Raw genomic sequence first — 72,089 nt, forward strand, 5'->3', positions numbered from 1 at the left:
ATGATATGGGCTATTTCCTGAATCAGATATTTAATGTAATTATAGACATGTTTGAGTTTAGACATATACTCATTATTTAAACATATACTCAAGTATACTACATATAATAATACTATATAGTGTATATGACAAACAGAATAGGGGAAAAGCATAATATATGTGCAATTGAAATCTCAGAAAGAGATCCGATTCTATGTCTCTTCTTATCTTGTTTGGAAATTATCTGTTTTATTTAATTTCCATTAGTTTGTTAATTATTCATTCTTTTACTGCTTACTATAGAAATTACAACCTGCAATCTTTGTCTTATTATAGTCTAATATAAATGAGCATTTTAGCTACTTTGTGGACAATTCTAGGTTCTTAGAACACTTTAACTCTATTTATATCCTCATACCATATGCATTATAATTGTTGGTAAATTAATTTCACACTTATTTAAATTTCATAAGCTTATAATTTTATGCATTTAATATTCATTTACATTGAACTATATTTTCCCTTTCTTTTTTCCTTTTTGTTTTTTGGTTTTTCTTAATTTCAGAATATTATGGGGGTACAAATGTTATGGTTACAGGGATTGCTTTTGTACTGCTTGAGTCAAAGTTATAAGTGTGCCCATCACCAAATCATGTACACTGTACCTGTTACGTATGATTTCACCCATTCCCTCCTTCCCCTCCCACCTGCATGATTCCCATTCAGTTTTACTTCCATCTGTGCACATGAGTGCTGATCAGTTAGTTCCAATTTAATAACAAGTATGTGTGGTGTTTGTTTTTCCATTCTTGTGATACTTCACTTAGAAGGATGGTCTCCAGTTTCATGCAGATTGTTGCAAAATGTATTAATTCATTTTTGTGGCTGCGTAGTGCTCCATGGTGTACATATACCACCTTTTCTTAATCCACTCATGTATGGGCACTTGGGTTGATTCCACATCTTTGCAATCTCTGCTTTCAATTCTTTGGGGTAAATACTTAGAAGTGGATCTATGGTTGTTCTATTTTTAACTTTTTGAGGAACCTCCATACTGTTTTCCATAGTGGCGGCACCATTTTAAATTCTCACCAACAGTACATAGTGTCCACATCCTCCTCACTTGCTATTTTCTGATTTTTTTACAGCAGCTGTTCTCAGGGCTTTGAGGTGATATTTCACTGTGGTTTTGGTTTGCATTTTCTTGATCATTAGTGGTGTTGAGCATCTTTAAACATGCCTGTTGATCATTTGTATGTCTTCTTTGTCTATTTCTTTGCAATTGTGAATTGTGCTGCAATAAATATTCTGGTTGGACTGCAAACGAGTGTAAACTCTATGGTAAACAGTATGGAGATTCCTCAAAAGACTAAAAGTAGACCTATTATTTGATCCAGCAATCCCACTACTGGTATTGTGCCCTTTTCTATGGCTTTCACTTCTTTCTAAATCTCTGTGCTTTTATTTAGAATATTTTTTTCTTCTATCTAAAGAATTCCATTTGTTGTTTCTATTATTGTATATTTATTGTTAGCAAATTTTTGCTCATTGAAAAAATATTTTTGAAGAGTATTTTTCTGGATATAGAATTCTAGGTTTTCAATTATTTTCCTCAGCCCTTTGAGAATATCATTCAGTTGTCTTCTGGCTTTTTATAATTTCTGTTGAGAAGTAAGCTATCAGTGATGTTTTTGCTCTTTTGAAGACAATGTCTTTTTTCCTCTGCTACTTTTAAGATTTTTCTGCATTTCTTTAAGATTTTCTATAATGGGACTAGGTATTGCTTTGTTTTGTTAATTCTGCTTAAAGTTCATAGAGTTTCTTAAATCTGTGGTTGATGTTTTATTTCACTGGAAAATTATCAGTCAATATTTCCTCAAATATTGCTTTTGTGTCATTTTTTTTCTCTTCTGGGATTTCAATTAAATGTTAAACAAGTCTTTTCACACATTTTATTAGTCTTATATTTTGTTTTATCTATTTTATACCCTTTTATTAACTACTCTGCTTCAGACTGGATTATTTTGGCATATCTTTAAATTCACTAATTCTTCCTTTATCTGTGTCTAATATGTTGTTAAATCTACACATTGAGTTCTTAATTTCAGTTATTGCATTTTTCAATTCTAAATTTCCATTTGAAACTTTTTTTTATAGTTTTTAGTTCTCTTCCAAAGTTGACATCCTTTCATTTGATTTACTTTACATATTTACACATTTTTTGGAAAAAGTCTGTGCCTGAAAACTATCTGAATGTCTTGTGGGTCCATTTCTATTGTCTGTTATTTCTCTTGTTTTTTACTCAGTTTCTGCCTTTTTGTATGCTTCTTTGGCAATGGAGGAGGAAGGACAATATCAGACATTGTATACAGAAAATTGGAGAGATAATTTGATTTTCTAGATCATATCTTCCTCCTTACAATTTTGTTGTTGTTGTTGTTCCTTGTAGACTATTAGATTAGGGCCAACAGCTAATTCATTTAGCCATTTTAGGCTGGGATTTAGTGTTTGTGAGGACTATCTAGTTCTGGTTCATCTTTACCCCTAGGCTGTAGTCTTTTAAGATCCCAATTGAAAATCTCGAGGCTAACCAGCACTTTCCTCTTCGGGGCTTATGAACTTTGAATCTTGTCCCTCAAACCTTGAGAGGTGGCTGAAAGCATACTTGGCTTCTCAACCACAACATTTGATCAAATATCTCTAGGGGAAGAACCACATTAAATGTTGGAATCACCAATTTGAACTTTCCTTCCCTCTAGGGTCTTGTGTCTACAAATATGTGCTGCCCTGGTAGCTCTCCAGTGCCTTTGAACTGTTTGTTTACCTTTTATTCCAGTTCTTTCGGTTGCTATCAGGGACAATGGTCTAAACAAGCTGGTATAATCTTCCATTGCTGGAAGTATAAAAGTTATAAATGTCATATATTTTACTATCTTTTCAATTTTGGCTGTGATTATTGCTCTAGTCAGGTTTTCTATATCTTTTAAATAAGTCTTCTAGAAAATCATCCATTTCATTTAGAGTTCAAGTTTATTGTTATAAAATTATATATGGTATTCTCTCATAATTTAAAAAATATTAGTGTATCTTTAGCTAATGTTTTCTTTCTCATTCTTAAGTTTAAAAAACATTTTCACTTTCCTTTATCAGAGTTGACAAATGCCTGTTTTACTGTTCTTTTCAATAATCCAATTTCTTGTTATATTGATTAAATTAAATCTATGGTTTTAGAAAGTTTTTCTCTCTAGAGGATCTCGGGTTTTGCCCAAGATGATAACTTGAGGGACAACATAATAATTTTTAAAAACTTAACTATGGAGTAAGAGAGTCAGGTTTCAATTCTGACCCCATAATTTACTAGAGATTTTATTTTGGGTAACTTACTCCATGTCTCTGGGCCTCATCTGTAAAAGGGGAATAATAATATCTGTTCTACTGGCTGTTATAAGCTAACAAATTGAAGAACTTAGTGCAGTGCCTGGCATATGATTAAATGCATTATAAATGGTTGCTATTATTTAGCAAGTGAACAATTGAGCAATTATAGAATTATAATTGTCATAAGGCAGATATTACAGCTGCTGACAAATATTTGGAAGGGTATCACATGATGAGATTACACTTCATGATGGAGTGTGCAAGATGCAAGTTTTGATCTGCAATTAAACAAACTTGGGTTTAGATCCTGGCTCTACCATTTATTTAGCTGTGTGACCTTGCACATGGTACTTAACATCTCTGAGCTTCAGTTTTCTCTTCTGAAAAATGTAGATCATAATAGGATCATTTTTATTTCTAGCTGATACAACATACACAAAATTCTTACTGAAAGGCCTAGCACATAGTCTTTAATTGATTGCAGCTATTATTATTAAATTATGAACTCTAGAAGACAGAACTAGGACCAACAGATAGAAGTAAATAGGGGTGATTTTTGGCTCAATAGAAGCAAGATGTTTTCAAAGATTAAAGTTTCCAACAATGAAAAGGGCTAGCATTTGAAGTGATAAGTTATGGATTGAGCTATGCATTCAATCTCCAAGGTGTTTCAGCTTTGAAATTCTGTGATTCCATAACAGTATCACTGTTTCAGATCTTTTCCCATTTCCAGGTTCCTAGGCCACTTTTGCCTTTGCCCTCTCACCTGACGATTACTTTGCTATGCTATGCGTTCCTTTTTGATTGTTTATTTGTTTATTCATTTCCCTCAATCATAGTGCGTGCATAAGGCCTATGTCTGATGTTGAAGATACAGTGGGATGCAAAACTCTGCTCTCCTGAAAATACAGTCCAGTAGGGGAGAGAGAATTTTTTAAATTTTTATTTATTTTTTTATTTCAAAATTGTACAGGGGTACAAATGTTTAGTTTATATACATGTTGCATTTGCACCACCCAAGTCAGAGCTACAAGGGTGCTCATCCCAGACAGTGTGCACGGCACCCATTAGGTGTGCATTTACCCATCTCCTCCTTCCCCCCACCTGCCCAAGACCTAATGAATGTTACTTCCATATGTGCACATAAGTGTTAATCAGCTAATACCAATTTGCTGGTGAGTACATGTGGTGCTTGTTATTCCATTCTTGTGGTACTTCACTTAGTAGAATGGGCTCTAGCTTTGTTCAGGATAATGCAAGAGGTGCTAGATCACCACTGTTTTTTGTGGCTGAGTAGAACTCCATGGTATACATATACCACATTTTATTAATCCACTCCTGTATTGATGGGCACCTGGGTTGTTTCCACATTTTTGCAACTGCGAATTGTACTGCTATAAAATTTGAGTGCAGATGTCTTTATTATAGAATGTCTTTTGTTCTTTTGGGTGGATGACCAGTAATGGGATTACTGAGAAATTAATCAACGAATTTCAGTACTGAGTGTGTGACCACAATCTGCAATAAGTGCCCTGAATAAAAGGGCATATAGGGAACCTGACCCAGACCCACTCACTGCTTGGGGTTCCCTGAGTAAATGACACATGAATGAGACGTCGTTTGGCTAGCGAGGGCTGAAGCAAAATAGGGAAATGGATGAATTTTGTTTGGTGTCCCTCCACCCCTTCAAGGCTGCCCTCGGGCTCCTGTCATCCCCACATTGCCGTTCCCCATGTGGAGGTCACTCCTGAAACCGCCCTCCCTGCCTTGCTCCCACTTATCAGAACGCACCTGTCTGGTGTCCCATTTCCTTACACTAGGCTTAAAGCTAAGGATTTAAGTTAGGTATAGTTACTTTGGATTAAATGCTTGCATTTTATCAGGGCTTTGTATTCAAGGAGCAAGATGAGTGATGAGGGCGTTCCAGCCACTCACTCAGGCTGGTGGAAAGGATATTTTTGGGAAAGGAGCCTTTCCCTTGCTCTCCAGTCAGCCCCTACAGTGATTACATACTTGATCTAAGCTTAAGTCCACACCTGCCCCCCCAGCCCATCCTCCACTCAATGCCCCATAGATCTTCCCACACCCACAAACTTACCACAACCAGCCTGGGGCCTCCCACACCTGTAACGTTTTCTGCGGACTCCAAAGGGAAAACAACACACAGGCATCTCCTCCACCTAACCAGAGGAACGAGACCTCCCTGAGGGAGGGACACTTCCTCTGCTCAGTCTCTCCCTCCCGAGTAGCCGAGTAGCCTGTCTGTATCAGCCAGTGCCAGCTCCTCCCCTCGGGAAGAGAGACAGCAGCCGGGGCAGAGGGCCTGCTCTGTTACTTTTATGTCTGGCTCAGCCGGCTTGAATTATCTGCCTCGAGCCCCTCTCTCAGGTATTGGAATGCATAGCATTATTGTACTTTTGGAGCAAATTGACTGAAATGAGAAATCAATCAAAGGGGCTCCACTGAAATAGATATAAAAACCTTCTGTCTATTCTAAGACAATATGTGATACTAGTTATTTACTTACTTTCAAAAATCTTAAATTTTTGCTCCCTTCTCAAAAAAAGAAATCCAAGCAGCACCATTTAGTGCTGGTGTTAATGTCATCATTATTATTACAGAGTGTCATATTGGTGATGATGATTATCTCTGTGCACACATGTTCTGCCCAAGGTTATAGAATAACTATTTTGCATCATGGATCACAAATCAACTAATGTGTCTGAGAGAGAGGAGCAAGACTTGTGTTATCAGAGATGGAAAAGTCAATCAGGGCTGTTGAAGTCAAAGAAAATGCAGATGCTCCTTGATTTATGATGGTGTTATGTCCCAGGAAAACCAACTTAAGTTGAAAATATTGTAAATCAAAAATGTACTTGAAGCCGGGCGTGGTGGCTCACGCCTGTAATCCTAGCTCTCTGGGAGGCTGAGGCGGGTGGATTGCTCAAGGTCAGGAGTTCGAAACCAGCCTGAGCAAGAGCGAGACCCCGTCTCTACTATAAATAGAAAGAAATTAATTGGCCAACTAAGATATATATAGAAAAAATGAGCCGGGCATGGTGGCGCATGCCTGTAGTTCCAGCTACTCGGGAGGCTGAGGCAGGAGGATCGCTTGAGCCCAGGAGTTTGAGGTTGCTGTGAGCGAGGCTGACGCCAGGGCACTCACTCTAGCCTGGGCAACAGAGTGAGACTCTGTCTCAAAAAAAAAAAAAAAAAAATGTACTTGATACATTTAACCTACCGACCATCATATCCTAGTCTATCTTAAATGTGCTCAGAACACTTACAATAGCCTGAATTGGGCATAATTTCCTAACACAAACTTATTTTGTAATAAAGTGTTGAATATGACATATAATTTATTGAATACTGTACTGACAGTTAAAAAACAGAATGGCTGCATGGATTCGCAAAGCACAGTTTCTAATGAATGCATATGGCTTTTGCATCATTGTAAAGCTGAGAAATTATAAGTTGAACCATCATAAATTGGGGAACATCTATAGATTCACAGGGTGGGCAATCCACTCGTATGGAGAGTTTTATTAGCTACCGCATAGGAGCTGCAGGAGTCCGTAGGCATGGGGTAGCCTGGTTGTTTGGAGGGCCTATTGGAAGGCAGGCGATATAAGTGATTGCAACTACTGTTTATGCATGAATGACAGCTTATAGAAGATCCAGAAGAAAACTCCAAAAATGATCAAGTGAATAGAACATGGGATTTTGGAAGCAAGATACCAAAATTACTTAGTTCGGAGAAGAGAAGATTGAGAAGTGTTCAAGGATACGAATGAGCCTATAACCACTGCTGCACTGCTTTTCTGGAACCCAGTATTGTTTTGTGACTGCACCAATAGACATGTAAGAAAGACATTGCTGACCAGAACTGGTAATTATTAATAGTCTTGGCCCAGATTGTAAGGCAGCTAACAGATGATCAATGTCTGAATGGTTAATTACACCTTTGCTAAGAAGTAGGGATATGAAGAAGCTACTTCCATAGCGGTGGTTCTAAACTTTCCTGAAATAGGATTTCCTGCGGGATGGGCTAATCCCATCCATAGGTGGAAAAGTGCAAAAGGTCCTCCAGCCAACAAAGAGCTGCCCAGCATCCTGTCAATACCCAGTGCTCCTTTCCCTTTCAACTTGTGTCTGGATGAATCTTTTGAAGGCTCTAAGGAGATGGGACACTGGACAAGTATCCAGTAAGGGAGAGAGAGGGTTCTGAGTCACAACAATATTGATACTGGTGGGCAGGGGAAAGGGGCATTGGGTGTCCAGGATAATCCAAAGAGCTGAAAGACATGGCCCCAAAGGGAAGACAGCAGAGCCAAGGACGCACCGATGTCATGGCTTGTCTGCGAATCCCCAGGCCAGTGCAGCAGAGCTTGCCGAGCTGCCACTGCGGCAACAGCCCACGGCTAAGACACCCCCTTTCAGCTGAGGCCGGCAACGCCACCTCCCTTGTCATTCTTAGGCACCTCTTGCCCTCTTGTGGACATTTCTTTAGAACAAAATCTAAAGCTAATGCTTTCCCAGTTTGCAACCAGACCATTTTGCTTTCTAACCTTTTGTTACTGTGTTTGTATCCAATAAACATTTCTTGCATGGCTGGTAGATGTCAGAGCCCGTGGTTATGAAGATGCACAGTTAACTACCGAGCTGAAGAGACTCCAGCGCTGTGTAGTAAGGCCATAATGGACGCATGCGCTAGGTGCTATGGAAGCACAGAAGATGAAAAATTGACTTTGGCCCTGAAAACTAGGAGAGCATCATAAGGAGAACATTTGAGATGGGTTTTGAAGGATGATTAAGAGTTTTCCAGACAGTGAAGGAAAGAGAGGTGACAAGGCATTTTAGGCAGAGGAAACAGCATGTACAAAATACAGATGCTCTAAAAAGCACTGTTTGGAGACTAATAAGCAGTTTCGTAGGGCTGTATCAAAGACAAATGTAGAAAGTTAATAGAGTAGTATTTATAGAGTACTTACTAGTACCAGGCACTATTCCAAATGCTTTAAATATGTTTTTTTCTCTCATTTTTAAATAACAACCCCAGAATTGACAAATAATCATTACAAATAAAAGCACAGTCCCTCAAAATAACATTTTAGTCTTTCATTCTCCTTTTTTTTTATTTCAGCATATTATGGGGGTAAAAATGTTTAGGTTATGTATATTGTCCTTGCCCCACCCAAGTCAGAGCTTCAAACATGTCCATCCCCCAGATGGTGTGCACCACACCCATTAGGTGTGTATATACCCATCCTCTCCTCCCTCCTCCCACCTGGCCAATACCCAATTAATATTATTACTATATGTGCACTTAAGTGTTGATCAGTTAATGCCAATTTGATGGTGAGTACATGTGGTGCTTATTTTTCCATTCTTGGGAAACTTCACTTAGTAGTATGGGTTCCAGCTCTATCCAGGATAATATAAGCGGTGCTAGATCACCATTGTTTTTGTAGTTGAGTACAACTCCATGGTATACATATACCACATTTTATTAATCCACTCATGTATCAATGGGCAGTTGGGTTGTTTCCACATCTTTGCAATTGTGAATTGTGCTTCTATAAACATTTTAGTGCAGATGTCTTTTTTATAGAAAGTCCTTTGTTCCTTTGGGTAGATGCCCAGTAATGGGATTGCTGGATCAAATGGTAGATCTACTCGTATCTCTTGAAGGTATCTCCATATTGCTTTCCACGGAGGCTGAACTAGTTTGCAGTCCCAGCAGCAGTGTAGGAGTGTTCCTATCTCTCCGCATCCACGCCAACATTTATTATTTTGGGACTTTTGATAAAGGCCAATCTCACTGGAGATAAGTGATATCTCATTGTGGTTTTGATTTGCATTTCCCTGATGATTAGAGATGTTGAGCAATTTTTAATTGTTAGCCATTAGTCTGTCTTCTTTTGAAAAGTTTCTGTTCATGTCCTTTGCCCACTTTTTGCTGGGTTGTTTGATCTTTTCTTGCTCATTTTCCTGAGTTCTATATGTTAATTAATTCTCACAAGCGTCATGTGAGTTTTATTACCCCTTTTTTACTGATGAGAAAACTAAAGTTCACATGTTGACACGTGTGAAAGAAGGGTATAAGGAGGAAATATGTAGCCCAACAGGGAAGCTGGAAATTTTGGGGCCAGATTAGGAAGAGATTTGTGTGTCATGCTAAGGAGTTTGCATTGTGTTCCTTTGGCCTTTGGAGTTTCTCCAGCTCATTTCTGTGGGAGCCCAGGGGTTTGGAGGTGCTTAAGGGGCACCTGCTAGCATCAAGTTGGTGAATCAGGCTACATCTGTTACCTGTTGTAGGTAATAAGTTTCTGCATAACATCTCATTTCGAAAAATTGTGCTGCTGTTCAAAGGAAAGTCAAAAAGCACTCCTTCTGGCCACAGTGAGCCATTATTTAGTTTTTTTGTTTTTTTTTTTTTGAGACAGAGTCTCACTTTGTTGCCCAGGCTAGAGTGAGTGCCATGCATCAGCCTGGCTCACAGCAACCTCAATCTCCTGGGCTCAGCGATCCTACTGCCTCAGCCTCCCGAGTAGCTGGGACTACAGGCATGTGCCACCATGCCCGGCTAGTTTTTTGTGTATATATTTTTAGTTGGTCAATTAATTTCTTTCTATTTTTGGTAGAGACGGGGTCTCGCTCAGGCTGGTTTCGAACTCCTGACCTTGAGCGATCCGCCCGCCTCGGCCTCCCAAAGTGCTAGGATTACAGGCTTGAGCCACCGCGCCCGGCCATTATTTAGTTTTTAACAGGAGAATAAAAGGATGTGCCTTTCATGTAGTTCAGTGTGGAGCACAGATTAGACTAGGGGGGCACTGAGGACAGTCATGGCTTCATTTTCAAGAAAGAAAATACCACAGTGTTTAGAATGCAAGAAGCTCCTCTCAGATACTTGCAAATGGTTCTTACTGCCTTAAACCTCTAGGTAGGCTTCTTAGACTTTATAATCCAGGCTTCATAAGTTTGATAAATCAAAAAAAATATTTAAGAAGGGTAGGTATTCATCCCCGTGTCAATTGGAACTGGGACAATTTGTGTAAGTAAATTATTTGTAAAAGCAAGGTTTTGCCCTCCCCTAAATACGGTGAGAGCTGTCTTATTCAGACTTCCTTATTCTACAACTTCAACAGTCTAAAACCAGGGAGGCTTCAGAGCAGTCAAAATAGACATCACACTGCCCACGTGCTGAAATTCATGGATCTTAGTCAGAGCCCATTATTCTTGTCTCCTCTTCAGATATTGCTTTTTTAAAAATTTTATTATTTTTAATTGACATATAATTATTGTACATATTTATGGGGTACAGAGCAGGGTGATAGTTCAATACTTGTACACAATGTGTAGTGATCAAATCAGGGTCATTAGCATATCTATCACCTTAAGCATTTATCATTTCTTTGTGTTGTATTAAACTAATTTTTATAAATAGTTCTCTTTTTTCCCTTTAGTTAATGGATTTGCAACTCCAAGGAACTGATTTCCTGACCAAGAATTGAACCCATTTATTCTTACTAGCACACAATTCTTATCAGCGAGAATGCTTTATAGACTGCTTTCACATATATTATCTAACTTTGATTTTCACCCACTTTCTTTTTTGAGCATTTCCTTACTTAAGATGCTCCAGACTGATTTTGCATATTTTCTGACCCAGTCCTAAAATCGGCTGTTTCTTCAAGGAGCCTGATTCCTTTCTTTGGACGATATTAGACACCAAGGTCGGGGTGCTGGCTGTGCTCAATGGCTGGATTGCCATTGCCGCTGGGCCCTCTTAGCCAGCAGATCAAGGAAATATGTGTGTGTGTACTAGACTGTGTGTGTACATGTCTATAAATATTTCTGTGTACCCATCTGTGAACATGAGTTCATATTAAATCTCCAACTCTAACCATTACCACATGGTTAATTCTAGCCTCCTCCCCTTGCTTAACTGTAATCTCCTACTCTAGTAGTGCAAATCTGTTTCCCACAACCTACCATCCATGTTCCTAATTTTCCATTTCAGTAGGCATGTGGAGCAGTACCAGACTGTATACGCATAACCCCATAGGAAATAACTTATCAGCTAGAGTACAGTGTTTAGATACAGTTTCTTTTGCCTTTAATCTCATAGACTCCATTCATTTATAAAGTCACGTGAATCAACATGTTCCTCCCACTTCCCACAGTAAAGTTGTATTTGTAATAGAGTTAAACTATTTTATCACACTTATCGTTTCATCCCAACATTTCCCAACCTCTTAAATGATCTTTTAAAAATTTGCATATGTTAAAGTTCATTCTTTGTGCTGTAAAGTTCAATGAGTTTTGACAAATACTTAGTATCATGTATCCAAAATACAGTATCACATGGAATAGTTTCACTGACTTACAAAAATCCCTGTTTAATCCTTCCTCCTGACCCCTGAACCTCTAGCAGCCATTGATTTTTTTTAACCATTGCTATAGTTTTGCCTTTTCAGACTGGCTTCTTTTATTTATTAATATGCACGTAAGGTTCATACTTGTCTTTATGCCACTTTTTTGTCCCATTTTATTTTTTTAAATCACTGATTACTATTTCATTGCTTGGAATTAGTATTTCATTGCTTGGAATACCATAGTGTGTTTAATCCGTTCACCTATTAAAGAACATCTTGGTGCTTCAGTGACTATATGTTTTTGGTGACTATAAATAAAACTGTTATATGTATTCATGTGCAAATTTTTGTGTGAACACAAATTTTAAATCAGTTGGGTAAATACCTAGTAGCACAAATGTTTAGCTTTGAAAGAAACTACCAAACTGTCTTCCAAAGTGCCTGTAGCATTTTGCATTTCCACCAGCAATGAATGAGCATTCCTGTTGCACCACATCCTCACCACAATTCATATGAACAGATTTTTGGATTTTAGGCATTCAAGTAGGTGTGTAGTGGTATCTCATTATTGTTTTAGTTTGCAATTTCCTAGTGACAAATGATGTTGATCATCGTTTCATGTGCTTATTTGCCATTTATATGTCTTCTTTGATGAGATGTCTACTCAAATCTTTTGCATATCTTTAATTGGGTACTTTGTTTTTTATTGTTGAGTTTTAATTTTATGGTTATATTGATTTATTGTTGAGTTTGTATTTTGAATACAAGTCATGACTACAGTTATCTTTTGGAAGCCTCCTAGTCTCTAACTTATCTTGATTCTCTCAACAGTGTCTTACACAAAGCAGAAGTTTTTAATTATAGTAAAGTCCAATTTATCAATTTTTTTATAGGTGGTGCTTTTGGTGTTGTTTTGTATATCTTAAATAATTTTCTACATAAACAAACATGTTTTCTGGAAATAGAAATAATTTTCTTTTTGGCCAAATCTTATGCCTTTTATTTTTTTATTTTTTACTTGCTTTATTGTACTGGCTAGGACTTCTGGTACAATGTTGAATAGAAGTGATGAGAGCTGCCAATCTCATTCAGTTAACTTGAAATTTCATATATATATTTATTGAATATATTTTCATTTGGTTATTTTATGCATTATCTATTTCTCTGTTAAAACTTCCCATTTGTTCATTCTTCAGGAACATAGTTTTCTTTATAGATTTGAGGATAGTTACAATGGCTGCTTTAAAATTCCTATTTGTCAAATATAAAATCTAGATTATATTTAGGTTGCTCTCCATTGATACATTTTCTACTGAATATAGGTCACGTTATCATGTTTCTTTGTACATCTAGTTATTTTGGATTATACCCTAGACACTATCAATGATATGTGGTAAAGACTCTGGATTCCCTTATATTCCTCTGAAGAATATTCATTTTTACGTATTCATTTAGTATGTTTTAGTGGGCAACTAACTTAAGTTGTTCCATATTCCATGCTCTGTGTCCTTTTTGGTGAAAAGCTACCAAAATAACTGTTTGATTATTTCAACATATACCTGAGATCCTTGGAGTATGCCATATGCATTTATTGTTCAGGGGCCAACCAGAGTTTATATACAGATTTTTGGACTCTTTCTTTGTGCCTCTCTCCATTCCTAGATTTCTTACTTCATTTTACAGCTGCTCTGGATGCCCCCAAACTCTATCCTCTAGTTCTTCAAGCCAGTGACATTACATATTTTTAATCCTAGCTTTAGCTACCATGTGTGGGCATTGACGGGAACCTGTCCTGAGACAAAAGGTTGTTGAGAGAGAGAGAGAGAGAGAGAGAGAGAGAGAAATCCATAGGCATCCAGAGCAACAATACACAAATGGGACTGCATCAAACTTAAAAACTTTTGTACATCAAAGAGCACAATCACTAGAGTAAAAAGGCAACCTATAGAATGGGAAAAATATTTACAAATCATATATCTGCTATTACTATTACATTAATATCCAGAATATATAAAGAGCTCCTACAACTCAACAACAAAAAATTAAATAACCTGATTTAAAAATGGGTAAAGGCCTTGAATAGGCAGTTCTCCAAAGAAAATATACAAATGGCCAACAAGCATATGAAAAGATACTAAACATCATTAATCACCAGAGAAAGGCAAATCAAAACCACAGTGAGACATCATCTCACAGCCATCAGGATGACTAATAATGAAAAAACAAAAAATAATTGTTGGTGAAGATGTGGCAATATTGGAATGCTTGTGCACTGTTGGTAATTTAAAATGGTTCATCTTCTATTAAAAACAGTATGGAAATTCCTCAAAAAATAAAAAACAGAACTGGCACAAGATCCAGCGATTCCACTTCTGGGTATACATCTAAAAGGACTGAAAGCAGGATCTTGAAGGGATATTTAGAACATATGATAAATTTATCAGGCCAAATCCTGATATTTTTTTGTCATGTATTTTCACCACAATAAAAAAGAGGAAAAAAATTACTTAGGATATCTCCCTTATTTTAAATGTACATGCCTCTGCATTTTCTACCTCCTTTTGGTCATTCTTTGGTCCCAAGAGGTAGCAGTTTTTACATATTTTGTTGATTTATAAATGTTATCTGTGAAAGAGTTTGTGTGGTGGATGAACATTGAAGGCAGAACCTCCACTGTAGAAGTTTATAATGCATTTTCATTGTTGGAGTGGTAATGTAAATAGTATTGTGCTTTTAATTTAAAATTACACTTGTTCATTGATGGTATATAGGAAAGTGACTTTTGTATATATTAACCTTGCAACCTTCATCTTTGCTGTAATGGTTTATTAGTTCCAAGAGTTTTTTGTCAATTTGTCCATAGAAAGAATTTTCATTTCTATATAGACAATCACATTAACTACAAACAAAGACAGTTTTATTTCTTCCTTCCCAATCAGTATACTTTTTATTTCCTTTTCTTGTCTTATTACACTAGCTAGGACTTCCTATATGATGTGGGAAAAAGGTGGTTGGAGAGGATATCCTTGCCTTCTTCCTGATCTTAGTGGGAAAGCTCCTAGTTTCTCACCATTAAATACGCTGTTAGCTGTAGAGTTTTTGTAGATGTTCTTTATCAAGTTGAGGAAGTTCCCCTCTATTCTTAGTTTGCTAAGAGTTTTTACCATGAATGGGTGTTGAATTTTGTCAAGTTCTCTTCTTGCATCTATTGATGTGATTCATGTAATTTTTCTTCTTTAGATTGCTGATGTGATGCACTACATTGATTGTTTTCTAATGCTGAGCTAGCCTTACATACCTGTGATAAATCTCACTTGGCAATGGTGTACAATTCTTTTTATACATTGTTGGGTTTAATTTGCTAATATTTTGTTGAGGATTTTGCATCTATGCTTATATGAGATTTTGATCTCTAGTTTTTTCTTTTAGTAATGTTTTTGTCTGGTTTTGATATTAGGGTAATGGCCTCATAGAATGAGTTAGGAAGCATTTTCTGTACTTCTATCTTCCAAAAGAAACTGTAGAGAATTTATATACTTTCTTCTTTAAATGTTTGGTAGAATTCACCAATTCTACCAACTATTATACTTGTTACTGTTTTCTATTTGTTGTCCTTGTTCTTTGTTCTTATTTTTGTCTTCCACTATTTTTCTGCTTTATTTATTGTAGTAAAAAACACATAACATAAAATCTATCTTAACAAAATTTAAAACATACAGTACAGTATTCTCAACTATATGCACAGAGTTGTACAGCAGATCTCTAGAACTTTTTCAATTTGCATGACTGAAACTTTATAACCACTGGAAAGCAACTCCCATTTCTCCCTCTGCTTACCCCTGGTAAGCACCATCCTACTTTCTGCTTTTATGAGTTTAACTACTTTAGATACTTGTGTAAGTGGGAGCATGCAATATCTATCTGCCTTTATGTGACAGGCTTATTTCACTTAACATAATGTCCTCAAGATTCATCCATGTTGCAGTGTATATTGAGATTTTCTTCATTTTTAAGGCTGAGTAATATTCCGCCATATGTATCTTGTCTATCCATTAACCCATTGACAGAGAATTAGCTTGTTTTCTTCTACCTCTTGGCTATTGTGAATTATTGTGTTATGAACATGGAAGTGCAAATATCTCTAAAAGACTCTGCTTTCAATTCTTTGGGGTAAATATTTAGAAGGGGGATCACTGGATCTATGGTTGTTCTATTTTTAACTTTTTGAGGAACCTCCATACTGTTTTCCATAGTGGCGGCACCATTTTAAATTCTCACCAGCAGTACGTAGTGTCCACATCCTCCTCACTTGCTATTTTCTGATTTTTTTTACAGTAGCTGTTCTCAGGGCTTTGAGGTGATATTTCACTGTGGTTTTGGTTTGCATTTTCTTGATCATTAGTGGTGTTGAGCATCTTTAAACATGCCTGTTGACCATTTATATATCTTCTTTGTCTGTTTGCCTATGTTTTAATTGGTGGTTTCTTTTTTGATATTGAGTCACAGAAGTGTCTTATATATTTTGAATATTAATTTCTTAATATGTATATGGGTTGTGAGTTTTTAATCTTGTTCCACGTATTGCCTTTTCATTCTGTTGATTGTTTTTTTTCTGCACAGTTTTTAAATTTGATATAGTCCCACTTATCTATTTTTGCTTTTATTGCCTATACTTTTGGTGTCATATTTACTGCCTTTTGTGGTTTTAACTGAGCATTTTATATGATTCCATTTTCTGTCCTTTCCTAGGATATCAGTTACATACTTATTTTTTTTATTTGTTTAATGGTTGTCCTAGAGTTTGCAATATACATTTACAACTAATCCACATCCACTTTCAAATAACACTCAACTACTTCATGTGTAGTTCAAGTACTTTATAATAACTAGACAATACTAATTACTCCCTTCCTTTTGTCATTCATTTTACTTACACATAAGCATACATAAGCATATTATATAAGCATACATAACCAAATGCATTGTTGCTATTGTTAGCTTGAAAAAAATCATTATATGTTAGATCAATTCAATGTAGGAAAAATAAGTTTTTATTTACCTTGGCTTATTCTTTCTCTAATGTTCTTTCTTTCTTTATGTAGACCCAAGTTTCTGACCTATATCATTTTTCTTCTCTCTGAAGAACTTTTAACATTTCTTGCAAGGCAGATCTATTGGCAACAAATTCTTTTAATGTTTGTCTGATAAAATCCTAATTTCTTCTTTACTTTTGATGGATAATTTTACAGGATACAAAATTTTAGATTGGCAGGGTTTTTCTCTCAATACTTAAAATATTTCACTTTACTACCTTCTTCCACGCATGGTTTCTGATGAGAAGTTGGAGATAATTCTTATCTTTGCTCCTCTATAGGTAAGGTATTTTTTCCTCACTTCTTTCAAGATTTTTTACTTAATCTTTGTTTTTCTTTAGTTTGATTATCATATGCCTAAATATAATTTTGGTTTGATTTTGGGGGGGTGCATTTATCCTGCTTGTATTTGCTGAGCTTCCTGGATCTGTGGTTTGGTGTCTAACCAAACACAAATTCAGGAAAATTCCCAGTCATTATTGCTTGAAATACATCTTCTGTTCCTTTCTCTTTTTATTATACTGCTGGTGTTCTCATTGTATGGGCATTATACCTTTTGTAGTTGTGCCACAGGTTTTGGATTTTTAATTTTTTTTCAGCCTCTTTTCTCATTGTTTTTACATTTTGGAAGTTTCCATTTTGGAAGTTTCCATTGACATATCTTCAAGCTCAAATATTCTGTCCTCAGCTGTGTGCAGTCCACTAATGAGCTCATCAAAGACATTCTTTATTTCTGTTACCGTCTTTAGTCTCCAGCCTTAGAATTTCCCTCTCTCTTCTCACATGCCCCATCTTTTCCCACATGTTGCCTACTGTACCCATCAGAGCCATAGCACATTAGTCCTGGTTGTTCTAATTCTCACACTCCTGCCACATCTGAGTCTTGTGATAGTTGCTCTGTCTCTTCAAACTGTGTTTTTTTGCCTTTTGGCATGTCTTGTAATTTCTCTTGCTAGCTGGACACCATGCACTGGGTAAAAGAACTGCTGTAAATAGGCCTTTAGTATGTGGTGGTGAGGTGAGGGGGGCAAACATCCCACACCCCTACAAGTAGGTCTCAATGTCTTAGCGAGCCTGTGCCCCTGGACTGCGAACTTCACAAGTGCTTCTCAGTCCCCACACCCTGCCCTTGGGTGGGGACAGAATGGCTAGCGGGTCTGGAGTTGGGTATCCTTCTCTCCCCAAGTCAGCTAGCTTCTGATAAAACCCCAGTGTTTTAGGCTCTGGTAAGACAGTTTCTCTTGAGGGCATGTCTTGTGAAGAACAGAGTGCTCTGATATGTTTCAAAAGGGTTCCTTTTCCCTGCCACCAATGCAAGCGTGTTTTCTCTGATAGCCACCCTGAGAACCTGGTGGAGCTCCCGCAGTAAAACTCACAGAAGTGAGTTATCCCCTGAGCCTCACAAGTCTGCAGCAATTTGTCAGTTTACAGTCTGATTTCCCTACTTCAGCACTGGTTCCCTCCATGGTTTCTGCTCATGGATTTCTACCAGGATAACTGTGATTCTCTGTATCCACTTGTCTGTCTCTCCAATTTTGGGAGCAGCAGTTTAACCTGCAACCTCACTTCTCTGATGGATCTAAGAAGAATTATTGATTTTTCAGTTTGTTAAGATAGAGTGGCAACTCCCAAGTTCCTTATCTGCCAGACTGGACAGTGGTAGTCTGTGATACCCTTCCATCCTTGCTATGCACTAAAATCTGGTTCACTCTCTCCTTTGACTTTCATAGTAGTTCTTAAGCAAGTAACTACTATTTCTGCCATAGTGTTGGGTAGCAGCTGAAATGTACGTATTGCATGCTCACAGTCTATGGAGTTCGCCAGAGGACTAATTAGCTTTCCTGGAGGAAATTATCTTAGACCAGTGGTAGTTTTCAATTTAGAAAGATTTATCCCTCCAGGGAACGTTTGGAAATGTCTGGAAACAATTTTAGTAGTCACAAGTGGGGAAGGTGCTACTGGCATCTAATAGCTGAGGATGCTACTAACACCCCTGTGTTGCACAGAACAGCCCACAACAAAGAATTATCCTGCCCCAAAGGTCCTAGATTAACCACGAGCTTTTCTTCCTCTACTCCCACCCCAGCCCTCATCTTCAGTACAACTACAGCACTGAACCAACTTGATGCCATCAATGCTGTTTCACACCTTCGAAATTGAACTTCTCTCTTGATACATTTTTGATAATTAGGATCCTGTCAAGATCTAGCCAACAGTTTACTGAGTATCTGCTGCCCATCAGGCAGCATGCTTCTCACTTTCTCTTGTTACCTTGCTCCACTCATTCTCAGCAAATACCATCACTGAGGCCATACAATGTGCCAGGCACACTCTTAAATACGAGGTAAATATTGCTGTCCTTGTTTTTGCAGATGAGAGAGCTGGAGCTCAGAGAGGTAGAGGGATGCGTCCAAGTCACACAGCTCTAGCCGGCCCACCCAGCTCTGAGGCCAGGGCTCTTTGTAGCATGTCAAGCTACTGCTACATGGGCTGGGAGAAGCCACCAGGACCCTTCACTCTGCTGGGATTTGTGGGTGCCCAGATGCTCTGGCTAACTGAGGCTGGCACTCAGCATTTGCCAGAGTTGAGAAAACCAAGGCAGGATGAGGAGGTGACACCATCAGGGCAGGGAGAGGAACAGAACTCCAATGTTCCAAGTCCCCACCCAGGTGCTCCACAGGCCTCCCAGAGAGTGTGAATGGGTTTTGATGGGGATAATAGTCTCTCCAAATACACTCACTGCTAGCCTTTCCTATTGAACAATTCAGCTTTCAAATGCTCGGTACATTAGACCAAAGGATGGGTGTTTTGTCTTCTTTTTTCCCTGCCTTTTTCTTTTTTAAGGAAAGCAATTTGCTCCTTTCTGATTTAGAATGAGATCTGGCAAGTAAGTGCTTGTTCTCCCTCCTTCCCTTGTTCCCCCACTCCCTCCCCACCCTTCAGTTAAAAAAAAAGTCTTGGGGGGAGTGAGGGGAATAAGAACACAAGATCCATGCTAAGCAAAACTATTTGCATAAGCTGTACGCTTGGTCCTTAGAGCTGGGCTGATCTAACCTATGACAAATTCCTCTGTCTCGGCTACCTGCCAGCTGCGTTTTCATCGGGGCTGGCAAGACAACTGAAGTCTACATTCTGTACTAATTAACGACTTTCAGGAGAGAAGACCACCAATTGCAATGCCAGCACACTTTGCTTGTTAAGGGGGACGGGGGGCCTTGTTGGACAAGGCCCAGGCTTTTTTCTTTGGGTGGTGGGCGGGTAAGCAGGCCAGGAAGGGTGAGGGGTGGGCCAGGGGTAGGGGGTGCAGTAAACAGACCCGAAGACAAACTCCAAGCTGTAGTAAGAGTTGGGGAGGCATCTGCACATGCCAGAACATTGTAGTGAGCCCTGGGCTTCTGCAAGGTGGCTCCACAGCAAGTAGGAAGGGGTCTGGGGTGAGGGCTCTCTTCTAGGAAAGGACTTCTGCTGATGGGCGAGCTGCAGGTGAGCCCCTGCTACAATGGGCAGCCCTGTCTGAAGACACCAGGGCTGCCTTGCCTGGCTGGTCCGCGGAGGAACTGCCTGGAGCTCACCTGCCGTGGCCACACACACGTCACAGAAGTCCTCTGCATTGGTAGTGTCACCTGCTGGGGCGAAGATCAGAGATATGTCGTTACGAGCCACACAGTAAGGAAAACCTCTCCTTCCTGGGATTCTGCTGATTTCAGTTTTCTGTACTGTTGGGAGGTGGGGGTGGGGATGACGCAGCCACTTGGAGAAGGAGAAGACTCCTCTGTGATCTCACCACATGACACGGAGCATGACACGGCTGCTCCGTTCGCATCCCGCTGGCGCCGTCGGGCCTGTGGCCACCATGTGTGAACACTGCAGACATCTTTCTTTCTTCCTTACCTGGAAGGAGAGAGCCTCGACCTACCATAACATTAGGACCTGAAGGGGACGGAGAGACCATTTCACTGACCCTCCTGGCTGCAGGAACAACCCCTTAGAACTACCCCCAGGCGGCTGGTGGCCCGGTGGGTCTTTACAGAAAGAAGGGGGATTCCCTGGTGTCGTCTCTTTCCCGGCCATGTGTTAGGTGGCATCTGGAGCCTGCCCGTGGAGAGGACATAGGCAGAGGGCTCCTGGAGGAAGCTGCTTCTCCCAGGACCCCGTCCACCTGCGCAGCACAGCCCGCTCTTCTGGAGCACAAGCTGGACCTTCTCTCTCCCAGCTGCCCCTTCCCACCCGGCCCCAAAGCGTCGGACTCAGAACCGGCTCCTTCCCGCAGGCGCACCCATTGGACCAGGAGAGGTAAAATGGGGCCCATTGTCCTTTCCCTCAGGAGGAGCCTGGAGTAGAAAGATGGGGTGCCCCTCTGCTCACCCCTAGCCTGCAGGCCCCCACCCTGGTATCCCCAGCCCATGCTTCATTAAGGGAGCACAATGTGTCCCCGTGGTCGCCTGCCAGCCGGGATGTCCTGTGTGACAGCAGATGCAAAGAGAATGAGCAGGCGGCTGAAAGGGCTGGAGACAAAAAGAGCACATTGTCCAGAGCTCTGAAAGGGCTGCCTGAGAGGGGACATATGCATCTGAAAAAAATGCCCCGGCGAGCCTCCCCCCGCTGGCCCCAGCCCGCCCTCACCCAAACCTTCCTCTGGTACTGCACAATGATGTCTCCACGCCAGGCAGGGCCAGGCCCGAGGGCTGACAGCAGGCGTGGGGCGCGGGTGAGGAGTGTGGAGGGAAGGGTCTCAGAGGCACAGGTTCTTCAAGGGAAACTCTCCACCCCTGTCCCCTGCCTGCCATGGAGTCGTAGAAGACTGCCATGGAATCACAGAGTCATCTAATCACAGGAGGACAGAGCTAAGAGTGTCTGTAGAAATCACCTGGCCTCCCCAACTCATGTGACAGATGACAAGACGGAGGCTCAGATGCGTCACTTGCTGCCGCTGGACACGAGGGCGGAGGCTACCGGGGCACTCACATCTCCCTCTCCCCGACTGCTACGCGACCGGGTGCCGCCGCTATGCGTCCAGAGGATGATGATGGATTCCCAAGGAGGATAGGTATTCTCTCTGGACCCCGCTCCCCTGCTTCCTTGTCAGGGTGTGGGGCCAGAACCCACTTGGAAAGTGATCGTGTCGCACCCATACAAATCCCAGGGCTGGGTTGAATTCGTGAGGCTGTGGCTCCAAGAAATGCAAGAAGGAAAAGCTCCCTAACAAGCAAGGGTTACTTTGTGAGAGATGACTTCATGGTTCAGCAAAGGAAAAAGTACACAGGTTTGCAAGTCAAATACGAGTCTGAGTCCTCTGCTCTGTTTTGTGAACTTGGGCAATTCATGAAACCTCCATACACCTCAGCTCCAACTTTAGAAAATCAGGGCTAAGACTGATTCCAGGGCCAATATCCCTATCATGGCCAATCCTGAAACTGACACTAATGCCAGCAATATCTGTCCTGCCCTGCCCCCGAGAGCTGCTTGAGGAGCGGATAGGGCACCATGGGTGAAAACTCTGTGGACTACAGAGCACTGTAGAAACTGGAATATAATTTTTAACATTGAAAAGCTTGGGAGAGGCTGGGCACGGTGGCTCACACCTGTAATTCTAGCACTTTGGGAGGCTGAAGCAGGAGGACTACATGAGTGCAGGAGTTTGAGACCAGCCTGAGCAAGAGCAAGACCCTGTCTGTACAAAAAAAAAGAAAGAAAAAGAAAAATCAGCTTAGTATTGGTGGTACGCACCTGTAGTCCCAGCTACTGGGGCAGGGGGTTTGTGCTGAGGCAGGAGGATCACTTGAGCCCAGGAGTTCGAGGTTGCAGTGAGCTATGATGACGCCACTGTAGTCTATCCTTGGCAACAGAGCAAGACCTTGACTCAAAACAAAAATAAAAACAACTGGGAGAAGCTGTCATTACTCACAACCATATACTTTTGTAGGGTATTTTCTAAGCCAGCAGTTGCTTCTTGAATTAGGCTCTTTGGAAGACAGGAGGAAGATTTGATGGGAGTCAAGGATCTTTTTAAAATCAATTGTAAATTTGAAAATACCTCCTTCTAACCATAATGAGCAAAGGTGCTTTCTAGAAAGCAAAGTCTCCTAGGCAAGGAAGGAATCTGTGGCATCACTCCCCTTTCGCCTGTCTCCAGTGAATCTTCTGACCTGAGAAAGTTCTCCCTCCACCTGGAGCCACTTCCTCTTTCCTCTGCAGCCCCTCCCAAGGCACACTTAAGTGGACCCCACAGACTCAGACTGCCTCTCCCGGGGAAATGAGCTCACCGGCTGTGTGCTAGCAGATGTGGGGAAGTCTGTGTGGTCTCTCACAACAGCTGTTCAAAATTCTTTTTCCCTGAAAGTTTCCATTCTGTATATGAGGAGTGGGTGGGGGAGGGCAGGCGGGCAGGCGAGGAAGGAATGTGAGCTCCCACCCTGCTTGGGAGCTGCTCTGTGTCTTGAGACCTCGGTGTTGCGGAGACGTTGTGCATGCTGGAAGATGTCATATATGAGTTTATTTTGTTCCAGATGCATGACACTGGGAGCTCCGATTTAGATTATACATGTTGTGTTGCCATGCCAACACATACACACATACGTGCACACACATGCTAGTGTCCCAAACTGTGCTTGGTGCTGGGGGAAAACAAGGGGCTCAGAGAAATACTTTCTTCTCTCAAAGGAGTTTCCCATTGTGAAGTTAAGTAATATATCCCTGAACCAATTAGAGGCCTGGTAAAGGCCACATTGCCCGGAACCCAGAGGACAGAGAGTCCCTTAGGACTGTGCTGGCCAAGAGAGTCTCTGTGGGGGAGGTGGCACTGGCGCTGGCCCGGAGGGAGGGATAATGTGGGCAGGGAGAGCAGGGCTGAGCATCCTAAGCAGGGTGAAAGGGGGAGCAGGGGTGGGGACGGGGATGAGCTGGTTCTTCTCACCCACACGCACCCTACATACGCCCAGAGGTCTGCTCGACCATTCCTAGCGCTGAGAGGGCCAGTGGAGAGCCAGCTGGTCTCTTCTGCATATCCAAACTAAGACCATGACCAAATCATCCACTCTCGTTTATAAAACTTAACCGAGAAAAAGATCCAGAATCTTCAGTAAGCTATTCTGGAATTTTATGATCCTAATTCTTGACAAATCTTCCCTGATATTTGCTTTTAATCCCTATGGCAGCCTGGTGTTTGCAGTCTAAAAGCAAATCTTAAACTCACGGAACGCAAGGCGCCAGAGTCACCCTGGGCTGACAGGCAGCACTGAGCGGTGTGGCGGCACTGCTGAACACACACCCGCCGGGCTCTGGGTCAGCTCGAGGAGCTCAGGGCTCAGTTAGAGGATTCCAGCCTTCACCATACAGCATGGCAAATAATTTAAGCATGATGTCAGAAAGTGCATTATAAAATGTAGGCCAAAAAATTCACAAGAAAAAGTTACTAATTCTGCTTTGCAGCTGGGGGATGTTGAGGAAGGCCTCATGGAAGAGGTTATCGCCCCATGCTGGGCTTAGAAGGATAAGTAGGTGTTTGCTGGTTAGCAAGGGAAGAAGTGGATTCTGGGCACAGGAGTCAGTAGGGGTGAAGCAGGAGAGGTGGACCAGCACCTCCTCATAGTCCCCAGCATCTTGCTCTCTCACTTAGCATGCAGTCAATTAGCGTATGCCCCCCCAAATAATAAATAAGCATGGAAATAGCCTAGCACTTCACTGAACTGTCCAGGGGATTGGAAGACCTTATCGGTACAAGTGCCTATAGGGCCTTTTATTAACTGGCTAGTGCCCAAGGCAGAGTGTCCGAGGCTGACAGTGAATGTGCAGGTGTTTGGCAGAGCGCCCAGTGAATGTGCAGGCGCCGGGTCGTTCCTTTACGCATACAGCACCAGAGCAAAGACACTCCAAGGTGAGACTGTAAAAGCTTCAGGTAGCTGCAGAATGGTAGGGGCAGGGGTCTGGGGCTGATGTGACGAGAGGTATGTGTGTCTGCTGCGTGTCCTTGGTCTGCTCTCACGTGTTTCTGTTGCATCGTCTTAGGTGGCCTCCCCAGCACACGGAGGGGGAGCCGCGCTGTGTGACAGCAACGGCACTCGGCACTCGCAGTTGTGACCACAAGGAGGGAGGCTCACCGCGCGCCGGGCTCTGTTCTAAGCACTTCATACTTATTATTAATAACGCACTTAATCCTCACAAGTTGGTGAGGTAAGTGTGATTTTCTTAGCTTTCTTACAGACCAGGAAACTGGAGAGTCAGGTCAAGCCATCTGCCCGGGGGCATGTGGCTGCAGGTCTCAAGGTGGCAGCTGAACCCACGCAGTGCAGTTCCCGAGCCTGGGGTCCCACCCGCCACCCTCTCGTCTTCTTCCAGTAAGTCAGGGGAAAACAGGACTCTTTCCTGCCCAATCTTTATGCCCATTTACTGAGTTTCAGGTAACAAGGCCTGTTACCTGTTACCTGTTACCTGTTCAGGTAACAAGGCCTGTTACACTGTTGTTATGTTTATAACCACCTTTCAGAGCTGCTTTCATCCCCTCCCATCCTCACTCCCCCCTGATGGAAGGAGAGAGGAGGGACAGAGAAAAACAGACACTGGAGCTAGGACTGGGAAGTGAGTAGCTCACGTTGTTGGATGATTTCAGAGGGATCCTGGGCACATCCAACCCCTCGATAGTTTTTTCTCTTGCTGGGGGGGCTCCAAGCTTCCCTGTGACCCCTGCTTTGCCCCTGTGGAACCGTAACAGAAAGGTAGCTCACTATGCAGGTGAGAATCTGAGGCACAGGGACAAAAATCCATGTACTACTCATAGGACCCTGAGAACGTGAGGGCAAGACGGGACAGGGCCCCTAGCCTATGATCCAAGCTAGAGTGTCCAGACCCAGCCAGAAGGAGGGCAGCCCTGTGGCAGGCGTGCCTCCCCGCCCCAGCCCTACGCGTCACCAGGCTGCACAAGGCCGTCGGGCGTCCTTCCCGCGGGCGTCCGGGCACTGCCGCAGAAGGCTTCCCAGATTAGGGTTCCGGGCAGGAACCGCCTCACAGTCTGATCTGAAACCCCTGTGCCATCCCTGGACCAGCCGTCAGCTGTTTGAAGGGGGACCAGAAGGAACTTCTTGAGTCCTCTCCTTGATCTAGAAGCAGTATCCTATCTCCAAGGGGTGATGGACATTTTTGCACTGCAAGGCTGTTGAGCTAACTACTGTTTCTTCCCTCTTTTATGTGACCAGGATGGGAAAAGCAAAAATCTGAGCAGTAACCTTGTAGTAAGTTAAATAAACAAACTTTCTGTTGTGTGCATGGCCTTTTGGAAATAGGATTTAACTGTCTCCAAAGCTACTGCTTAGGATTTTGCAGGGCATATTTGGACTATAATGTGCCCATGGGGTTGAGCAGTATACAACCTGTACAGCTGCCCCCCGCCCCAGACTCTCATTATACCTGTTCTCAGGCACTTCAGAGTCCGGTTGAGGAAATGGTATTTAAACGAACAACTACAGTTCAGTCTCATTGGCATTCCCACTGAGGCTCGTCCAAAGAGCATGGATAACGGGGAAACCAGTAGCTGTCTGCTTCTCCACGTGGCAGCTGGGGAAGACTTCCCAGTACTAGTGTCCTAAACTAGCACTAGACAATGAACAGGAGTTCCCCAGGCAGAGCAGGAAAGAAGGGGCTTTCTGCGTGGAGAGGAGAACAGTTCACTGAGGGAGCGGCTGTGGGGGTGGGAGAGTGCAGAGAGGGGTGTGTCTGGTGGAATCTGCTCACTGTCCCAGTCACACTGGCAAGACCTGGGTGTCTGCAGTTAGTTCGGCCCCTCCCAGGAATCCTCTTGTCTGTGCCGCTCCGGCTGTCTGGGAAGGAAAGCTCCCCCGAGACAAGCATGTCCAATGCAGAAAGGAGATGAAGAGGTCTATTTTTTTAAGGCAAACCCCCAAGCCCCAGCTCCACAGTACAGCAGTGTGTAGAAGCAAGAGCAACAATTCACGCCTGTTTGCGCGGGCCAGGGCAGGGAGGCTTTCTGGGAGCGAGGTGAGAGCGAGACTGTTCCCAGAGACTCCAGTCTCTGTTTGTGCAGACAGCATGGAATCTTTTCAAGCCATGACCGGGTGGCATCCACTGTTTCCCTCCAGGAAAATCCATGACATGTAAGGAATGGGCCGGCTTGGCCTGCCAGAGGCGGGGGCGCCCTGCCCATTGTGGCGGGCGGTCACTGCAGAGAGCACAGAGGTTCAAAGGACTTTTCGGCTCAATCTCAAGCTGAGTGTAAGACAATCCCAGGGTGTGGAGAGGGGAGGGAGAGAGGATTTTTTTCAGGGGACATCCCTTTCTCAAGAAAACACTCCAAAAACAACTCCAGCCCTAAGGCAGATAAATTCCCAGGGCGCTAGGCTACAGAGGGAAGGGTCCGGCCAGACCGGCTAGAGTTCTCCTTTCTCTGTACCCCTGGGGGAAGTGCAGGAAGTACCAGCAGCCTCAAGCCACAGGGCACACCCTGGCTGGCCACTGGGGCCAGCACTGTCTTGTCAAAACTAGATTCCGGGTACATGTCACTGTTTTGGAAACTTCAGTCACTGTCCTCTGCCTGCGAGTAGAATTCACAGTTCTTCCTGTGGCTTACTGAGATCTGCCACCATCTCCCTCCATCTTAGCACAGTTCCCCGTGGGCGCCGTGGCCGCTCCCCGCTGCCCCAGCTCGCGCCCTGGTGGGAGCCCCAGCCGCAGAGCCCGTCCCTGCCTCTCGGTCTGCGGGAACGGGCCTGCCCGCCTACGGCCGCCTACCGCCCAGTCTCGCGCCCGCAGGGTGTGCTCGCTTCCCCTTCCTGCGCATGCCTGCACTGCGTGGTTTGAGGCTCACCGTAGTCTAAACTACAAATTGAATTGATAGAATCAAATTATGGGGGGTTGTGTATCTTTCCCTGGAGTTCAAATTTCTCCAGGGAAGGAAGCAGCCCCCCCGTGGCTTGTATAGTAGGTGAAGAGGAGGAGGAGGGAGGGAGGGAGGAAGACAGATGGTTTTTTTGAAACAACCCCGTTTAATGAGGTAGCTTCTTTTTCTTGAGGGTGGACCTTACACAAGCCGCCTCCTGATATGATGTAATCAATTTTGTCTTCAAGCCGGGCGCTTTCACAAAGACACCTATGCACGGCGTGGCGTTGCGTGTTTGAACACACGAACAGTTTTAGGCACTTTTAATAAAGTTTGTCGTTATTTTTTTTCCAATAAAGACTTCTCCAGCACCTACTCTGCGACAGGCACTTCGCTGGGAATCAGAGACTCTGGCGTGGGCCCAGGCGCGGTTCCGTGGCAGGGAAGCGCGCACACTGCGGCACCCCGAGGGCGGGAGCCGGGCCAGCGCGGGCGAGGCCGGGAGAGGTATGAAACCGGGGTCTTCCTCGCTGGAGGCCCGGGGAGCAATTGCACATCTGTTTGTCTACTGCCAAAGAACACTTGCCTTGGAAACTAGAGAGAGCCTCGGAGTCAGTCCCAGTGATGAAGTGTCTCCAAACTGGGTTAGGGACAAAAAGCACAGATGGTACCACCGATAGTGAACTTACAGGGCACAAGGTATCGCTCTCTGCAAGGAAGAGGGAACCAGGAATGTAATGATTTGATGAGAGGTTTGGAAGCCTTCGAAATCAACACGTTGATTAATTGTTTAGTTCAGCACTTTTCTCTCCTACCTAGCACATTCTATTTACTTTCTAACTCATTTCCCAGCTTCAATCTCTCCCTGGTCTCATCTCTCCTCTACAGTATTCCAAGGTTTATATTCCTGGGATAACACTTTGAGCACATTACTCCCCTTCTTATAAAATTTCAGTAATTCCAGTGAAAAAGTGTACAGGTAAAATTTAGATGGGCATTCAAAGTCATTTTAATTGCATTCTGTGTTTAAACAAGCGCAATTCTGATGCATACTAAGTTTTGAGAATTATTCACAGATGGCTTATCTCTTCTGAAAAAGAAGTATATTCTCCTAGGAGAAGAGTGCTCCCATGTATCCCCGACGCCCTCAGCTCAGGCCGGCACACGGCAGGTGTGGGAGACATTGCGGAAGGGTGCAGTGTGACTTCTGAGCAGCGTCTGCTTGTCAAGTGGCGAGCCGGGTGCTGCGGGGAAGGGAGGGGGATTCAGCGCAGCACCACGCATTTGCTGAGTCTACCCCAGGAGACAAAATCAAGACATGGAGCAAGTGAGACGAAAAGCTAATCTTTGGGTACGGTTACTAAAGGCAACACGAGCACAGGAGCGAGGAAGAGGTGCTGGCTATTTTAATGATATGTCTGGTAGGACTGACCTAGTCCTTCCTGGGTGTTTATTCTATTTTTTGTCTGTTCAGGAATAAGCAGCCAGCAAACTGGAGGCTAATAATGATGATGATGGTGACAATAGCAAGAATCTTCTACTACTTATGATAATAATGGCGAACATTGAGGTCCCACTATGTGTCATGCACTATTCTAAGTATTTTGTATATTAACTTATTTAATCCTCATGACAACCCAATGATAGGTACAAGAAGAGACTGAAGTTGGGAAAATCAATTCAGAAGTTATTGTGGGATGTGGGGAAACACGATGACATAATGTTATTCACTGATTTTACGGAGTGGAAACCGACACGGAGAAGTGAGGTTGATTCTACTGCTGTGAAGTGGCAGAGCCCGCTGGGAACCACGCTGTGCACTTGGGGCTTGAGAACAGAGCTGGGCCGGGGCACCTTGATAGGATCAGAAAAGTGAAGAATGGGATTTTAGACCAAACAGGGAAATTCTTGGTGCCTTCCTTCTGATGCCCACTGCTCATTTAACCTTCCATGAGCTTTTTGGCCCTGTGGTTAGCTTGCCTTCTCACACACCTGGGAGATTTCTCTTTCTTTTTATCCATTCAGCTTTAATTAACCTGTTTCCACCATCCTCCTGCCCTATAGCAATCCCAGTGATATACCGGCATCTCATCACTCTTTCCTTCCTTGCCCCTGGCTTGGATGGGCTCTTCTTTAATACTGAGGATCTTAGAGGTCTGTCCTGCACCCTAGAACATTCATTTCCTCTTTTCTTCCTTCCATAAGGCATGAAACACCTAAAGCATACAGATTTTTTACAGGTAGATTTTTAAAACAGATGCACAGAAAGTTACAGTTCATCGTGATCCCACAGGGCCAGTGCTTTGGGGACTCACAACAGCTAAGTTGTGTGCCATCTCCTGACTTACTGTGTGACCTTGGGGCCAGCCACTTGTCCTCTCTGTGTTGCAGTCCCCTGCAGTGGGATCGTAATATCTACCGCCAAGCAGTGCTCAGAGCATGAATGAATTATTATCCTGAACGCCCTCCGAGCTTCTTGGACAAAGGTGCTATGTTAATACACAGTATCCCTCTTCTTCTTCTTCTCATTAGTATTATTCAAACCCAGATGGCATTATTATTGTTGTTGATTGACAGCCCGGCATAGCCCCATTCATGGGTGTCAGAGAGCCAGGCGGTAGTTAACACAAGCAAAAACCATGTTTAAAACAAAGCCCAAGGAACACTCCAACAGTGTGTGCCTTGGGTTGCTATTAAAGCCAGAGCAGCTGCGGTGGCAGCACGGAGGGACGGGGCAAGGAAACGCATCCCAGAGCACAAAGAGGGGAGAGTGGGTCTTGACACTGATCATATAATCGTGCTGGGCTTTTATAGACACTGGGAGGCCTCAAACAGAATAAATGCTTGAACTTTATCCACGGTTTACAGGCAGCGGCTGTAAAGGTCTTTGTTGCTGTTGCTGCCATGTTAATGACCCAGCTTGGGGCGCTGCTGCCGCTGCTGCCGCTTCTTCCAAAGAAAACAAATCAAAGTGAGTAACTTGATGTCCGGCAATGAGTTTTCCATTATATAAAAATAAGTATAAATCTTTCGCAGTTGGGCAGCCACACTACGATGTCGGAGGCTGGTGAAGGGGTCAAGATAGCTAGACACTTTGAACCCCTGAACCAGCACATCAAAAAGAGGCCCCTTCTCTTTGTTAATTGCAAAATAAACAGATAAAAATAAACCATGCCACTCCGGCTCTGGGGATGGTATTTGCACCAAAGGAGAGAGGATCAGGAGGCAGCTGGGGAGGGGCAGGGGCCTTGATCTGCCTCTCCATTACCTTCCCACTCTGCCCACACCGATAAAACTCTGTGCGTAATGTAACTGACCCTCCACAAGCAGAGACATCGATCTTCAGCTACAAGGCAGGCCTTGCAGCATTAGAGGAGCTCAGTCAGAGTGGCATCTCGGGTCGATGAATTTAGTGCCTTGGAGGTTTGAAGGAATGAGTGTCCATAAATATTCTGATTGTCTTAACAGAACTTGGGGGGCCTTCATAGCATTAGGAAATGGAAGAGCCGAGGCAGGACACCTTTGGTGGGGAATGTGGACAGTGAGATGATTAGCGGGAGCTCCTAGGACATGGACAAATGCATGAATTGAGGGGGTTGTGGTGGGGGTCATGTGAAATAAGACAAGGTGGGAGTTGGGGAAGAAAGTGGGGACACTGGAACAGGAGAGGAGCCTGGGAGCTTGTCCCTAGTGGGGGGCGATGGCTTGGAGGTGCAGTGAGGATGGTAAAAGGGACAGTTAGCAACAAGAAAGGAAGTTAGACATTTGGCAGTCTAGGAAGAGAGCCCCGGGGAGTTGGGGAGAGATGATTCCTGAGCAGTTCCAGTTGTGAGATCTGAGACTCCTATCCCTTGACACCCCGATTCTTCCCTTGGATGCAGCAGAAAGAGCCCAACATGCTGCTTAGATGTGGTGTTTTCTCTGCTAAAATAGAAGTTACCACCTCCAGCAAAAGTAAATGTTTTTTATACCAAACACTGTCTTCTCTATATTGTGTTACACTTTTCCTCCTCACCAAACACCTTTCCTTCACGGGATCCCTCCTGACTGCCTCTTCTTTGCCACCAGGTGAGCACTCACCCACCTGATCATTCCCTCAATCAACATTATGGAACTCTTTACATCTAGCTTCCAGAAACCATGCAAGGCATTCTAGATGCTCATACGCAAGGTCCTGCAGCAGTTCTCCTAGTGACAGAGACAGACAACCTGGTACTAGACAAGTGCTAGGACAGACGTGAGCCCAAGTGTGTGGGTCAGCTTTGGCGGTGAGGGGGGGTGAGGGTAAGAAGTTGTGTGTGGGGTGGAAGGTGTTGGGGGAGTAACAGCGGAGAAGGGTTCCAGGAGGAGAGAGTGATTGAGATGAAACATGGAAACCAAATGGGAATTAGATGGGGAGGAAGAAGAAAGGATCTGATAAAGGGAGGAAATGCCATGTTCAAAGGCACGGAGGTTGGACTGAAGAAAGGACAGAGAGAGCCATAGCAAAATCAGACTGGGGAGGAAGCAAGGCCAGCTCTGGGAATAACGTGCTGCCGGGAGAGGCTGGAACAGAGTGGGAGAGAGGTGAGGCTGAGAGGTAGGCAGTGCCGGATCACAGAAGGCCTGACGCACCTCCATGAGGAGTGCAGACGTGACTTGGGGGTACAGGAACCCGCCTGTACCTGGGCTTTAAGTATGGGGGTGGATTGGGGACAAGATCAGATGAAAAAGAGGCCACTCAGTTTGCTGGCTGGAGAGCAGCTTCAGGGTTCAGTGATGTGGGGTGGGGGGACCGATTGGGTCACATGCTTGCCACAGGCCTTTTCCTTGGAGTGTCCTTCAAACGCCACCTTCTTTTATCTCTGCTTCCATTGAAGCCTCACCGGATACCTCCCTCTCACATACACATCACCATGACTGCTAATGCTTTTCCTCTCGAATCTCCTAACATTCTTCTCCTTCAAATCTCCTTTCACCTTCATTCTCTCCTTTGTCTAACTCTGTGTTTTTTCCCAGCTTGCCACCACAGTGGGACTCAGGGCTTGTTTCTTGTTGCGGGGCATGAACTGGCCTCCAGCCTCCTGCTGCAAGGCTCCTTGGGAGAAAGTTGAAGAGTTGAAGCCAGATAAGGGAGATTTGGGCTGGAGACCAAATAAAATTAAATTGGTCTTATTTCTGTACTGAAATAGTCAGTTGGGAAATTACTTAATGGGGCCCTGGAGAGTTGCACATTCTACAGTCCTACATTTGGGATTTTTTTCTGTAGTATGGGAGAGAATCTAATTCCTAAGAGGACAAGAGGGAAGCTGCCCTTTCTCCTGCTCCTTCCTAGCCCCTGCATCCTGGTCGGAGAGTTGGAGAATAGCTTTCTGATTCCAGAATCCTCTGGAATCTTCTGAAGAGTCAATGGAAGCTTCAGAGAAAACAGGAGTCTTTTGTATGGTTTCCATGTTAATAAGTTCAGGATAACTTACTGATCACACACTAGATGCTCTGCTTGGCTAAGTCATACACATTATATCTCCTCTAATCCCCATAATGTCCACTTTAGGGATGAGAAAACGGGGCATGATGGGGCTTAAGAGACAGGCTTGGATTTCACGGTCTGGGTCTGCACGGGTCCTCGGCCCAGCGCCTTTCCCGTTCTGCCCTGCACTCCTTCCACTGTTGGGCTGACAATGTTTAAAAATAAAAGTAACCTAACATTAAGTTAGGTAAAAGTAACCACAGTAACTTAACATAAATTTAATCTTAACGTTTTTTCTTTCTCTCCCAGAATGTTATAAATGGATCTCATTCTCTGAATCTCACCCTCAAACAGAGAGTAAAAATGTTTTTCTCACAGAATTTTGATACTTTTCTGTGAATGAAATATCAGGTGTCCTGAAAAGGTATTTGTTTGTTTGGTTGGTTTTGCATCAAATACCATCATCAAATACAATCTTCCACTAACCCTATCTTTCTGCCGTTTACCAAGGAGCTCCTCTGGGGAACCAGTCTTTGCAAGGATATGTTAGAACTATTTCCTGAGATCTTCAGAAGTGGCAGGAGCTGTGAAAGAAAATTGCCTACTGCTGCCTGCCCGCCTGGGGCCAGAGCAGGCTTGATGCAGGGTAGCTGGAGCTCCCAACAGGCAGGAAGCGGGTGCAGAAAGCAGGTGAGTGCGGTGCTGCTACAACAGAAACCTAAACATATGGGGGTGCTTTGGGGCAGTGGTGAGCAGATGCTGGAAGGACCTTGAGGAGAGTGTTAGTAAAAATCTATAAAGTGTCTCAAGGAGACTGTTAGCAGAAGCCTGATGTCCCTCGAGAAGTCTGCATGTCAGGATTAAAGAAAAGTGAGGAAGATGTTGCTGGAAACCAGAGAGAAGAGGATCCACCACAAAGCAATGGAAAGCTCAGCATCACTCTTGCCTGCAGTAATGTGGAAAACAGAAAAGGTACCTAAGGGGTGATCTAGCTAAGGAGATTTCCAGGCGGAGGTGGCCCGGGCTTCTTCCTGTTGCTTTTATATTAAAATTTGAGGGGAAAGGGATGAGCTCAAGAAAAAAACATCACTAGCTATAAAAGAGGCTTAGTTTGCAGAATGGGAAAATCCCCAACCTCTGCTGATAAAAAGCAACATTAAATAAGGAAATGCTCTGGACAAAAGTAAAATTTCATGAATGGTCAGGAGAACATGCTGAAAAGATGACATTAAGGATGTGACTATAAAGTCCTTTGTTAAGAAGTTGGAAACATTTAAGGTAATGCTTATAGAACTGCTCAGTCAAAACAAAAACAAAAATAATAGCAAAAATCCAGACCTGTGAAGGATCATTGGGCTCAATAGAAGCCCAAGGTAGAGAATGGCTTATCATGAGAAGATTTGTAGGTTGTGATTTTTCCTAATGACACAAACCACAGTAAGACCCATAGGAGGCTCCCAAAGGTTTTAAGAGAATTTTATAAGTGGAAACACTCCTATCTTGGACTAAAAGAGATAGAGAAAGTACAAAATGAAAAAACAAGAAAAAGAGGACTTTAGCTCCCCAAACTTTTATAGGCTGAGAATAGTCTGAGACATCTATTCAGTTGCACATGTGGACAATCCTTTATGACACCAAGGATAGATGGATGACAGACACCAAAGGAAGAACCAAGAGCCACAGTGAATAATTTCCAGGGCTTGATCCCAAATCAAGGAACTGACCACAGGTGCCCTGCCAGATTTCAGAATTGCTTTGGACCAGTAATTCCTCTCTGCCTCCTGTTTTTCTCCCTTTTGAATGAGTGTCTATAGCAGTGATCCTGTGCTCATCCTATGCCATTGTATGTTGGGGGGAGGTGGTGTGTGGGGGTGGGAGACAGATAATTTGTCTCTCTAATTCGCAGGTTTTAAGATAAAGAACTGTATTGAGGGTCTCCCTGTATTAATTATAAGATATCCTGTACATCTTCCTTGGTACTTTGCACATGTTCTGCCCTGTGTCTGCAATTGTCTTCCTTCATTTCTCTACCTGGTTAATTCCTATTCACTGTCTAAGACTCAGATAAAAAATCACCTCCTGTGTGAAGCCTCCCAATTTCATCAGCTGGAGTTGGTGGCTATGTTCTCTGTCCTTCCATCAAATGCATCACAGCCCTATCACCCTGGACTGAAATGGTTAACATGCTTGTCAGTCTCCCTGAGTGTCCAATCAGTTCAAAAATGGTAGGGACTCAGTCTTGTCCCTGCGTTTGCTTATCCAAACTCAGAGAAAATTAATACAGGTGCTCAACAAATACCTGACAATGCACAAATACATGTGAGGCTACAGATAGTACAAAAACCTTGATAAGGGAGAGAAAATTAAGAAAACATAAATGACATTCCTGACAGCTGAAGCCTGGAGAGGGGGTTTGACCGGGTGAGTGTGGGGTCGGGGCCCTGTCTTGGAGGTCAGTGGCTTTTATTTGGTGTTTGGGAAACCCAAATGCCTTTACCAAGTGGTGAGAGAACACAGGGAAGAAATAGCTTCCTTTCTTTGGAGGAGGGCTGGGCATTTTGTTCTCCTGACAAAATCAGTGACCTTAGAACTAAGTCTCCTCAGCACTGAGGAGATATCACAGAGCATGCAGGGAACCCGAACATAGAATTCCTAGAGGCCATCTCAGACCCACGCTCTCGGGCTGGGAGGCTGTTCTGGAAACCATGTTAAGCTCTATGAGGCCAGAGACTGTCTCCCCTTCGTGACTGCTCCACACAGTGCACACTGAAAGCATTGCTTAGGTGGTCGACTACTGGGCTATGGGGAGGAGGTGGAAGGGAGCAGAGAGGGGTAGGGGATATTCAGGATTTTCTAATGGTACTTAAATGAGTAAATTGTTTTTTTAATGAATCCATGCCTTTATAGAGTGGGGGCGATATTGTGAAGGAGGTTTCATAGCACCAGGACAGTGGTCTCCAACAGTCCCTCACTCCTTTCTCTAGAAGGCCTCCTACGTTTGGATGTGACTCTGTTTTCCCCCAGTTCTTAGTAAGGTTCACTCTTCAGACAGTATGAGACAGACGCCCAAGCCTTCTGCTGTCACCGAAACTACCTACGTGCCAGCAAGCCAGCATCATGAGAGGAGATGAGTCACATTGGCCCCAAAACGATTTATTGAATGGTTGATATATCTGTTCTTGTTCTGTTTCTCCCTGTGAGAATCTCATAGTCAAGACCTAAGAATTATCACAAACATCCACATTCCAAACTATATAGAATTTATACAAACACTATGTAGAGGGCCACCTGCAAGATGTGTTTTAAAAGGGACTGGTAACTGGGATGAGCTGATGACCCTACATCGTGGCTCCCTGCTTGCAAAGGAAAAAAAAAAAAAAGGGACTGGTAAAACCTCTTCCCATGCCCAAAAGCCCCCTTAAGCACAAAAATGCTACTAGCTACTCCCGTAGCTTTGTGAAAATTAGAGAAAGGTGTTCGTTCCTTCAGGAGGACACAGCTGTGAGCCAGAGAGCATGGCTGGGTGAGTGGGGTGCAGACTGGGCTTACAATCTCACTCACCCTTTGGCTTCAGGTCCGAGGTAGAGAACAAGCTACATAATGGTAGACGACAGTCCTGTTGTCATGGAGTGCAACAGGCCACCGTTCGGATCCCGTTCTGTGTGGCTGGAAGGAAGTGTCGTTTTATCCCCTGCTTCCTAAGCGCAAGTGCTCCTGGGGTTGAGTGCACGTCCAGCCTCCACCCGCCATCAGTGCATGACTCCTCCCCAATGACAGCTCTCAGAGGTCAAGCAAGGAGGGAGACAGAGGAGAGGGAGGCGTGGCAAGCGGGTGGCACGGCCCAGTGAGGGCAGGCTGGCAGGCTCACCTAGAGATCTGCAGGATGGCACTGGGCAGACAACGACCACGGCAGCAGAGGAGGGAGGCGAGCCTTGTGCATTTGCCAGTTCTGCTCAGGTCCAGCCTGGCGTCTGGGGAGGGGAGCCCAGGCGTCTGGCCTTCAGAGCGCCCCAGAGTGCCCACGAAGGCGGCTCCTGACTTCTCAGGGGTGCTTCTGCTTAACTGTCTGGTTTGTTCCCAGCCTGTGCTCTCAAGGCCTCACACCAGGGGTTTCCGAAGGTTCCCGCCCAGTAGCAGATGGCCAAAGGGAAGTGAGATGAAAAGGAGCAAGGGAAATAGAGGCACAAGAGCTGAAGACCAATAATCTAAGTTCTACTGAAAGGAGGCTGAGTGGGGAGGCTAACTTTTAAAATATTTTCCTCAGAATCTTGAACAACAATGTGTGAAAGTTGTGTGGGCTCCAGGTCAAAAGCAAAGCTGCACTTGTATGGGCGCAGGTGTGGGCGTGACCCGCGGGTGGAACTGCAGGCCACACACGCCCGGGCAGCCGTTCGTTACTGGGGCTGACGGTGCCTCGGCTGTTTCGTGGATGTCCAGGGCCACCCGCCACCCTGTGTCCACTTCCCTCTAGTAGGAGAGGGTCAACGGTCCCCTGGGACCAGGGATTTTCCACTTGGTAATATTTAAAAGGTGAACATTCAATGGCTTATTCAGAAAACATTTTCTGCTACTCTCAAAAAGTCTTAGTTATTATAGTTTCTTTAAGTTTTGTGTGTCGGATTGTCCGCGAGGTCAGCATGGCCCTGACAAGATGGAAGGCCAGCATGGTGCATCTGTGGCGACCACCCTTCCTCCCGGAGCTGCCGCAGGACATGGGCTGGCGTTTGCTCATCTCTGCTTTTCCACTATTAACCCTTGTCCTCACAAATTCTGCTCACCCTTGTGCCAAAATCATTATCTTAGGATTTACTTATGAACATATAGTATATTTAGAAGTACTCAAAATGCGGCCACACTGTGTTTAACATTTCTAGTTAACAGTGTGCATAAGCCGTACCCAAGATGCCTCTGTCTTTTTCTTCTCCTTGTTAACTTGAACAAGATAAAGGAATTAGATAAACAGAAAAAGAAATCAAAGCAAGGACCATGACAGAGATACCCAAATAAACTGGATAAAGAGAAAGTAAAAAGAAAATTGTCTGGTGAGGAATAGTTTCGTTACAATTTCCCAGGAAAGCAATGAAAGATACAAACTGCTCATCAGAAACCCAGTGAACTATAGGGGACGCTATGCTCAGGGCCTGGTGAGGTGCATCGCCTCCTAAATGCCTCCTGGTGATTCAGATGATGGAAGTCGGAGCACTCAACAGGGGCCATGGCCCAGTAGCATCTAAAATGGGATTCTCACAAGCTGCAGGGAAGATGGCCACACCTCCTGCTCAAAGTGTGATTTGAAATGAAATGAAAACAAGTGCACCGCAATTATGTGTCTAAGAGCTGTGACTGGCACGTGTTCTTCAGGCAGTTTTTCTTCCCCTGGGATCCTGATTCTTATAAGGGTGCCTAGACTCCCAGAAGCTCTATCACCAGAACAGTCTGTTTATATAGGTAGCTCTGGAGCTGTGGTCCTGTATGGTGGCCACTGCACACGGGGCTCTTGACACCTGACATGTGTCGAGTCCAAATTAACTTGTGCTATAAGTGTAAAATAACACAACAGATTGTGAAGACTTAGTATGAAAAAGAAGTGAAACATTCATTATTTTTGTATTGACTACATGTTGAAATGATAAAAATATTCAAATATATTTTACCTATTTCTTTTAAATCATTTTGATGTGGCTACTAGAAACTTTAAAATTATATAGGTGGCTGGCATATATTTCCATTGAAAAGAGCTGGTCTAGAACTGAACACAGGGCCTCGTACGTGCTAGATGCTCACAGTGTGACCTAAAATTAAATGAAACTAGATACTCCACAGTTATATGTCTGAGAGGTTTGACTGACATGTTTTCTTCAGGCACTATTGCTTTCTCTTAGTGCTTATTTTTTTTCTCCATTACAAACCTTTGTGGTTGGTGAGCATAAAAGATCAAGACAGTAAACGAAAACCCACTTCCAGATATCATTTCTGTAAAGATAAAATCTCCGTGTCTCTCTTACGCCCTACAGCCTCTTAAGCACAGCGAGATGTCTGGTCACACAAGGGGAAAAGGCGACTGATCAGCTTTGGATCCTTTCTGTAGACATTAAATCGATTCCAAACTCGAAATCCTTCCCCAGGGCTTAAGATGGATTCAAAGTCTATATCCACAGGACACACTGTGTAGATCAGAGTACATAATTAACAAGTGTTTGTTAAGTGTATTAAAGGAAATAAAACTTTGAGCTTGAATTAGGAATGGGCGGGGAGCGGAGAATAGCAGTTTGGAGGAGAATTTAAGGCTTTCGTTTGCTGGATCACTAGGCAGAGAAATCTCACATAAGTTATATTTCAGGATTTCAGAAAACTGTGATGAGGACTGGAATCAGAGAACAAAGTTCTGAAGTTAAACAGGACGATAGCTTCACATTCAGGTTTTAGTTTTCTTACCCAAATTTGCCATACATATCTTTGCCCAACGCGTCCCCCGAGTTGGACACAAGGAGCTCTACCTCGGTGCGCCCTGAACCAGGCCGGTTGCAGGGAGGGAGACCACTGGCGGGCTCTGGAGGGGCCGCTGGAGGGGCGGTGCAGACAGGCGCCAGCAGGAGGCTGTGGTTTTGGGGTATTTGTTTGTCTGTTTAATTACTTGTTAGAATGGATTTAGTTTCTCTCCTCAGAAAAGATACAGATTGGAGACAAATTTTAGATGTTTTTAGGACAAAAATGCTACTCAGTTGGATTTCTGTTTTTGCCATAGCCATGCAATTGAGCTGGAGGAAATGAAAGCACAAGTAACTCTCACCAGAATGAAAACCGTCTTGTTTCTCCATGTCACAGAGCCTCCATTCTGCTCCTGAGGAAGAAACAGTAACCTGAGGGAGTCCCGAAAAGTTGGAGAATTCAGAAAATATTTTTACTCACACAATATGCCATTTGGTACCATTTTTTCTTGATAAATTATCTTCTCTTTGTTAAAAAGCAACCAAAAATATAATCTTTCTCCTGAGATAGAATCAGCGATAGGAGGATAGAACTTGGTTTTTAGAGATGATGAAGCATTTAAACATCCTAGAGCTTGAAGTAATTAGCTTTTCCATCATATTTTAACTTTGCTAAGAAGAAAAATAATAGAGCTCATGCTGACATCCTCCTCCACTTTTTTAAAAAGATTACCATGAAATTGAGGAGGAAATGAGACTGTTTGTCTCATTTTGCCTTAATAGTTGTAAAAACCACACTTTTACAAAATGTTTACTGGGATATCATAATTACCTTCATACAGAGTTAGCTTAACAGCAATGGTATAAGACAAACTTCATGGAAAAAATGTGTCCATTGCTTTCCCTTATTTCTAAATGCAGTGGATAAATACAGCACACCAATGTTGCTCAAAGCAGATGCTTGATAAACAGCAATTGACCACGGAGATAACAATATGGCAATAAACCCCACACACTATTAATACATGTTTACCTTGTACATCATACGATTCATCCATTCAATCATTTACTCAGTACACATGCACTGAGTGTTACTTTGTGCCAGGTCCTTTGCTAACTTCCAAGAATACAGATATAAATAAGTATCTGTCTTCAGGAAGCTCTCAGCCTGGCTGGGGAGATGATAAATACTAAAATTCACAATCCAATGACATAAGCAACATATGAAAATGGAGTGGAGAGGAATACAGAAAGCACTACACAGAGGTATTTAACAATACTATCTTTGCCTAGAGAAGGAATACGTAACTTAATCTGTAGGATTTGGAGCCAATTTTTCAGTTGACATGATTTTTGATCAATGTCTTGAAAATTAAAGGTGTGGCAGGAGGGCTGTTCTGGCAGAGGGAACAGCATCTGCAAATACATAGAGGAATAAAAGCACATGCTGTGTTCAGGCAGCGGGAAATAACTGGATGTGAGTGGCATGTAGGGTGCCTGGCAATGGAGTGGGAAGTGGATCTGAATTGCAAAAGATCTTTCATGCCAGCCTAAGAAGTTTATATTCAATTTTTAGAAAAAAATTATATGAAATGGATCTCTAGTCAAATCAGCTCCCCTTAAGTTTATACATCTATGCATCCCCTGTGCTCTAAATACAAGGCAATGAAAGACAAAGGATGAAAAGGAAAAACAAACCTAATAAAATGTAGCCAACTCAAAAACAAAAAAAATCATCTTTATGGATCACTGCAAAGAAGTGAGTGAGGAAGAAGCTGTGGGCTTGCAGGGCTCTGAGCCCAAACCAGGCAGTAGTGCAAGGAGCCTGGCTCTTCTAGGGTGACAGAAGCTAAGTGTCTATGCAAGAGACCATAGAACCAGGCTACCTGTTCAAAGCCAGGGTCTGGCTCTTGCAGGAGCTATGGAACTAGGGAGATCCAAGACCCAGCCTTTTACCGAGGAACTGATTCGAAGTTCAAAGCTAATACAAAGCCAGCTAATTCAAAGTCAGCCTGTGACTGGCTCTGTAAAATTCTTAGTATCACTTCAAGGCAGGAGCCCCAGAAAACCATCATAAGACTTGGCTGTGGACCGAGAATGTAGGGCACTGCGTGAAAGCAGCCCCCAAACTTCCCAACTGGGTACAAAGGAGAGAAAAACACGTGAAACCAAACAAATGCCTTCCATTCAAAATGAGCCTGCCAACTTTCCAAAATGTATACAGAAAATGAGTTCTAAGAAAAACAAACAAAATCAATAATTCACTCCAATTGAAAATAGTTTTATGAAGCAGCATGACAAAGACTGAAACAAAGATGATCAAACAGTAAGAATTAAACAGTAACATTTAAGGTGATTAAAGACATGGAAAATGAATTAGATCCATTAAAAGTGCACAAATATTATGAAACAAAACAGGGAGAAATCAAATAAGATGTTATGTCAATTACCTTTGGCTGTGTCACAAACCACCCCAAAACTTAGTCACTTCAAAAACAAACCTGTGGCCGGGCGCTGTGGCTCACGCCTGTAATCCTAGCTCTTGGGAGGCCGAGGCGGGCGGATTGCTCAAGGTCAGGAGTTCGAAACCAGCCTGAGCAAGAGTGAGACCCCGTCTCTACTATAAATAGAAAGAAATTAATTGGCCAACTGATATATATATATAAAAAAAAAATTAGCCGGGCATGGTGGCGCATGCCTGTAGTCCCAGCTACCCGGGAGGCTGAGGCAGAAGGATCACTTGAGCCCAGGAGTTTGAGGTTGCTGTGAGCTAGGCTGACGCCACGGCACTCACTCTAGCCTGGGCAACAAAGCGAGACTCTGTCTCAAAAAAAAAAAAACAAAAAACAAAAAAAAAACAAACCTGTGTTATTTCTTGTGAGTCAGCAAGTTGCCGGGACAGTTCTTGTGATGTGAGCTGGCCTGGCTGGAGCTGGACGGTGCGGAATGGCCTCACTTGCATGTCTGGGGTGTCAGCGGAGGGCTTGGGGACAGCGGGATCTCTCTTTGTGGTCTCTCCTTCGCTAGGAGGCTAGCCCCAGCTTGCTCACATGGTGGCAGCAGGGTTTCCTGTAGCCGAAAAAGGGCAAGCACCAATGCACAAGCACTTCTCAAATCTTGGTTTGAATCATATCTGTTTATGGCCACTGGCCAAAGCAAGTCACATAGATAAGACCAGGTTTAAGGATGGAGAAATAGACTCTACTTCTTGACAGGAAGAGCATCAAATTCACATTGCAAAGGGGCATGCATTCAGGGATGGGACAAATTTGGGGCAAACATGTAGATAGGGAAAAGGAGCTATTGGAAATCTTGGAACTTAAAAACATATTCTTGAAATATGAAACTCAATAGATAGGATAAACTCTAGACTGGGCACAGTGTAAGAGATAATTAGTAAATTGGAAAAGAGTGTCGACATATGCACGCAGATCTAGTACAAAGAAAGAGAGAAATAAAAAATAAAATAAAATAAATAAGAATAAAAAAATCAAAAATAAAAATAAAAAATTTAAAAGAGCAGGATAGTTAGGAGCCCTGGAGGATAGACTAAGAGACTACAGCGAATCTCTAATTTGAGCACCATAAAAAGGAAAAGAGATTGGAAGGAAGGAAGGAGAAGGCATTGTTTGAAAATATTGTAGCTTACAGTTTTCCAGAATTAGAGAAACATATAAGAACTCAGATCAAAAGTGCCCACTAAGTACCTAGCAGGATAAAGATATGTCCACATCACAGTGAACCTGCAGGACATCATCAATAAAAGGAAAATCTTTACCTTTTACCAGGTAAAAATAGATTACTAAAAAGATGAACAATTAGGCTGAAGTTACACCTTCCATTTTTCAGCAGCAGCGATAGAAACCAAGACGGTAATGGAGTCATAGCAACAAAGTGCTGAGGGGAATTTATATCCAATTCTCATTCAGGTATGAAGAGTGAAATTAAAATATTTCAGACATAAAAGGCTAAAACTCTTACCACCCATTACTCCTCACAAGAGGAATTTATTATAAGTTACATTTTGGTAAGAAAAAAAGGAAAGAAATAGTGGGGTGTATAGAAATTAATAAAATATGTTAGTAACTATAATTAATTATTGACTACAAAAAGAATACTTTTGTGTTTATAGAAAAGCAAAAGTAGAATTATAGAAAATAATAACAAAATGGAGGAGCAAGGAACTTACTAGACACAGAATATATATAACCAGAAAGAGAGTAAAAATACTGAAATAATTTAGATTTGTTCATAAAAAGAGCATATTACTATTAAATATTTACAGATAAAGATGATAATTTGAAAATAGAAATACACACTCTTGATTCCAATATAGGAAGAGAAAAAATTAATTATAAAAACTGTATTATTATTCCAAAAGCACAGAGAAAAACAGGAAAAAAAGAAGCAAAGAAAAAACATATTAAACAGAAGAGACAAAATAAGATAGCACAGTTGGCTCTCCTTGTCCACAGGTTCCACACCCGAAGATTCAACTAATTTTGGCTCAAAAATATTTTCAAAAGCTAAAAAAAATAAATAATAATAATACAGCAATAAAAATAACATAAATAAAAACTGATACAGTATAACAACTACTGACATAGTTTGACATTTGCATTGCATTAGTATCATAAGGAATCTAGAGGTGATATAAAGAATGTAGGGGGATTGTGTAGATTATATGCAAATTCTGTATATTTTATATAAGTGAGCTGAGCATCTGTGGATTTGGGTAGAACCACTCTCCTTCAGGCACTGAGGGATGCTGCAATAACTCACAATACTTGCAAATGGATTAAAGCCAACAATTAAAAGCAGAGATTATTAAAATGAATGAAAGAAAGCAATCCAACCACATGCAATTGACAGGAAAGACACACCTATAACAATATCTGAAAGTTTGAAAAAAAAGTGACAAAAAAATAGAACATTCAAATTCCAAAAGATGTGGAACAGCAATATTAATATTTGACAACATGGAATTTATGGCAAAAAGAATAAATAGGGAAAAACAAAGACACTACATAATAATAAGAAGAATCATTCTCCAAGATGATGTAGCAATCATGAACTTGCACACACCTAACATGGTTTAAAGTTATATAAGATGCGAAAATTGATCATTTTACGTACAAAATAGGAGATTTTTAACATTCCTCTAACAGAAAATGATGAATCAGACAAAAAACACCTGTAAGAATATTTGAAGAAAATATCTATAAATTTATCTAATAGTTTTATGTAGAATACTGCACTCAATAAATAAGGATTATATATTTTTTCATGTTAGAACATTTGCAGAATTGGCCATATCATGAAAAATCATTTTTCAAATAATTTATATCATACTTTAAAAAAAATTGCTATGTGACTAAATTAAACAAGCAAAGTAGAGAGTTTATTTTTAAAAAGTAAAACAAAAAAATGCATCTTTGGAAATTTTAAAATACCTTCTAGCTAACTTTTGGGTTCAAGAAAAAATCATAATGGAAAGTCCAAACTATCTTAAACTAAATAAAAATGAAAGGATTACATAAAAATGTGTGATTCAGTTAAAGTGAAATTAAAAAGTGTAAATAGAACCTAAAATTCATTTGTAAGAGAAAAAGATAAAAAATAAATGAGTTTGCAGTCAATTCAATAAGAAGGGAGGAAACAAAACACAGAACGAGCTGAAAAAGCATTGAAGGAAGGAAATAATAAAATAGGAATCAATGAATTAGAAAACACGCAGTACAAAAGATCAATAAAATTAAAATTCGAGTTCTTGAATGAAAGAAAAATCTCTAACAAGTATAATCAAGAAAAAGGGCACAAATAGACAATATTAAGAACAATAAGGGGAACAGAATAGAGAATAAACAACTCATAAAAGAAAATGGCTCAATTTATGCAAATAAACTTGAAAATTCAGAAGAAAAGATTGAGGGGTATTTTTGTTTGTTTGGTTGGTTTATTTTTGTTTGTTTCATTGTTTGTTTGTTTATCCAGGAATAAGGGGAGAATACATACTGAGATTAAATTAACAATCTTGGCCACACCTTCTAGCCCTAGTTTGTTTTTAAAAACTTATAACTCAATGATAAATTCTATTGATTTCTCTTCACCTCTTAAGGAAAGCTCATGTTTTTCACCTTTGCTAGTAAGATGGCGAAACAGCCTGAGAATAGGGTCTGGGTCTCTGAGACTCTGGCTCACGACTTGTATCCTGAACTGACTACCTCTGGATATCATAAGGATGAAAAACATGCTTCTATTTTATATAATCCACTGCTATTTAGTTTTTTTGTGTGTTACTTGCAATCAAGCCTAATCCTAACTGATACATAAAGAAACACCTTGACCTAATAAAGAATTTTGTAAAACTACATTACAAAATCACTCATAATGGCAAAGTATCATGAATAGTGCCCCCTGGAGCTGTGCTATGAAAAGGCCCTGAAAACTGACACTTGAATGTTCGTATCAGAGTCAGGAGGAAACAGCTGCTCACTGTAACTGCACTGTTTCAATACTATACCTGATGTCTAAGCTAACACATTAAGGCAAGGAAAATAAATAATAAATATAATAATTTAAAAACCGTCCTTATTTGCAGATGATATGATAGCCTATAAGAGACTTTATAAACTATTGGAATTAATGAGCCATCACTCAGCTGGGTATAAGGCCATCAAACAAATCAATAGCCTTCCTAGTCACCAGTAATAGACAATCAAATGTAATTTCTAAAAATGTTTTATTCACAAAAATTTGAAAGATGCCTATGGAGAAAATAATGAAATAGTATTAAAGGAAATGAAAAAAGACATAGTATATTAACTAGGATGTTTTTACATGTAAGTAACATGTACCCAACAGGAAGTGTCTTAAAAGAATATTAATTATTTTACATAACAAGAAGCCCAGCATGAGCAGGTCCAGGGTTGGTTAATTCTGCAACTCATAGGTGTCATCAAACTCTCAGTTTCTCTCCATCTTTCCTCTGAATCATTTCCAGCAGGGCTTCTATGCCCGGGTTTGTTCTCTCGCAGTTGCAGGGTGGATGTCTTAGCCAGAATCTATGTGTAAAGTCCTCTCCACATGGCCCTACTCTGAAGGAAGTAAAAGAAGTATCTCTTCACACATGCATTTTTATCAGACTTTTCCCATAAACTTCATCTCTGTCCCACTGCTCAGGACTGAGTCATGAGTCCCTGCATACCAGCAGGGAGCATGGGAAAGTATCTCACATGTTCGGTGTCTGTCATGGGAAGGATCCTCTGCCAACACGAAGGGAGTGTGCTAGGCTGCTGATGTGAGCAAACCCGCAGGCCCCGCCACACCCAAATAAAGACTCCAGACCATTAGGTTCTCAGCTCTGCCCCAATTTGAATCTACAAATTCAATGCAATGGCAATCAAAATCCAAATGAGTTTTCCCCAAGAAACTTGAAAAGCTCACACTAAAATTAATATGAAAGAACAAAGGGCCAAGAATAGTTAAGAAGATTTTGGAAGGAAAAAAACTGGGGGCACTTGTGCTGGTAGAGATCAAGGCATATTGTAAAGCCGTAATAATTAGATGGTGTGGCTCCGGCTCAGGAGCCAAAGACCAATAGAGGAAGACACAGAGTCCAAACACAGGCCCACCTGTATTTGGAAATTTGAGCTATGACAGAGGTGGCATTATTTCACCCCTGAGGTCAGGGTTTCTCCAACAACAACAAAACCTATGGTTTCTTAGATAAAAATAAAAGTCTAGTGTACCCCTCGGCACCCTCAAAATAATGTGCTCTCCTAAAAGGGTTGAGAATTATAGCATTGCCTTCATATCTCTACTTAGCAGGAAATGTATTCATAAACCAATTGCTTTACTTTTTTTTCCAAGTAATGTTGTATTTCTTCTCCTGTTTCAAACCATACTTCACTTCCTCTCAAGATTCTGAAATGTGTGGGCTCTTTTCTCTCAGTTGCCTCCCAGCAGGGTTAAGAGTCACCTACCATGGGGGGCAATGGGAAGACAAAGGAGAATTCAAAATGGGGGTGGGGGGACGGCATGATCAGATCTGCACTTTAGAGAGATCTTTGAGCAGCAAAAGGATATAAAAGAAAAATAACATATAATCTTGCCCTTAAAGGGCTTAAAAATCTAGCTGAAGAAATAGCAGACACGCAGAGTGCCAAGGACAGAGAACCTTCTCGTGGCAGCAGTGGAAGAGGCCACAAGGCACCCACCCAGGGAAGAGCAGCGCTGCCGCCTGGGAAGTGCCAGGGAACTGCGGAGTTGGAGGACTGGGCTTTGTTACTTAGTACTTTGGGCCTCACGTTCCTCGCCTTTAATGGTGAGATGATGTCAATATCTACTTCCCAAAACCGTTACAAGAAATTACAAGGTCTATCTGAAAAATTCTTTCTTGTTTGCAAAAGTCTGTCTAGACGTGAGCTAATGCAGAGTAGAAAGATGTATATTTTATCTGTGCGCTATGCTGCTTACTCTAGCAGTAAAATTAATGACTGGCTTCTTTGCTCCTTACCTGCCATAAATTCTTCATGCGAGCAAGGCCAAAGGAAAGCAGTTTGATAACTCAGGAAGAAACAGCAAATCTTCCAGTTAGAAGGCATCTTCGAGGTTATTATTTCAGTCTCCCACTCCATGTAGGAATCCTCGCTACAAATTCCTGACCCCGGTGTCTGTCTTGTCTCTGAAATCAAACTCCCTCCAAGAACAAACTTGTCTTGTTCAGTTTTCTGGAGCGACACAAAATGAATTCACTCCCTTTCCCATCTGACAGCTTTTCAAACTTTGAAGAAGCCATCAGGGCTCTCTATGTCTACTCTTCTCTGGAATAAACCTCCCAGCTTTTTGAGCTGCCCTCTCAGGACACGATTTCTAAGAACCTTCACTAACCTGGTTGGTCACCTTGGACTGATGACTGCTTCGTCAATATCCTCTTTAGATCAGGTGCCACCTTCCTGCCACCACCTCTGAGGAAACAACCTAAATTTCCAAGAGTGAGTCAATTTAAATAAATTACAGCTTATCCCTACAATAGTGTATTATGTATAAAATAGGTTTTCAAAGAATATATATAACCGAGGAAATAATTCAAGACAGAATGTTAATTTTTAAAAAATGCAGAATATGAATGCTACATAAGCCACATTTTCAATACTTCCCTCCACGTGCCCCCTGAGGCACACAAAAAAGATCGAAAGGATAGCTACCAAAATAACAATGGTCATCTCTAAATGGTGAGAGTTAGATAATTTTTGTTTTATTCTTTATACTTTTCTCCGTGTCTAAGTTTTCTACCATGAATATATTTTACTTTTATAATTAAAAAAAAAATACAAAGGCCCACAAGGTTCAGTGTGAAGGAGAACACGGTGCCTGGAATCAGCCCAGATGCTCTGGCAGAGCCAAACCAGTGGCCGCCCCCAATCCCATCATGCACCTCCCCACCCCACCCCCGCCCCCGTGCTGCTGAGGAAGCACTGGTTTTTGTAGCCATATCAGAATTTTTGGGCCCATATTGAGCTTTTTGTTAACTAAAATTCTCAAAACTTTTCCACATTAACTATTGTCAATAGTTTTTACATAACTAAGTTTTTTTTTAACCAAAATGAAGACCTTTCATTTTCCCCCATTAAATTCCAGTGTCTTTATTTTGGCTCCTTCTTCAGGCAAACCATACCCTGTTTCTGTCATGCAGCATGTTACTTGCACTCCTGCACTTTGTGTCAGCCTGTATGTATATATTGGCCCTTCATGTCATCGAAAGGTTTTTAACAGAAAAAGGCCCAAAACAAAGACGAGTGGCATCTGGTTCTATCCCTTTCTCTGGGTTGACGTGGTTCCATCAGTTAGTGCTTTCTGGACACAACAGTTTGCCTGGCTGTGCCTTCACCAACTGTAGAGCACCCAGTCCCTGTCCATTCATCTTACTGTGACAGATTTTGTCAAAAGTCCTGCTGAAAGATTCACTACCTATGGGACGATCTTGTGAGTTTTGATAATCTTTCAAAAAAGAAAAATAGGAAATGATGTTAATATGACGTGGCTTGTTTACATGACTTGTGCAGGCTCCTTGAGATTACCACTTCCTTTTTGAAGCGATTGCAATCTTAACTCTTTAATAACACAGTTTAGAGTTTGTTGGGAATCAAAGTTGGACTCAGCAGTGCAAGGTCTCCTAAACTTACAGGTTCCCCTTTTGACGACTGGGGCAGTTGCCTGTCACTAACCCTTCATCACCACTCCTGAGATTCCTGAAATATTACTGGCAGTAGTTCTGTGATTGAATCTACAAGTTCTTGCAGTCCTCAGGGCCTGGAGACCTGAGCACACCTAGGGCTGCAATTTCTTCTCAACTGTGTTTATGCTACTCTTTCCAGTTTGAAGATCATTCTTGGAGATAGAGAAGATGGCAGCTGAGTAGGAGTTGCATAATTCTGTTTTGTATCTGTCATCTGCTAGCATTACACCATCTGCCTCAAACACTGGACCTGGCCCTTCCTATTCTTCCTGCTCAGAACGTACTTGCACAAGGCTCTTGTTGCTGTTCCTGAGCATTTTTTACAAGTCTCAGCTCATTCTGAGCCGCAGCCTGGCTAACACTGGGCTATCAGCCTGTGACACTCTCTGCTTTTCTTCTCCAGGTCTGCACCTCTCCTTCACGCTCTTGTAGAGGTTCTTTAAAACCACGGGAGTGCTGAAGGGCTTCCCCTGCTGGTTCTAGGTCTTCCTTTTGCTTCTCCAGGGTCATTGGAGAATGCATTGCCAGAATTTAACCTTCGGTAAGAATGTTGCTTTAATACACCCTCTGTCCTCTTATCCTTTGAAAATAAAATGACAACAAAACGAAACAGTACAACAACAACAACAAAATCACAGCAGCAAATGATGTCTGACTAGCAACTGGAACTATGCATGTAAGCTCGTCCTGGTAAACTTTCCCAAGAAAACATGTGACAAATGTTAAAAGCATTGCTTAATTTGCTTTAAGTAAAAATGTGGAGGAACTGTTCTTTCTAGTTCATTGTGCAATGAGAAAGGAGCGAGAAAGCAGAAATTAGAAAACGAAGTGAAATTCATATTGAATAGAAACTGTCACACATTATTTCATCTTCACATCAATCCTGGAAGTACTTCCCTGATTTTAGAGATGGAAAAAATGAAGCTCAGGTTAAGTAACTTGACACAACTTTGTGATGCAGCAGGTAGAGCCGGGGACACACCCAGGCAGCGTGACTCTATTGTTCATGTGCTGCTTCCAACTCTACAGGTGTAGATAAGCAGCTTACAAGATTGTTTAGCCTGGTATGTGTTTTTGGACCACATAGCATTTTTAAAAATTTGAATGTATTGCCAACGTTTACAATTCAAGAGGTTTTCCATCAATTTCTAGATTTCCAGCTTCTTTTGAAAATCTCTGGACCCACATTTCCCCCATGGCAACCAAGCTGAGCTATGGCGATGCCCTTAGAGAGAGCAGCCTCTCTGGGCTGCCACCATCCCCACTCTGCCCGTCACTTATACCCCCTACTGCATCCTGCTGGGTATCCGAGTTTGCAGCGGCCTAGGCCATGCTGTTGCTCTGCTGTTTTTCCTGGTTTCAGAGAGAAAGCCTTCTAGAAGCCACATGGAAAAGAAGGGAGCAAAGGTTATGAAAATCAAAGATATGTGTCTTACATTCAATTTAGCATTATTATGCCCCGGGAAAAGGGCCTTCCAGAAACTTAAGAGGTTCCAAAAAGAGTGTGCTTGTTTTATGCAGCTTGTCCCAGCCTCCTTCATTCCCGATAACGTGCTCGCTTTCCATACCATGTTTCCTAAACCACGGAGTCTAACAAGGACATCATTTAAGATTTCAAAACTTGTATGAATGAGCAAGAGTATGTCCATATGACCATCTAAGTAGGAATCCTGGGCATGGCGAAAGGCTGTGCTCTCTCAGAATCTCTGGCTAAGCCTGCGCCCGTGGCTGGACACTGCTAGCAGAACGCTACAAATACGCACATCGCAGACCATGCAGTGGAGAGAACCTCGGCTGGCAACCAAAAAGCCTGCCTTCCAGTTTGGGTTCCGGCTTTACAGTGATGCTCAGTGCGTAGAACATTACAGTCCTCTAGACCTGAGAGGGCAACTCCAGAATGCGGGCTGGGAGTTAGAATGAAGGTCATAGAGGGACACTGAAGACCATTTCGAAGGGAGAAATCCATTCATTCAGTCAGCTATTCACCATTGGGTACATAGTTATTGTGCGTCAGACACAATTGAGGTGATGAGAATTCAGAATTGAACAAGACAGACAAAAATCTCTGCCACCATGGAAACTACATTTCAATAAGGAGAGACCATTAATAAAAACCAAACAAGTAAGTATATGCCCTGTTAATTGGTGATAAGGCTGTAGAAAAAAAGCAAGTAGGATAATGGTTTAGGGAGCTTTGAGGTTGGGAGAGGGAGTTATTCAAATAGGGTAACTGGGGCCTTTCACGAGGAAGGTGCTATTTCGATACGGACCTAAAGAAAGTGAGGAAGCAAGCCACGTGGATATCTGGGGAAAGGCACTCCAGGTAGAGGGGGAGCAAGTGCCTAGACCCTGGGTTGGACCATGCCCAGCACGTACGAGAGTCAGCAGAGGCCAGTGTGGCTGGAGCACAGTAGGCGAGAGACAGAGACAGAGACAGAGCAGTTAGAAATGGGGTCAGACAGGTGTCAGGTACCCAGACTGTGCAGGGTTTGGCAGGCCACTGTGTAAATACTTTGATTTTTGCTCTGATTATTATGAGAGGCAGGAAAGTGACATGATCAAACTTACATTTGAACAAGATTACTCTGAACATTATGTTGAGAACAGAGTGTAGGAAGCAAAGGTAGAAGGAGGAGACCAGTTAGGACCAGTAGGAGGCTATCATGTGGGGGCTGGACGAGGGAGATAGCCTTGGAAGTGATGAGATGTGGTTCTATTCTGTACATATTATGAAGGTAAAGTGAACAGGATTTGAAGACAGCAAGATAAAGGGGGGGGAGGGAGAGAGAGAGAGAGAGAGAGAGAGAGAGAGAGAGAGAGAGAGGAGAAGGCTGTAAGGATTTCAGCCTGAGCAACCTGAAGGATGCTACTAACTGAGATGAGAATGGCTGTGGAGGGAGCAGGTTTGGCATCAAGACCAGGAGTTCAGTTTTGGATAATCAGGTACCTATTCAACTTTCAGATAGAGACTGTGAATAGGCAACTGGGTAAGTGCATGTGTAATTATAAATGTGGGCATGGTATGCATATTGATTATAGGTAAAACTATACATGGAATGAGATCAGCAAGGAAGAGACTATAGGAAGAAAAGAGAAGCAGCCCGGGGACTAGGCCCAAGGCATCCTAACATCACAAGGAGGAGACATAGATGACATCAGCAAGGAGATTGAAAAGGAGTATCCAGAAAGTCTGTAGGAAAACCCCAGGAGGGTGGTTTTGCAGAAGCCAATGAAGAAAGAAAATTACAGAAGTACAGAGGAACCAACAGCACCAAATGCACCTGAGGAGTCCAGTAGAACAAGGACTTAGAAATGACCACAGGATGCCACGGTGCAGAGGTTATTGGGGACTTTGATCAGAACAGCTTTGGTGGTGGTGCTGAGTGCACTGGGGAGAGAGTAAGGGTTGGGTACTGCGCAACCCTAATTACAATGACTTCAACAAAGAGTGTGGGAGAAGAAAGACCTGAGACGGCGAACATAAACAGCTAATTAAAGGAGTTTTACTCTGTAGAGAAAGACAGGAATGGTAGCTGGAGGTGGAAGTGGGGTTAAAAGAGGTTTCCTGTGTGCACGTTTGTTTTTAAGATGGGAGTATGTTTCAATACTCACGGGACAGGCCCATACAGAGAGGAGAACTGATGATTCAGAGGACGGGGGGGATTCTAGGACAGTGAGTGAATACGAGGGGTGGGATCTCGTGCGTACATGCAGAGGGGGCCTTTGCAAGGAAGAGGGCCAACTCACCCATGGGAATGATATAAAAGTTGGATATGGATCAGCAGAATCAATATTGTTAAGATGTCTATGCTATCCAAACTGATCTACAGATTCAATGCAATACCTATTAAAATCCCAACATCATTCTTCGCAGATATGAAAAAAAATTATTTCATGCTTTGTTTGGAACCAGGGAAGACCCCGCATATCAAAAGCAATTCTAGGCAATAAAATCAAAATGGGAGGTATTAATATGCCAGATATCAAACTATACTACAAAGCAACAGTAATTAAATGAGTCTGGTATTGGCACAAAAATAGGAATATTGACCAGTGGAACAGATCTGAGAACCCTGATATAAAACCATCCTCATATAGCCATCTAATCTTTGACAAAGCAGACAAAAACATACACTGGGGAAAAGAACCCCTTTTCAATAAATAGTGCTGGGAAAACTGGATAGCCACTTGTAGAAGGCTGAAGCAGGATCCACACATTTCACCTCTCATAAAAATCAACTCGTGCTGGATTACAGACTTAAACCTAAGGTATGAAACTATTAGAATTCTAGAGGAAAATGTTGGAAACACTCTCCTAGACATCGGCCTAGACAAAAAATTTATGAAGAAGACCCCAAAGGCAATCACAGCAGCAACAAAAATAAATGGGACATGATCAAACTAAAAAGCTTTTGCACAGCCAAAGAAATAGTCATGAAAGAAAACAGACAACTTACAGAATGGGAGAAAATTTTCGCATCCTACACATCTGATAAGGGGCTGATAACTAGAATCTACTTAGAACTCATAAAAATCAGCAAGAAAAAATCAAACAACCTATCAAAGGACATGGGCAAAGGACATGAACAGAAACTTTTCTAAAGAAGACAGAATAATGGCTAACAAACATATGAAAAACTGCTCAACGTCTCTAATCATCAGGGAAATGCAAATCAAAACTACAATGAGATATCACTTATTTCCAGTAAGAATGGCCTTTATCAAAACGTCTCAAAACAATAGATGTTGGCATGGATGCGGAGAGATAGGAACACTCCTACACTGCTGGTGGGACTGCAAACTAGTTCAAACTCTATGGAAAGCAATATGGAGATACCTTAAAGCGATACAAGTGGATCTACCATTTGATCCAGCAATCCCATTATTGGGCATCTACCCAAAAGATCAAAAGTCACTCTATGAAAAAGACACCTGCACTCGAATGTTTATAGCAGCACAATTCATAATTGCAAAGCTGTGGAAACAACCCAAGTGTCCATGAATTCATGAGTGGATTAATAAAATGTGGTATATGTATACCATGGAGTACTATTCAGCTCTAAGAAACAACGGTTATAGAGCACATCTTGTATTTTCCTGGATAGAGCTGGAACCCATACTACTAAGTGAAGTATCCCAAGAATAGAAAAACAAGCACAACATATACTCCCCAGCAAACTGGTATTAACTGAGCAGCACCTAAGTGGACACATAGGAAATACAGTAATTGGGTATTGAGCAGGTGGGAGGGGGGAGGGGGGCGGGTATATACATACATAATGAGTGAGAGGCGCACCATCTGGGGGATGGTCACGCTTGAAGCTCAGACTTGTGGGGGTAGGGGGCAAGGGCATTATTTGAAACCTTAAAATTTGTACCCCCATAATATGCTGAAATTTAAAAAAATGGAAAAAACAGTTGGGTATGGACAGGTTGGTAAATGGATTGACAGAGGCCTACAGTGACAGCCAGTCTCCCCAACAATCTGGGAATGGATGTGCAGCAGGGAGAGAACTGGAAGAGCCAGGTCCAAGGCTCATGGGGGGCTGGTAAAGGGTGGACGTGTTCACCCTTCTTACTGACTGAATATGGAAGGATGCCAAGTGGAGACACACTTTGCCCTACGAGACAGAGTACACCTGAGAGTCACAATAAGGACCGAAGACTGTGGGAGCTGCCGTCAGAGCTGATGGCTAAAAGCACAAGTGGATGAGTCACTATAGACCAGCAGTGAGCCTTGCAGGGCACCCACAACCAGGGACTTGGGAGTAGTGAGTGTGTGAGTATGTAAGTGTGTGTGTGTGCGTGTGCGCGCACGTTCCCTCCCACCACACAGCGTGCCCCTCTAGGCCCGCGTGTGTGCGTGTGTGTGTTGGGTGGGGAGGCAGTAAAGTCAGAAGTAGGGCATTGCTCCATGAGTCCATACCCCACTCTCTCCCCTAGAGAAGTGCAGACAGCTGTGCAGGCAAGGCAGGACTGGATGTGGAGTATTTCCTGAGGAAGGAGCGATTCGCTGGGCCACCAGCCTCAGGGAGACCCAGGAGGGAGGGAGGCTTAGGGACATCTCCAGATTCGGGAGGAAGAAGGCCAGTGGCTGAGAGAGCACTTACAGCAGAGGAGTCTGGGCAGATGCCTGATCGCGGGGGCTTAAGATGTGATTAAAGGAAGTGGAGACGGGAGGAGGGTGTTAGATCACACTCATTGAAATAGTGTTCCTACCACATATAGTGGCTCTAAGGACCAAGCGAACAATCTTACGGGAGCTCTAGGATGACATGAGGAAAGGGACCCATGGAGGTGGCCATGTCACCGAGAGGCCGGGGCAAGAGATCCTGGAGGTGGGCGTGTGTGGGGGGCTCTCCTCCTAGCAGAGCTGGAAGCTCAGTGTGGCAGGTGGGGGGACGTTCCCAGATCTTTCTTCTGTCCCATTCAATGAAGAATGGGAGAGTGCGCTGCGTCATGCCCTAAAATCCCCGCATCCGCTGGGGTGGTGACCTTCACTGCCTAGAAGGGACAATCCGAAACATGACACGTGGACATTGAGTCTCACATTGCTTTCCTCATTCCTGCTCTTATTTGCTGTCTCCACGCGCCTCTCAGTCTGGACGCAGCTGTGTGTCTCTGAGCGGTGTTCTAACGCGGTCTAGCCAACGTAAGCCTCAGGGTCTCCTCCTGTGATTCCAGGCCTGGCCCCTGGAACATCTGGGGGATGATAGAGCTTTGTGCTCTGGGCTCTAAAACTTCCTACTAGTGCCATCTGATAAAGCCTTTACAGACACTCACAGCCAACAACTCTCCACAGTGGAATAAAACAGTTTCATGCCCCTTTTCCTGCTATTTGTTTCTCCTATACTCTTAGATATTTAAAATAGGTCTCTTAAGGTCTCGTTAAGCCTTCAGAGCTGAAGTACTAGTGAAAATGTCTACCCTGAAAAGGATTTCTATTTTTCTTATACTTGAAGGATCCTTATATTTATTGATAAATATGCTAATAGATTTTTAAAGAAAACATTAAAGTTCAGAAAATGAAGTTTAAAAAAAATCACCTTTCCACTTAAGGCAAAAGTCACTTTCATGTAATAAAACCGATATTGCTGAGTACACGAAATACGCCAGTCACGGGGCCACAGGCTTGACGTGTCTTCTCAGATTTAGTCTTCAGAACAAATTGACGAGGTATTTATTGCCTGTATTTTGTGGACACAGTAAGGGAGACCCAGAGACATTCACAGGCCCAACACCAAAAGTCGGTCAGTGGCAGAGCCAGGGTCCCCTTCCCGATCTGCTCCATCAACTGCATGTTTCTGGCGTCTCCTGACGTTATTAATGAGCATTTGTTCACATGGCTGCCCAGTCACAGCCATCACTGTAAGGGGTTCCCCAGGAAGATAAAGATCTCTGAGAAGTCCTTTCCCTCCTGTATTAATGATGCCTAGTGCCAACAGAGCTTGGACCACGCTGAGACTCCTCAGCCTTGTGGGGACTGGGCGGAGGGAAGCTGAGGCAGAGAAAGGAAGGCTCAGCCTCCTGCTGGTGGGAGGTGGGTATGCACACAGCTGGGGTGCTGGGGAAATGGAAGGAGAGCCTCATGGGGTCACAGGTGCCTTCCGAAAGATGCAGCAGGGGAGCAAGGAGGAAAGGAGACGACAAGGCAGAGGAGAAGAGGAGGGACTGGGTGGGAAGCCATGGTCCAGGCAGCGGGCTGGCCTGGATTTGCAACTGGAAGGGTGCTGGGCTGGGAGCAGCCGGGGGCTCAGGCACGTGAGGGACGAGGCCGGCTTCCCAGGCACAGGAGCTCCCAGGCAGGTGCTCTTCTCCACGTGACCTGGCAAGGGCAGTGCGCTGTGGGAACCGGGAGTCGTGGCTTGGCTGGCATACTGTCTGGGTGACTGCTGCTTAAGCCGAGCCACAGGGGCTTGAGTTCCCGTGCCTGATGGCGTATCCAGCAGTGCGTGCGGCTGGGCCGTTTCTTCACACACTGTTACGTCTGCTTTCCTGTAAAGAGGCCCGGTGTTATCTTTATGTTGAACAGTTATAAACACTCCCATTTATTACGAGCTTACTAAGTGGCAGCTTTACTTATATTTGCCTGGGAAATTTGTGCTTATCACCCCCGACCGGGCAATGCAAGTGCTGGACAAACACTGCTTTATAAGCCTTGGACTCACTTGTCGGGTTGCAGCATTCCTTATAACAGGACACCATTTGGCCTTTCAGCTCCTGACTTTTTCCTGGTGATCGAAGACTAGAAGTAGAGACAGCAAAGAGGTAGCAAGCCTCTTCTCCTGTGTGTGGGAGGGTGTCTGGAACAGGGAGAAGAGTGAGTGTTGGCGAGCGCTGGACTGCATTCTACTCAGGTAGAATGCCCCTGGCCTCGGTGGGGACACAGATCACTACTGTGGCCCTCCCCGTCACACACAGAGTGATCTGCTTATTTGATTGTCTTTCCCCCAAGACTGCAAACTTTTGTGATGTACCTTTTATATCTCCATATTTCTAGCACCTGTGTCTCCTACAGGGTCTGGTACACAATAGATGCTCAGCGCATGTGGAACAAAAGAATGACTTACTGTCTCAGTTCTGTCTCTGACGTGCTTTGTGAGCTTGTACACAGCTGATTTTGGGAAAGACCTTGTTTTTCTTGTGTTACAACCTGATTACAAGTCTTTTCTCACAACTATAGAATTATTATGACGGTGGTGTGATTCTAAAGTATTTTGTTAAGATTGCTTCTTGCAACTTATAACTTACTGAGAACAAGTACTTCACAAGTTTCAGAGGAGGCGGAAGCCAATCCTCCTTTTCCATGCACTGGCATATTTATACAATCCATGTTTGCTGGGATGTATACTTGGTGTAATGTAGAACACACAAAAGTAGTTTCACCATTATTAAGAGATATAACTATGCTGCTTAGGAGACTAAATATAAACCTGGCCTCCAACTCAAACATTTAGGCTTTCTTGTCCAACATAGGAAAAGTTAGATTAGAATAGGATAGGCACCAACGAGTCCGACTTGATCTTGAACCAAGTAGTAATTGTGTATATTCTACAACTGTTCTCAAATCCCTTATCTATGGTAGAGTGGGGAGGAAAGTGAGCTAGTTTTAGCTTTATTATCAATTGTGTAATAAAATCCTTTTCTTGTCTTAAAATGAAATGCTTTCTAATATTAAGCTACCTGAGTAATGGCTCAGCTTTCTATGACTCCTGAGATGAAAAAGAAACTTCCACATATTAGATAATTACCTAAATGTTCTCATTAGGGAAAGAAACCCTGATAATGCATTCAAATTCATTTGGTATTCCTCAGGGCTTATTAAGCACCCCCGGAACAGTGCTCAGCATGGGAAAGAGGAGAAGCAAAGGGAGGAAGGAAGCCCAGACAGGTAAATCAGTAACAACACGATTCAACAGCGCATCTACCCAAATGCCACAAAGCATTATTATGATTAAGTGTCAGATGATACACACTGAACGCATTAGAAATTTAGACAAAAGAATGCACTGTGACATAGACTGGTTAGGAGCTGTTTCCCAAAAAGGAATTGGTAATTGAACGTGGCCTTAAAGGAGGGGTAGACTTGGACTGAGAGAGGTGGCTGGGACACGCTCTGCACTAGGGAAGAGACCTCAGTGAAGGGGTGAGAGGAGCGTGCACGTGCATGTTCCGTGGGAGTGGCCAGGCCATCCAGGTGGGGGAAGGTCTGTACCTGGGAGGAGCAGGTGATATCGTTGGATGAAATGTGGAGGCCAATTAGCGTTGTACCCTGAGTGTAACGCCAAGGTATTTGAATTCTAAACCAAAACGCGTGTTCAAAATAAAAAAGGGTAGGACAGATTTTATTGAGAGGAAACTGAAAGGCAGGATGAATGAAAAAAGTTAGCAGAAAAATGTCTGATTCCTTGAGACAGAACATAAGCCATAAGACCTTGAAGGGACCTTCAACTTCATCTGACACAAACGCTTTATTTCACAGATGGGGATATTTAGGCTAAAACAAAATCAAAACCTACCCACGCTCACTCAGCTAGTAAAAGGCAAAGCCAGAGCTAGAAAGTAGTGTGGTGTTCTTTTCACCCTCCTTAATAAATTCAAATCTCCAGACTTAGACAAATCACGTCCCAGGTTGCTCAAAGAACTCCCAGAACCATTGTCAATAATCTTTGAAAAAGCATGGAGAATAGGAGAACTGTTAGCAGACAAGAGAAGGACAGAGTTGTCCCCATTTTCAAAAAGGGGGAAAGGGGCATATTATAAAAACGATAAGCCAGTCAGCTTGACAATTATCCCTGGCAGAATTCTAGAACAGAATTTTAAAAGGCTATTTACTCCACAAACATTATTATAATAATAGAAACGAAGGGGGAAATAACCCACAATTTCACCACTTTAACCCATCAACTGAACAGATTATTAAGTAGACTCTTTGTAAGTCTTTAGAAAAGCAGAGATCACTCAGAGCCAACCCAAAATCTCAGAAACAAAACATGTCTTCATTTATTCCTTTTTTGATAGGGATATTAGATTGGTAGAAAGAAGAGGCATCAAAACCATACTTGCTTTCAGCGTGGCCTTTGACAAGATCTATTATAATTACCTTGTGATAAGACATGAACTGGCTGATAGCCAGTGTGCACAGCCCTGGCTGGGGTAAGAACTGTCCCTAAAGAGTGCTGGTTTGTTCACAGGTCAGCCTGGAGGGGGATGGTGGTGGCAGGGCACACAGAGGCTGTCTTCCACGTTTCCCTGACAGTGTTTCTTTCTGTGTCTTAGAGGAGATGCTTGTCAGATTTTTATGTGACACCGATGAGGAGAGATAGTTAATATGAAAGATGATGGCATAATATTATATTAATAATAGTAGCAACACTTATTGACAACTTACAATGTGCCATGAATTGTGTTAAACATACTTTTCCTATAAAATTATCACACTGAAATTTTACCATCCTATGAGGAAGGTAGAAATATTATCTCCATTGTAGAGATAAGGACAATGATGTTTTTAGAAATTAACTCATTTGCCCAAGATGACAAGTATATCTGGCACCAGAGTCTGAACTAAGTGATTTTTTTGAGGTAATTTTGACAGACCACAGCTATGAGCTGAAATCCTCATGATATCATGGAGCACATCATCTGCATTTTAATTCTAAAACTCAGTTGCATAAATAAGGATGGGGCAGATCGTGCCACGTCCATGTAATGATCTAGGAGTTGTAATTGACCACAGGCTTCAAAGAGAAAATGGTGTGACATGACAGTGAAGAAAGTTAAGCAAATTTTGGCTCTGTTCAAAGTGTGTAAATCAAGGCAACCAACATGGGTCTGCTGGCTATGAGATCAGAGCACATTTTAAGATAAATCAGAGAAAGTTAACCAAGACAGATCCAGAAACCATGTCAGATGAACACTGGTTGTGGAAACTGATGTCTCTTTGCGGCATCACATGTTTAAGGAGCCATCACACGAAAAGGCAGTTTAGTCTGCATCCCTCTAAAAGGGAGAGTGGGATGTATATGTAGAAGCTGCAAGGAGCCACACTTAGACTCAGCCTAAGGAAGACTATTCTTACTTGGGAACCATGGACAAATATAGTGGGCTGCTTCTCTGAGCGGCAAGTTTGCTGTTACTACAAGAGTTTAAACATACTGGTGGACATCACTGTGGGAGTAGGGAAGAAGATAGAAGCCATATAAGCTCCTTTCCAAATCCCAAATTCTAACACTCAACTTAGATGTCAGCTCATCAGAACTTGGTTGGCAGTTATAATTCAAATTGTGAATTAGTATTCAATTGTTTCACCAAATAATCCCCAAGTAAATCCAAAAACGTTAAAACAATCCGGTCTATGGAGAAGTAGGAAATCTCATTTAAGTTTAAGCAACTTGAATCCATCTCAGTGTTATTTAACTGGCAAAGACCTATCTCATATCAGAATAAGAACCTCAGATTTATCATCTTTGAGTATAGTGCTCAGTTAAGTCTCATGACATTTGCTCCTGTTTTTGACACTACATAGGTAAGGGATTTATAGGTTTTTTTTTAAATGTCTTTACTCCTAAGTACACATTATACTGCTTTCCTTCAGTCTCGACCATTTGTCTGATTTAGGGTGAAGCAGCACAATCAGATTATTGCTACTCCAGAAAGCTATTCTGAAATGTGCTTGAAAAAGTTGGTCTTGCCTATGCAGAAACAAAGGGATTCTCTGGGTTATTAGAACATTTGTGATCACAGTTTGTTTTGTGTTTTGTTTTGTTTTGTTTTGTGTTGTTTTAATCAGAGATGTTCTCGCCTGTGTGCCAGCGCCATCTCGTGTTAGAAATGAGCAAATTTTCCAGCCAGAGAGGAAAAAAAGATCATTTTGGGCAATCTGTAAGGGACCACTACTCTTTTCTGCACCCTAGAATATCTGGATCTGAAGGAACTTTAAGGGTCAAATAGTTAATGCCCCTGTATCACGTAGGCAAGCCAATCCCCAAGATCCCTGCCAGAGGTAAAGATTTTTAGTCTAGTCACCAGAATAAGCATAAATCCAGGAAGTTGGGACTGAAGGAAATCCTCCCAGAACAAATGAAAATGAAATAGTTGAATGGGAGAGATCACAAGCAATTTTTCGTTTCTATTTCCTTCAGTTTCACTTTCCTAGAACTGGCATGTTAAGACAAGCAAAGACACATGACTGGAGACTTGCAGAAATGCTCCGCAGTAGCCTGAGGAAGTAGGAATGGATCCGAGATGCAAAGATAAGAAAATGCATATAACACACACACACAACAGAGAATGGAAGTTACATTTTTTCAGGGCAGTGCTTTTCGAGAAGTGGTTGCCAGGCAGACCTTGTTAACCCTATGCCATGATAAGACTTGTCTTAGAAACCATTCCATATTTCATTCATTGGGCTTTGAAGAGAACGGTATTATATTTCTGTTCAGTTTCAGGATTATTCAGGATTTGAGATAACATTAAGAACTATCAAATAAAAATACTAAAAGTATGATGCAAGAATTATCCCGAATCCCAAATGCAGATGGAGGGGTGTGGATTAGATGATGGCTAAGATCTCTTTTCTGCTCCAAGAGTTTTTTATTCTGTGATTTGGGGCCACGCACAAGATCAATAAGCAGGGCCTCTGAGTCAGGGTGGCCTGGCCAAAGGGCCCAGGGCCAGCAGGGTAAGAGTCTCCTTGGTTCATTCATTGCGCAGGTGATCACAAGGTGCTGGACCGGAGTTCTGATCATTCATTATTCTCAGCTTCTTCTTGCTCCTTGATGCACTTTGGATGGTTTATATATTCACTTTGTATCATTGTCAAGTCTTATGTGCGGCCATTTTTCAGTCTCTCTCAGTATGTGAAAAGTTCCTCAAAGACAGGGGCTGTTATTTCTCACTTCCCACATCTCTGGGCATCTTGGTGCTGATACACCTGATCCAGCAACTGATTTGTCTCAGTGTGACACCAAATCATGGACTTTGCAAGATGGCAGCAGCCCTGGAGATCAGGTAGTCCAATCATCTCATTTTTTGGATGGGAAACTGAGGTCCCAGAATAGGATGTGAGTTGCTCAATATCACACAGCTAGTTAGGGCCAGCGCTTGGGTCAGTCCCTGCATCTCCTGAATGTTTTAGCCACTAAGGATGCATCACACTCTCTCTCCACCCACAATGTCAGAGAATAGGTGCCCTCTCCACGCCAGCTCAAAGCAGCTAGCCACGTGCAAGAATCTGTAGGTGAATATTGCTTTCTGTTCCATAATATACACATATTTGTTGTAACATAAAAATGTTAGAAATCTTTTTTTCTAATAAGGAAAATTGAGTCATTTCTTTTCCTTGGCATAATGCTGTGATCCCTGGAGTCAAAACAAAAGTGTAATGTTGGGTGGAGTGCTTGGGGTTCAGGAATGGTGATCACCTTTCTGAGCTTGGTTCTGTGCCACTGATGATAGTGTGAGGAAGGACAGAGGTCAGCAGGGTAAACGAGGGAGACGAAAGCCAAAATGCTGTTATTTAAAAACTTAATTATTTCAACAGCTTTCTTAAGGTTTTTAATTCACACCCCACACAATTCACTCATTTAAAGTTCAATGTTTTTAGTATAAAAGTGCTGTGTCTTAGAGAACAGGACAGAGATTATGAGAGGCCAGGACCAGGCAAGTTTGTCACAAGCATGTCCCTCCACACCGTGCCTTTTGAAGAAGTAGTGATACCTAGTTTTTCAACTCAGTTTATGCTCTGTCCTGCCTCGTAGTGATCTGTAGGGCATCATTAATCTACAGAAACACCACCCCCAGCCCTCACACATGTACCGAAGCTCTGTCCATAGACGTTGGCTTGATTTGCTGGGCAGAAGCAATGGACTCCAGGGATTCAATCGCAGAAACGGGCAGTTCTTGAGCTGGCGGGGGAATGGGAAAAAGGGCCAAGGAAAGGATGACGGGCGATAAAGCAGTGAGCAACACTGCTTTATAAAAAAGAAACACATACATGTAGCCTAAAAGTGGCTTAACCACACTGGGAGACAGCATCAGGTAGAGAATAGGAGCGTGGGCTCTGGAGGCAGGCATCAAGGTTCTGATCCTTGACCTTGGGTAAGATAATTAATCTCTCCATGCCTCAGTTCCCTTACACGTAAAACGGGGGTAATAACAAACTTCATAGGGTTGTTGTGAGAATTATATTTGTTAATATAGATAAAGAGCTTATAACAGTATCAGGCACATACTTAGTGCCACATAAGTGTTTGCTACTTACTGTGCCAGGCTCTGTTCAGTCTGCACATCCTCCCCTCCTCCCCCTTCCTCAAACTCACTCTCTGTTTCTCCCTCTTCCCTACCCGACCCTGTCTTCGCCCCGCGCCCCCCAACTCGCTCTCCCTCATCACACAAGGCATACTGCTGCTTAGGAAGTTTGCACCAGCTGCTCCCTGTGTGTAAAATACCCCTTGCCTAAATATCTATTAATCTTGCTCCCTTACCTCCTCCAAGCTTTGCCACAAACATTACCTTCTCAGTGAGGACCATCCTGATGACTTCCAGTATTCCTTGCCCTGACCTATGACGTTGCTATAGTTCTTATCACCTTAGAATATACTATACAGTGTGCTAATTTATTATATTATATTATTGTCTGTCTCTCCCCACTCCCACCCCAAGGCCTGCTCACCTGCTAGCATGTAAATTCATAAGGGCAGAAGTGTTTATCTGTTTCATTCACTGATCTATCCAAGAGGCTAGAGACAGTGCCTGGGACATGGAGGGTGCTTGCTAAATAGTTGCTGAATGAAGAATTGAAGAATAATTCATATTAGATAATCTGTTGTGATTTCATGAATGTCCCTGGGTGTGCTCCTTAGGAATAGGCTAAACCCCCGGAGGTCTGGAGTGACCTAAGTCCAGGCAGTACAACCTCTGGCTGTCCTTTTCACCACCCAAGGCACTCACCTGCCTCTCTCTCTCCTTTTTTTAAAAATTATTTCTTATGGAAGTGTTTTCCTGTTTTCTGCTTTCACCTCAAAGCTTCTCACACTCTTTTCTAAGTCATTTCTGTTGTCCCTTTCCGGATCATTCCTATTAAGTCCTTTCTTACAATGTGATGACCAAAACCCTAATGTGGCATTCCTGGAAGGGAAGCCCCAGCCAGGAATGTCACAGCTCCAGAGTCTTTTCAGAGTTCTCCATCCTCTAATTAGGATGGCCACACATCTCAGCTGCTGCTTTTGACTGCCGCTGTGAGCTGCATGTTGATGCCCATCATTGTGCTTAGATAATTTCCCTGAGCAGCTAAAACTAATAATCAGTGCTATTTTCAATAGGGCTTTTTCCATTTAGGATGGGCGAGTTATTTAGCACTTCATTTTTTTTAGGTTGAATTTAATTCCTTGTCATGTTTCCTAATTAAGAAAATTTCTAGGATTCATTTTGATTTTTTGAAAAATTCCTCCCTAGGAATGCTTATCGTGGCTTCAGTGAATGTTTCATCTGCTTATTTCACCTCTTAATTCCTGCTGGGGTTGTTAACGTGTCAGACTTCAACAGCGGCTGAGTCTGGGGCTGCCTCATTGTTGGCTTGTTTTCAGACGAGGCTGGGGCTTTATATTCAAGGCCGATGGGCACAAATGCGGCTTTCTCTCCCTTCCTCCCTCACCCTCTTCTGGCCCCTCGGCTCTCCTTTTGCGCCTTCGTCCGATCTCCTGCTTCTTCTTTCTGTCTAATCCAGTCTGCCTCCCATATCTGCTCCTACAGCTCCCCAATTCTGGTTGTAAATGTGCCCTTTAAAAATAAAAACAATTATGTTAATGACATTAAAATAATAGATACTACTATATCCTGCATCTCACCACTTGGTTCTCTCCTAGTGTCATGGGGAGGCTGATTATTTTTCCCCATAAATTCATCTTGCTGCTCTCTTAATTGATCCACCTGTTTTCTCCCTCTGATCATTTTCACGTTTCCCAGGTCTCCTTTGCTCCTTTCCTCCTCCTCTCTCCTTTCCCCTCGGGCATTTCCTCCTGACACTCCTGGCATAGGAATATCTCAAAAACTTCAGCAAGTGGGAGAAAGGGCTGCAATCCCTCAGGTTCCCTGGGCTGGGTGTAGCATGGCCCAAGACATCTCCACCCAGAACACACATAGAGAACATAAAAGATAAAGTAAAATGTCTGGTCTTCCTGAGAAAACTAGCGTGAGGTTTCTCTGACACTGTGGCATTTCTCCTCCATCCATGATGCACAGGGAAGTTTTCCCCATGCCAGACTCCATGTAACAGGGAAAAGTGTGCACAGCACGTGCAGAAAGCACAGCTGTCCCTCAGTACCTGTGGGGGTATGGGTTCCAAGTCCTATTTATAAGATATCTAAATCCACAGATGCTCAAGCCCCTTATATAAAATGGTATAGTATTTGCATATAACCCATGCAATTCTCTATATACTTTAAGTCATCTCTAGATCACTTATATACCTGATGTAGTGTAAATGCTATGTAAATAGTTTTTATACTATATCATTTAGGAAGTAATGACAAGAAAAATAGTCTGTACATGTTCAGTACAGATGGATCCATTTTTGTTCAGATTTTTTTTTTTTTTTTGAGACATAGTTTCCCTCTGTCACCCCAGCTAGAGTGCAGTGGTGTCATGATAGCTCACACCAACCTCAAACTCCTGGGCTCAAGCGATCCTCCTGAGTAGCTGGGACTGTAGGCCCATGCCATGACACTCAGCTAATTTTTCTATTTTTTTTTTTTTTTTTGTAGATATAGGGTCTTACTCTTGCTCAGGCTGGTCTCAAACTCCTGAGCTCAAGCCATCCTCCCACCTCAGCCTCCCAGAGTGCCAGGCCTTATTCAGATATTTTTGATCTGTGGTTGGCTGAGTCTGTGGATGTGGAACCCATAGGAACCAAGGACTGATTGTACAGTACCCCCCATTCCCAGTTTTGCCTTCTATGGTTTTAGTTATCCATAGTTAACTACAGTCTAAAAATATTAACTGAAAAATTCCCAAAATAAACAATTCATAAGTTTTAAATTACATACCATTCTGAGTAGCATGATACTCCCATTGTCTCACTCTTGTCTTGCCCAGGATGTGAATCATCCCTTTGTACAGTATATCCACACTGTCTACAGGCATACCTCCTTACTTTATTATATTTTGCTTTATTGTGCTTTGCAGATATTATATTTTTTACATACTGAAGGTTTGTAGCAACTCTGTGAGCAAGTCGTCAGCCCCAGTTTTCCAACAGAATGTACTCACTGTGTGTCTCTGTGTCACATTTTGGTAATTCTTGCAATCTTTCAAACTTTTTCATTATTATTATATCTGTTATGGTGATCTGTGATCAGTGATCTTTGATGTTACTATTGTAATTGTTTGGGGCACCCTTATAAGGCAACCAACCTAATCAACAAACACTGTGTGCTCTGAATGCTCCACTGACTGGCTGTTTCCTCATTTGTTTCCCTTTCCTCGGGCCTCCCTATTCCCTAAGACACAACAATATTGAAATTAGGCCAATTGATAACCTTACAATAGCTAAGTGTTCCAGTGGAAGGAAGAGTCACACATCTCTCATTTTAAATCAAAAGCTAGATATGATTAAGTTTAACAAAGTTTAATCATGGTTAAAGCCATGATAAGCCAAAATCTAGGCCTCTTGTACCAAACAGCCAAGTTGTCAATGCAAAAGGAAAAGTTCCTGAAGGAAATTAAAAGTACTATTCCAGTGAACACATGAATGGTAAGAAAATGATAAGAAAAAAAATTTTATTGGTCTGGGTTGAATATCAAACCAGCCACATTTCTTTAAGCCAAAGCCTAATCTAAGGCAATGCCCTAGCTCTCTTCAATTCTCTGAAGGCTGACAGAGGTGAAGAAGCTGCAGAAGAAAAGTCTGAAGCTAACAAAGGTTGGTTCACAAGGTTTAAGGAAAGATCTCCATTATATAAAAGTGCAAGGTGAAGCAGTAAGTGCTGATGTAGAAGCTGTAGCAAGTTATCCAGGAGATCTAGCTAAAATCATTGATGAAGGTGACTACACCGAACAATAGATTTTCAATGTAGATGAAACAGCCATCTAGGTCTGGATTGGAAAATGCCATCTAGGACTTTCATCGCTAGAGAGAAATCAATGTTTAGCTTCAAAGCTTCAAAGCACAGGTTGACTCTCTTATTAGGGGTTAATACAGCTAATGACTTTAAGGTGAAGCTAAGGCTCATTTACCATTCCAAAAATCCTAGGGCCCTTAAGAATTATGCTAAATCTACTCTGCCTGGGCTCTATAAATGGAACAACAAAGCCTGCATGACAGCATAGCTATTTATAACATGATTTGCTGAATATTTTAAGCCTATTTTTGAGGACTACTGCTCAGAAAGAAAGATTTCTTTTAAGATATTACCATTCATTGAGTACCCAAGAGGTCTGATGGAGATGTAGAAGGAATTTAATATTGTTTTCATGCCTGCTAATACAGCATCCATTCTGCAGCCCAGGGATGAAGGAGTAATTTTGACTTTCAAGTCTTATTATTTAAGGTGTACATTTTGTAAGGTTACAGCCACCTTATGTAGTGATTCCTCTGATGGATCTGTACATAATAAACTGAAAACCTTCTGGAACTGATTCACCATTCTAGATACCATTAAGAACAGTTGTGACTCATGGCAAGAGGTCAAAATACCAAAATTAATAGGAGTTTGGAAGAAGTTGATTCCAACCCTCACAGATGACTTTGAAGGATACAAGACTTCAGTGGAGGAAGTACTATAGATGTGGTAAAACAGCAAGAGAACTAGAAGTGGAGCCTGAAGATGTGACTGAATTGTTGCAATCTCACAATAAAACTTGAATGAAAGATGAGTTGCTTCTTACTGATGAGCAAAGAATATGGTTTCTTGAGATAGAATCTATTCATGGTGAAGATGCTGTGAACATTGTTGAGATGAAAACAAAGGATTTAGAATATTACATACATATAGTTGATAAAACAGTGGCAGAGTTTGAGATGACCTACTTCAATTTTCAAAGAAGTTCTAGTGTAGGTAAGATGCCATCAAGCAGCATCACATGCTACAGAGAAATCTTTCACTAAAGGAAGAGTGAAACTTCATCGTCCTTTTATTTTAAGATATTGCTATAGCCACCCCAGCCTTCAGCAACCATTACACTAATCAGTCAGTAACCATCAACACTGAGGCAAGACCCTCCACCACCAAAAAGATTATAACTAGCTGAAGGATCAGATGATTGTTAGTATTTTTAAGCCTTATTTTAAAATTAAACTATGTACTTTTTTTAGACATAATGCTATTGCTCACTTAATAGACTACAGTATAGTGTAGCATACCTTTTATATGCACTGGGAAAGCAAAAATTATGTACAACTTGTTTATTGTGGTGGTTTGGAACTAAATCCAAAATATGTCTGAGGTGTGTCTGTATGCTACCCACCCATCAGTCACTTGGTAGCCATCTTGGTTATCAGATAAAAAAAAGTATATAGGTTTCAGTATTATCTGTTGTTTCAGGCATCCACTAAGGAGGGGTCTTGCAATGTATTCCCCACAGACAAGGGAGGTAGGCTGCTGTAATCTACTAAGGATTCTGAGAAGCTGGATCCTCATGATTGAGCTTACCCTTGAGAAAGTTATGAGAGAGTGTGGTGAAGTTGTCTCCTATGAAGATATTTTAGAAAGTTCTAGATCTATTACATTTCCTCAGCAAAATAAGAGGTAGATCATTAGTTAAAAACCCCAATACTTAAAATTACCCAGGTGGGTAATTTGAAGGAGGCCAAGAGCCCAAGCCTAGTCAAAAGGAGTCAGCATGACTTGAGCCAGTTGTTGGCATGTGGGAATACAGTGTGAAAGTGAAGCTGGAAATCCATATTATTAAATGTGAAATCTCCTGGTTTTAAAATGGTAGCCATTTATTCAAAAAGTTTTAAATATTTTGTGAGTGCTAAAGCTCATTAGCTATCAGCTTATGACTCTCGGAATAAATAATCATGAAGGACCCTTCCCATACTTGCTCTTTAACTCAGTAGTCCTAAACCAGTAAAAACATAAATAAATAAATAAAATAAAATAATCACTAAAATTTGCACAGCTATTTTCAGTTCCCTTCATATTACTTTGGCATAGAGCAGTATATTTAAAAGAATGATTCACCCAGTTCATTCAATATTTATCCAAGTCAGTTGTGTTCTCTCCATACCACTCTACTACCACCAGCCCAGGGAACCCCAAGGCTTTAAGAAAATGAGGTATAGCTCCAACTCACAAAAGATTGAGGACCTGGTCCTAACTTTTCTACTTAAACTTGCTTTGTAAAAATCCACTCCACTTTTAAGAAAGAGCTAAGTCCTAAATTACTTAAACTGCTACTGTTCACTTTTCAAGGCTACTCTGATATGAAAATTTGTTAAAGACAATCACAAAAACCACAAGTAAAAATGAACCAGTTTCACTAATTACAAACAAATTTTAATCCTAAATAAAAGATTAATTAATTGAACTCAATATGATATTCAAAAAATAATATAACATGACAAAGCAGATTTCAGAAATGTAAAGATGGATTGAACATTAGGAAATCTCTTAGCATAATTCATTATTATTAATGAATCAGAGTAAAAAACAAATGTAGTTCTAGCGTCTAAGAGACAGTTGATAAAATTTTACATCCTTTCCAAATTAAAACTTTGTAGTAAAGTAGGAATAGAAGAAAATTTCTTTAAAGATGATAATGTCTTTAAAGAATATCTAGCACCAACTAGGGGCACATGTTTACCTTACTGCATTAAATCTGAATACTTATTATCATGTCTTATATTCTTCATATTTTCTGAGGTTTTGGCTAATGCAATAGGAAGAAGAAAAACTGCATTATTTGCAGGTGATATGATTGTCTACACAAAAATTCAGAGAGATCAGCTGTCAAGCTATTAGAACTAATTATACATTTTCACAGTGTAGTAGGATACAAGGCAAATACACAAAAATCAATAGCTCTCCTAAATTACAGCAATGAAAATATCTCATTCACAAAAAATATAAAAAACATAGGAACAAACCACAATAATTGTGCAAATCTATGTGAAAAAAAATTTTTAAATGTATTTAAAGATATAAACACCTAAATACATAAAGAGATATGTTCCTTAAGGGGAAGACTCACGATTTTGAAAATTTTGAGTGAGATTAGTAGTTTCTTTATGAAAGACCAAATGTATTATGAAGCCATAACAATTATAACAGTGTATCATGGCATAGGAATAAGCAGATAGTTAATAGAATAGATTAGAATGTTCAGAAACATATATGTGTATATATGCAAATTAGTTTATGATTAATAGTGGCACTTCAAAGTTGTGGGAAAGAATGGATTATTCAATAAATGGGGCAAATATTGGGGCAACCAACCGGCTGACCATTTGGCAAAAATTTTCATAATCTCATACTAAACAATTAATTAAAAGGAGGTAAATGAACAAATGTGAAAAAAATGTACAGGAATGTTTATTGCAGAATGTTTTTGGAATAGTAGAGTAAAACCACTTAAATGTTTATCACAGTGGATTATTTCAAATGTGTGTTTGTATTTGTGTGTGTGTGTCACATATACAAGTTATAGGATGCTATGAATCTACTTTAAAATGATAAAAGAGATTTATGCATATTGGAATGTAAGGATATCCACATCATATTTAAAGTGGAAAAAATCAGATTCTAAATCTGTGGTTTTTTAAATCACATTTTGTTATTAAAAATAATTTGTAAAGGCATTGAAAAGTCCAGTAGGGT

The sequence above is a fragment of the Microcebus murinus genome, chromosome 10 (assembly GCF_040939455.1).
Source record: "Microcebus murinus isolate Inina chromosome 10, M.murinus_Inina_mat1.0, whole genome shotgun sequence".
Taxonomy (NCBI): domain Eukaryota; kingdom Metazoa; phylum Chordata; class Mammalia; order Primates; family Cheirogaleidae; genus Microcebus; species Microcebus murinus.